This window comes from Apteryx mantelli, unplaced genomic scaffold (assembly GCF_036417845.1).
Source record: "Apteryx mantelli isolate bAptMan1 unplaced genomic scaffold, bAptMan1.hap1 HAP1_SCAFFOLD_33, whole genome shotgun sequence".
Classification (NCBI taxonomy): Eukaryota; Metazoa; Chordata; class Aves; order Apterygiformes; family Apterygidae; genus Apteryx; species Apteryx mantelli.
In genome coordinates, this window is record NW_027118682.1 from 6,050,084 (window position 1) to 6,120,210 (window position 70,127).

Here is a 70,127-nt window from a genome sequence, read left to right on the forward strand (position 1 = left end):
TCCCATTTGACCTCAGCTCATGTCATCTGGGGTCTCAGTAGGTCACTGCCATGGAGATGGCACAGGCAGGGAGAGAGCAGAGAGATTTCCCCTCATGTGCTGGAAAGCAGCCACCTGCCTTCACTGCAGTTATTTTCCATAATTTTCTGATAAATCCTTCAGGAATGTCTCCAGACACTGTCAAAGACTGTGAAATAGCTCAAATGGGGCACTGGAGACGTCACTTCTGCGCCCCTGCACTGACAGGTCACTGCACTGGGCAGACCTGTGCAGGAATCTGGGGTTTGGGGGTTGGCGTTTGTACAGGATCCAAGGCATGTGGGATGAACCAGCACAAAGCATGGCCACAGGCTGAGAAATGCTTTGGTGAGCCTCAAAACTGGTTTCTGCTGTGGGCCACTCTTTTTGTGGAAGCAGGATGTAGGACAATGTGGGACAGGACGTAGCCTTCCTCCTTTAGGCACCAAGGCAGGATCTCTGCTTTTAAAAGTGCTCAGCAAGGTTTCTCAGTGGGCAGTGCTTGAGCTAGAGATGCTATGCCAGAGAAGAGCAAACATAGCCTTAACACACATCATCCCGAGGTCCTTATCCAGGACCCTGGAGCCTGCCAGGCTCCAAAGCCATGGGCGAAGCCAGGTAGCAAATGTGGGGAAGTTTTCCCATTTCCCATGAAGTTTGCCCATCTTTCCTTCTGGCTGAGCCTGAGGAAAGCCATTTCTCATCCCTGGGCCTCATTTGGTCCTTGTGCTTTTCAGTGTCACCTTGGGGCTGTGCTTCTCCCCTGGGTACACTCCTCAGCCCCCTGTCCTCCTCCTCGAAGGCACCCTTGCTCTCCTGGGGTCTGTGCAGCGCTGACATCCTGGATCTCCCACATTTTATGACTCTGGGCTTCTCAGGACATGCCCACACACTGCAGTGCTGCTGTCCAGGCTCCAGTGCAGAGCCTATGAGGCAGTGCAATGCCTCAGGACGTGCATTTTGACTCACTCCGAAGTTTGTGAGATGACCAGCTCCCAGCTCTGCAGCCTGGTGTCTCTACCCTTTCTCTCCCCTGTCTCCTGCTTGTCTACCCAAAGTCTTCTCTACACACCAAAGGCATGAGAAGTGCTGCTTTAGAGAGCTCATTCGATGCTGTGACATGTTGTGAAGCTGAAGACCTGAAGGAGGCTAGTCTGGGATGTGGCCGTGCCCACAGACCCTCTCCTGCTCCCAGCCCGAGAATGCAGGAAGGTCTCCAGGGAGAGCAGTGGGTTTGGGGGTGGGTGGGATGGGTTTCCCTCAACATCCCTGGGTCCTGCATGGGTTTCTCTAAGCGCCCAGGAAAATCCCTCTTCTCTAGTGCCTTGCATCAAGACTTTTCCAGACTTTTGTACAGAAACACAGCCGGGTCCGAGATCCCCAAGAGCAGCACGGCCCCCAGCATCGCCCAGGACCCCCAGGAGCTGTGTGGCTCTCTCTTCTGTTTTATACATTCCCTGATTAAATTGACAGTTTCTAACATCACCTTTACAGCACACTATCTGGACTTTGTAACATTGTGACTCCTCCCCTAACTCATTTCCATGGGCAGCTGCTGATTTGCACTTCAGGGAGTTTAAAGCTTGCTCCCTCTTTCAGCAGTGTGTCCCTTTAGCCAAGTCTTAAATTCTGTTTCTATCTAGCATTTCCTATCTCTCCAAAAGATTTCTAGTAAGGCTGTCCATTGAGGAAGTGGACCTCACGGGAGGCAGCTTGCACTTAGCATACAGTTGAGGAGTGTAATTATTTTCTATGAAATGATACCATGTGCTTTATTTTATTTTATTTTATTTTATTGCTTGAAATTTTAAAAATCCTTCCCTGTCTATTTTCAGCTAGTTCTCTAAGGAAAGCAAGTGGGAATTGGGGCATAATAGCTGTAATATTCAGTTGCAGACTTGAGTGGAAAAAGTGTAGCTTCTAACAGGAGTGATGTAAGTCCCAGGTGACCGATGAGAGAAATGGCAGGGTTGGGGTGATGGGGAGGAAGACTGTCCACACAGCGTCTGACCTCTGGGACACTGCTTTTCCTACATGTCCTGACTTCATTAGAAGATACTCTGGATTGGTATCAATTGGAGAATGTTGCCGTCACTTATTCTGAAAGCTGGAAAATATTACTCATACAAAAAAAAAAAAAAAAAAAACTTTAGAAATACTTGTATTATTGCAGTCTCCATCTTTCAGCTACACTCCAGAAACCTCTCCAATTAGCCATGCAAGACTTGAAGACAATTATAGGGAGAGGCATGGTTCATCAGGGCTTTTTGCATTTTAATGAGCCCCATAGTGTATTTGCTGCTGAGTCCATGAATCACAGCTACTGAGAGGAGATTGAACAAAACATTCAATCAGTCAAGGTCAGAAGCAAACCCCAAAGTTTCATAGCACATTTATGGGCCCCACTGAGGGACACTAGCAACAACGACTCACCAGGGGGCTAATTAGAGCAGAAAACTGTAATCGCTGATTACAGGTAGGCAAAGGCAATGTGCAGGTGGTTCTGATGTCATGTAAACCCTTCATGTGTTTTATCACAGAATCACACAGAATCACAGAATGGTTGAGGTTGGAAGGGACCTCTGGAGATCATCTAGTCCAACCCCCCTGCTCAAGCAGGGTCACCTTGAGCATGTTGCACAGGATCGCATTCAGGTGGGTTTTTGAAAATCTCCGGAGAAGGAGACTCCACAACCACTCTGGGCAGCCTGTTCCACTGCTCTGTCACCCTCACAGTGAAGAAGTTTTTTCTTATGTTCAGATGGAATTGTCTGTGTTTCAGTTTGTGCCCATTGCCTCGCGTCCTGTCACTGGGCACCACTAAAAAGAGTCTGGCTCCATCCTCTTGACACCCTCCCTTTAGATATTTGTACGCATTGATAAGATCTCCTCTCAGCCTTCTCTTCTCCAGGCTGAACAGGCCCAGCTCTTTCAGTCTTTCCTCATAAGAGAGATGCTCCAGTCCCCTAGTCATCTTCATAGCCCTTCGCTGGACTTGCTCCAGTAGTGCCACATCCCTCTTGTACTGGGGAGCCCAGAATTGGACACAGTAGTGCAGATGTGGCCTCAGCAGGGCTGAGTAGAGGGGGAGGATCACCTCCCTCGACCTGCTGGCAATACTCTTCCTGATGCACCTCAGGATACCATAGGCCTTCTTGGCCACAAGGGCACATTGCTGCCTCATGCTTAACTTGGTGTCCACCAGCACTCCCAGGTCCTCCTCCGCAGAGCTGCTTTCCAGCGGGTCAACCCCCAACCTGCACTGCTGCATGGGGTTATTCCTCCCCAGGTGCAGGACCCTGCACTTGCCTTTGTTGAACTTCATGAGGTTCCTCTCCACCCACCTCTCCAGCCTGTCCAGGTCTCTCTGAACGGCAGCACAGCCCTCTGATGTATCCACCACTCCTCCCAGTTTTGTATCGTCGGCAAACTTGCTGAGGGTGCACTCTGTCCCTTCATCCAGGTCATTGATGAAGAAGCTGAACAAGACTGGACCCAGTACTGACCCCTGGGGGACACCGCTAGCTACAGGCCTCCAACTAGACTCTGAGCCTCTGATCACAACCCTCTGAGCTCTGCCAATCAGCCAGTTCTCAATGCACCTCACTGTCCACCCATCTAACCCACACTTCCTGAGCTTCCCTATGAGGATGTTATGGGAGACAGTGTCAAAAGCCTTGCTGAAGTCAAGGGAGACAACATCCACCGCTCTCCCCTCATCTACACAGCCAGTCATTCCAAATCCATGGGAGATGCCCTGGGGTGTCTCTCCAGCATCCACCTGCAGCTCCCCTGCTGTCCCTGCCAGCCATATGTGCTTCTGCTGGACACCCAGGCATCTCAGGGGACCCTGGAGCAGTCTGCTTAGGCCATTAAATTGAGTTTCTGCCCTGAATCACCTTACCTGAGTACAATGCTGGCATGTACATGTGTCTAAGCTTCCTAAGGAAGAGAAATCTCGTAAATCCAGTGGATGGAGCCTAGAGAGACACATAGCTCTCCTTATCATACATGTCTCTTGGGTTCAGCTGAGTAGCTCTGCAGGCTGCATTGAACTCAGTGCCTGAGGAGAAGTTTCTTTCTCCCAGGCGTGGGCAGCTGGTGCGTTTCATACGGCCAGGGAATCCCCCCCAGAGCCCCCAGCTGATGCCACACAAGGGTGTGTGTCTCTCAGCATTGCACAGGGCGGGCTTGCAGTCACTTGTGCATGCCTTGCACCACCTCTGGCATCGCAAATATCACCTGGTCTTCCTGCAGGAGCAACTGACTCCCACCCTCCATCGCCTTAGACTAGAATGGGAGTGGAGACAAGGTGGCAGACAAGGTGGAGACAGGCCAGCGTAAATCAGGGGAGTTGCCTCCTTGCAGTTCATGGAGCTGTGTCAGATTTGAGCACTGAGGAGATGACCATGATTTCTTAAGAGCTTGCAAAACAGGAGATGGCATTAAAAATGTGCATGAAGGCTAAAAGGAGAAAAAAAAATCTGTGTTTCCCCTCTGCTGGGACATTCAGCGATGGCTGAATGGCAGGCTTGTTTCCCAGCTGTCCCCAGAGCGAGGAGGCCTAAGAGATCCTGTGTCGCTATTTCTTTCCTCCTTGCTGCCTGCAGACCTGAGAGCCTGTAATTCATGCTAGTTTCCTCTCATGCACTGCCGACTCATCAGCTCCAAAACTGTGGCCACAGGTCTTGAATGAAAAAGGAAATGCTGAGCGTCCAAAGCAGGAATGCTGCGGAAATCCTGTCAAAAGAGGCAAAATCTAGCACCTGTGAGGAGGCGCTGTGGCAGAGAAGGGGGAAAAGTCATTTGTCACTGTGCTGTTAATCTCAGAATGAATTTTCAAGAGCAGCCGGTGGTGGCACTGGGGATTGCGTCAGCTGAAACTGTATCTGCAGCAGTGTTGTGTCATCATATTCCTGCACAGTGCAGAGCTACGCGGCGGTTCAGGAGATTGAAGCTTTCAGGAAAGACATGAAGTAAAGTTCCTGTTGTTTGCACTTTGTCAAGGCTCTTCAGACGGTGTCTTAGGAAGGTGGAGAGGAACCCCACACTTGTGGCCACAGTCACTTTGCATTAAACGTTCTCCTGTACATAAATGCTGGTGTTGGACATGTATTTGGTGAAACTTTGGAATCCCATGTCACTGGGAAATATATGTCATAATCCTGCTGCTTTTCCATAGAGGGAAAGAGGATGGTTTGGGGGGCCCAGTCCTACAATCAGCTGCGCACAGACGTACTCTTGCCTCTACTCGTAGCCCAGTTGACTTAGCCAGTTGACCTGGCACCGCATGCATGTGTGCGTGTTATGGACATTTGTGGCACCCCTGGCACCTCCATGCTAAAGATCTTGTGAAAGGAGAGACTTTGTAAAGGCCTAGCCCATGGTAGTCCCTCCATTCTTCGGGCTTCCTCTGTCACTATGGCTACAAAGATACTATTTCCTAAGAATCTCTGAAGGAAGACTGTTGTAACTGCCCAAAGGCTCCTGTAACTCACTGTAACTACCTACCCCCTCTGAATACTGTAACCACCTCTAAGCTAACTATCCTAGTGCTGCACTATACCATTAACGACCCTCCCCTAAGAATACTATAAGAATACTATAACTAACTCTGAATGAAGACTACTCCAACTGCCCAAAGATTATGGTACCTACCTACCTAACTGTAACCAGCTGCACCCTAAGAATAAGTTTCCGCCTCTCGGGCCCCTCAGGCTGGGTGCCGGAGAACGGGGCAGGCTGCCCCTGCAGCTCGTCCACCCCCATGGGCTCCTCCTCCTCTGGGGAGTCCACCTCCATGGGCTGTGGGGCAGCTGCGGCCATCCCAGATGGTTCTGCCTACCTTCCTCTTGTTCCGCAGTGCCACCTTCCTCCTCTCGCTCAGCTGCTCTGCTTGGCTCGTGGCTGGAGCCCCCATTACGGGCAGGAGCAGGGAGCTCGATCGCGGGCCCTGTCCCACTGCTGTCCATGTTAACAGCTCTGGCACAGTGGCGCTGAGGTCACTGCTGACATGGGGAGGCCATGGTCCGGCACACCTGGCTCAGTCCCCACCTGAAGGGGCCCTGCCGGGCTCTGCCCCATGGAGGGATCCTGGGGGCTAGAGGGTGCCCCTGTGGGGAGGGAGCTGCGGCGCTGAGGGCTGCTCTCCTTGGCACACAGGGAGGCAATAGCCCAGGGGCCTCCAAAATTCACCTGCTCTCATGCAGATGCTCTTCTGCAACTCAGGACAGCTCCCAAGGCACAAAGCAAGGGACCCGCCAGCCACATCCTTGCTCACAGACACCTGAAACAAGGCAAGGCGCATGCTTGGTGTTCTTACGTAGTCAGGAGACACATGCTGTCATGGTGGGCTTGGGCATCTTCAAGGGAAGCCCACACACTCTGCTTCCCGAGCAGCCGTAGCCATCTCTTATCAGTGCACTTGCCCAGTACAACCTCTAAGGCCTCAATGCAAGGCCTGGTGAATAAAAGGAATAAATTAAATTAAATTGAAATGAAATAAATCTCAAGCAAGAAAAGTTTAGAGGAAGATGTGTCTTGAGCAGTCCTAAGAAAGTTTTTTGAGAAAAATGCAACGTGCACAGAAATGAAACTTGATAGACCTGCAGTCTGCAAAGCTGAAAGAGCGCTGGCCTCTTCATCCTTTCTGATGCCCCAAAGCAACTGATAGCATGAGAAAATCCCAAGGCCCTAACACACTCAGTGCTAAAAATCCCAGGGAAGACCTAATGGCTCTTCTAAAAGGCAATTGATAAAGCCTAACTTGCAGACAGCAAATAGCACATTTTGTTTTTCTTACTCTTTATGAGCTGGAAGGTCAGCAGAGCACTACAGTGCTACAAGGAAGGCCCCTGGGGAGGGCCCCCAGGTTGAGGGTAGAGATTTTAAGGGGTGTCTAATTTCAAAAGATCAAAAACATTCTCTTTTTGCTCTCAATGCTGCTGGCAGCCTGACTGGTGCTTTGCTATTTCTCCGTTTGTCCCTGTGGTGTGTTTCAAGCTCATCTTTGGTGACTGTAAAGGGCCAAATTATGGTGCTTCATCATATGAAGATGTTGAATCTTACCTCCCGATTGGCATTTGATGTCATTTGGCAAAGAAACTTCCTTGGAGAGGAGAGGAGAGGAGAGGAGAGGAGAGGAGAGGAGAGGAGAGGAGAGGAGAAAGAAGAAACTGCTGCAGATGGCCGCAGGATGCCCAGAATTTTGTGATGCAGTTTAACTGAATGGTACTAGTTAAATGTTGATAACCTTAATGAAGTCACTAAGAATGAGCTTGCTCTGAGTTGTGCTTTAGTCTGCACTTTTTTGGCTTAAGCTGAAGTATAAGACTTCCAAACTAGAAGGGACTAAAAGCGGAACTCTCAGGCTTTTCTAACCATGCGAAGGTGTGGTTTTGCTACGTTTTCTTGAAAAAGGAACGTGACGGGCTTTGCAAGTTGCAACTTGGCTCTCCTGCTGAGGCTTCCTGTTCCTTAAAGAGTACTTTCCCGTAGGCAGATTCCCTTGCAAGTTGCTCTGTTTTTTTCCTTCCTAGTTTTCTTTTTCTACAGGATTTATAGGCTACCTTCATTGTGGAAGCAGTGTGCAAGTAGAGTCTTTTTCTGAAGAAAATTTGCCGCCTTATGCTTTTTTACACACAATTCTTACTGTAATATGTTCCTCCAGAATATTAGCGACAGGTGTTTGGGGCCCTTCATAAACCGCTATGCTTCCAATTAAATGTTCCCCCGGAAGTTTCTCCAGGTCCCTTCTGAGTTCTTCTCCGTGTGAGGAAGACAGCAGAGAGGACACTGACACTGTGATGACCGCGAGTTGCTTGCCAAATGCGTTTGCTACAGGGCTGCCTTCGTGCCTGCCTGGCATCTCTCTAGGCGTGTCGTGATCCTGTCCATGATCACAAGCAAGCAAGGAAGTGTGTATTTCTCCTGCTCAGCAGTGCAGTTAACAACAGAACAAAAACAGTGGGAGATGAATGTCTCTGCTGTGCAGTGTTGAAACCAGCTCTGCTGCATGGATAAAGCTCTGCTCATTCCCCTGGAAGATGTGGCCGGGGCTGAGCAGGGGCTGGTTTGGCAGCTGCGTCAGTGCCCCATCCGTGGGTCTGAGGGCAAGTGGCTGTTTGCTGCGCTTGTGCTGAGCTTGGTGCGGTGGTCTGAACTCCACAGAGTTACCTGCAGGGTGATTTTTGCAACTGTAGCTTTGAAGCGAAAGGGCTGCAGGGAGCCTAAATCCTGAAGCAGGCCCCCAGGGGCCTCTTCTGCTCGGGCAGTTGTGCTGACTCCGCAGCCTTTTGCACGCTGAGTGCCTGTGAAGGAGGGAGCTGTGCTGTTCCCCTGAGAATCACTGTGTGCAGGGCACACAAGTGCTTTTCTTGCATGTGAGTTTGTGTTTGGGGTGATGGCCTCCTGCTTGCACAGTCTTCAGCCTCCTGCAGAAAAATGTTTCAAGTAGGGCGCTGAGTCTCCCTCTCCTGCTGGGCGGCTTTGTGGCCACAGGGCCGCAGGGCTAGTGCCAGAGCTTCTCTTCAGTTCAGAGAAAGCTTGCTTGGTCCTGCCTAGGAAGGGGAGGGATGCCTACATGGACACACGTGAGCTTACACGGCCTCTACTTGTCTCTGAGTTTTGTGGGAGCTCGATTAAAGTAGCCCTGTGGCTGGTACAGAGCCCTACTTTCACCAGCATGTGCTGGACAAATCCTCTTAAATTTCTTCCTGCATTTCTTCCCGCCCTGCTGATGTCAGCCCCTTCCTTTTGCTGGTCTGAGCGTTACTGTGATCACAGGCTCGCCATCAGTCCCAAGGCAAGGCAAGGCGGCTTTACAACTGAATGCATGCCCTAGTCCGTAGAGAATAGGGATGCCTCCAGCAGCTGCTCTTAGGCACTCGGTCTCTGCAGGAGCTGGTCCCTGGAGCCCAGGTGCTCCCAGCTGGTGCCCTCTGGACGGAGCAGCCCCCAAAGCCCGCAGCTGTCTTCTGTCTAAAGGGACGGGTGCGCTTAAGTGTGATGCCTGGCAGGCTAGATTCTTGAGTTTATTTGAGAAAGAGAAACCAGGAAGAAAAGAACAGAAAACAAGCAACTTGTAGCAGCCAGCTGTACTTCGCCTGGCTAGAGGCCAGCATGCAGCTGTCCGTGCCGTGTTCAGCCCCTGCGGGACTGCGCCCCGTGGGCGAGGGCACTGCCTGCGCGGGGGTCACCCTCAGCTCCCGGCTCACCTTCTCATAGGGAGCAACGAGCTGTGGGCTGCGTGTGAGCTGGGGTGCCCAGTGTGGGTGCATGTCCCTGCAGCATGAAAGCTTTACACAGCTCTCAGCCCCAGAGCAGGGAACTGGAGCTGCCTCCTGCCGAGTCTTTCAGCTTTTTCTTCCCCTCTCTGATGCGCCTGTCTGCCATGGTCCTGGTGCAGCCCTGTCCATCTCCTTCTGGCCTCCCCCAGGAGGCCTGTGGGTGGAGGTTTGCTCTGTCGCCCACCTTCTGGAAAACACCCACTTGTTTGACGACAAGAGAACCCAGGACATGCCCGGCTGTGTGCTGCAGCTGCCAGGGAAGCGATGGCATGCAGAGGCTGTCGCTGTTAGCTGACCCTGTAGCCTGATGACAGCATAGAGGTAACGGATGACGTGCAGCTGATGTCACTGCCAGCCGATTGTGACCCGCCCCTTGGTGGCAGAGGGCCAGCCGCCCCTCCCAAGGCCCAGGCTTATTGCGCAGCCCTGCGTGGTGCCGTGCTATCCTGTCCTGCTCCCTGCTGGGCACGGTCGTCTTGTCCCGAGGTACCCCGTGTACCCCAAGGGTGCTGACGATGTCTTGTGCCTGGGAGAGAAGGTCCAAGCACTGCTCAGGACTGGGGGAAGTAGCTGCTTACGTCCCCGATCTCGTTTTGTCTGAGGACTTGAGGCACGAAACCGGTTGCGTTCAGAATTTTCACGGAGTACTGCTCTTTGCAGATGTGTCAGGTGGGTCAAAGGCTTGTGAAGGGTGAGCGTTGAGAAGAAGTGAGAGACACGAGGCATTGGGACTCCTCGGGCCTTTTGGAGCCCTGGTGCCACCTCTGGTGGCGAATGGATCAGAGGAGTTCTCTTTGCTGCTGACGTCTTCCGCTTTGGCGGAAGTAGAGCTCGGAGGTAGCTGACGTCCCAAGGAGCAAGGGGCTCCAGAAGATGAGAGGACTGGAAGAGGCCAGGAGTCGGCTAGCTGAGCTCGGCGGAGGCACCCAGTGCCAGGCAGTCCTCCATGGGCTGCAAGAGAGCGTGGGCCAGGGGCACCTGCTCCAGGCTGTGCGGTGTGGGGGAACACACACTGCCAGGAGCAGCGGCCAGTGCGAGAGTGTTGGTTTCTCTTGGGCGGTCAAGGCTTGTTGTAACCGGCCAGGTCAGGGCGAGATGTGATGTGCAGGATCTCTGAGGTGGGAGCGTGAAGCTGGCTGCCAGGTCCTCGGGCCATGTAGGCACTTCCTGATTTCTGTGTGCCTGTGTGTCCCTGTTCTAGGTTTCACTGCTCTGACAGAGAAGTTTAGCCAGAGCATCAGCATAGAGCGGGGTGCAGATGAGCTAACGCAAACCCTCAATGACTACATGGGTGACATTCTGGAGGGTAAGTGCCGTTCTGCAGGACTGTCTGCGATGGGGCCATGAGCCTGCTCTTTGGGAGAGGAGAGAGGTGTGCTGGGCAGCCTGCTGCTGCCTCCTTGTGCAGGCTGGGCGTTTCTGTGGGCCCTGAGGACCACCGAGAGCAGCTGGACTCTTGCGATGGAGGAAGCTTTTGCTGGTGTTGGGGCCCAGGGGAGTGGGGGGGCATGCAGCCAGTATCAGTGTGCAAGTGACGTGGGGACGCTGGTGCTGACAAATGAGCGTGTTACCTTCCCTAGCTCCCTTTTGCAGGGCCCGGTACTGCAGGCACCAGTGCTGTGGTCCCTGTGACCAAAGTAGAGAGGCTGCAGCTGTGCTTTCCTGAATTGTGCCCCACAATGCACTGCTGCCCTTGTGCTCCTCTGGCAGCAGAGTGCCTTCTTCTGCGGCTTCCTTGAAGAAGGCATAGAGGCAACTCTTCTCTTTCTTTTGCCTGCAGAGCTGCTGGGCTTTGGAGGAGACATCCTGAAGTTTGCAGGTATATCTTTCTAAACGAACCTTAGCTTTGTCTGCTGCCACTGAAGAGGCATGCTAGGGAAGAGGACAGAGTGAGCGGCAAGCTGGCAAAGCCCAGAGGGGTGGCTCTGTTGGCACGCAGGTGCTCAGGGGGAGCTGCCATCGTGGGCCCCAAGCTGGAAGCTGCAGCGGGATGGCGCTGATGTGCAGGTGTTGGGGGGGGGGGTACCCTGGGAGCTCAGGTTTGAGGCAGCATGTGAGGAACGAGGGGTCAAGAGAGCCCTTGCATCTCTGTGCTGAGTGGGAGTGGCTGTGGGGATGCCAGTGTTGCTGCAGACCCGCTGCGCGCCCTGGTCCTCTGCCAGCGTGTCTGCTGTTGTAGCTGGCCTGGAAGAGGGGAAGGCGTCCCTGTGTGCAGGGTGCTGTAGTTGAGGAGGATGCCTTCCCCCAAGTGCACGTCCCTCAGCACGCCTGCTGGTTTCTGCTATCTGTGCAGGTGGGTGCAGGTGAGGGAGTGTCAGGTCTCACCAGAGCCTTCCCCCGTTGCCTTGGTTTCCGCAGGGGATGCTGTGCTGGTGCTGTGGAGAGCGAGAGAAACGCAGCTGAGAGACACCATCAGCCTGGTGTTGCAGTGTTGCTGGCAAATCCAGGAGAAGTACAGCATCCGTGACACAGCCGTGGGTCTGAAGCTCCGAATGAAGCTAGGTACGGGGAGTACTGGGTTAGCTGCGCCGTGCGAGGCTCCATGGCCCTGTGCAGGGCTGCAGGGTGCTTTGCCCCCTGAGGCAGAGTTGTGATCCCTCCTGGGGCCAGTGGAAGCCTTTTGCCTGGAAGGCTCTTGTGCATTCTCAGGCAGCCGGTTACAAGCTGCCTGCATGCACCCTGAGCAGATGGCCAGCAAAGCTGCTGGTGTGCTGGGCCTCTGGGGTAGGCAAGCGCAAGAGGTGCCCTGGCCCGTGAAGACTTTGTCAGTGTCAGCTTCATTTGCCTCTTTCTAGACGCCCATTTCAGGCCCTCTGCCAGGAGGCCCCCGCTTAGGACCCCCTCCCTGTCGATACTCAAGCTTGACTCCATAAAGAGGGATGGGCACCTCCAGCTGAAGCAGTTGAGAGAAGGAGCCTGTCTTCAGGGCTGAGCTTCAAACTGAGCCTGTGAAGAGTTGAGCGGTGGGAGGCTGCGGAGGTAAAAGTGCTCTCTGCCTCAGCTGTGCTTGTCTCTCCCCAGGGATCTCTGCAGGGCACATGTCCCTGCTGACTGTTGGAGACAGAAAGGAGCAGCGCTTCCTGATCCTTGGCAAGGCCGTGGGTGAAGTCTGGCAGGCCCAAAACCTTGCAAATGCAAGTGAAATTATCCTGTCAGCCAGCTGCTGGGAGCTCTGCAACCAGAACCAGGTCAAGAGCAAGAGAGCGAAAGGCCAAGGAGCTGTGAAGGTGGGTGAGATGGCCTCTCGAGTGGTTTTGAGGAGCTGGAGGTGGCGGTGAGGGAGGAAGGTGTGAGAAGGCTGAGGAGACGGCCGTGGAGGGAGTTGTAGCTGTAAAAGGAGGTGGGCAGCTCTAGCTGTTGCCTTTCCAGCTGAGGCTTAGCTCTGGACTGTGCTTGCTGGGTTTGAGGTGGGGTCAGGAGGGACTGGCAGGATTTGGCCCTACTGGTAATGTCCTCTGTGGGTCATGGAGTTGTTCTGGAGACGGGGGAGATGCTTGGCCGATGGCTGCGCAGCTCGTGTGCTGCCGATGCCAGTGTTTGTCCCGGCGCAAATCCAGCAAGGTGGCCTTGACACACGAAGATCTTCTCCCCTTCTCTGGGAAGTGACAGCGGAGGGTAGGAGGGGGCCTTGGGACTCTTGGGGAGGCCGATGGCAGTGCTTTTGCTGCGTGTGCCTTCAGGTTACAGGCATGCAACGGCTGTCTGTGTCGGAACATGAAGACCTTTTGTCCAAGTTCACGCGAGCCCGGCTGAACTGCTGTTCTCCTGAAATGCCAGGTGAGTGCCAACTTTGCCTTGTTCTGTGCCTGCCCAGAAAGATGGGCACTGGCTTGCTGAGGGGCCAGTGAGGAACGGCCTCTGCCCTCTCCCCCTTGCAGTTAGGTTTTGTGCCTTGGGCCCTGCTGTGCTCCAGCGGAGGCACTGGCTGCTTCCTGCTGCTGCTTCCAGGGGACTGCTGTGGCTGAGCACCTGCAGGAAGAACACACGGGCAAAGGGCGAAGAATTTTTCTCCCTGAGTTGCAGTGCCAGCCCCTGCTTTGCAAGGCCCCCGTAGCCAGGCTCGTAGCGCCATCCTGCCAGTGACCGCCTGTATTTTTCTTGCGTAGGCATCCTGAGACCTGCTGTTACCTTGGCCCCTCATCGTACTCTGGGGAAAGTGCTGAGGAAGTACATCCCAGCAAGTGTTCTGCGCAAGGTATGGCCACAGGTGCTGGGAGGTGCCTTTTGGGGAGAGGGGAGAAGGAGATGTGCATTGCAGAGAGGGAGTTCTCAAGAAAGCAGACAAGGCAAAGAAAATGCCCCCTTCCTTAGGTGAGAACCTGGGGAAACGGGTCCACTGTGCTACACATGCCAGGAAGCTGCCCGCTGTGTGCTCCTGCAGAGAGAGACGCGGGCGGCGGGAGGTGGATTGCCCTCTGCATTTCCTACTGATGTTGTTGTGGCCATGACCCTGTGATAAGAGAGAGATTCCTCTGGAGTCGCGACAGCATTGCTGAGGGTGGCCCCTTGTGTGCATACCTGCAGCAAGGTGTGGTGTTGTCAGCAGACGTTTCTCTGCCTAGTGCTTTCTTGTCCGGTTCTGTGTCTGTCTTGCGAAGGCTGATGCCTGCTTTGCACTGCGGGGAGGCTTTCTTCGTTCCTCTGATAGCGCCTGCTACTGGCCCTCTGTGTGCTCTGCCTTGGTATCTGCTGCAGGCAGTAAGCACCCAGGGAGAGCTGGCCGGTGAAGGTGCCCTGCTCTTGTCTTCCAGATTGACGACGGAGAGCCCCTGGCGTGCTTATCCGAGCTGCGGCCGGTCACCTGCCTCTTTGTGAGGCTGCAGTTTGCTGCCAAGGTCAACCTAGCCCAAATCTGCAAGGCTATCCAGGACAGCAGCGTGCTGATTTCGGAGATCCTCCGTCCTCACAAGGGTGAAATCAACAAAATCTCCATGTTCGATAAGGTGAGCGTGGGGGAGCAGTGCCCCCGCGCCCAAGCGTGGGTGGCAGAGCGGAGGGAAGCGGCTCTGTCTCTAGAGCAGTGGGGAAAGGAGAAGCAGCTCTGCCTCGCTGCTGGGATTGGTACCTCTGGCCTGGGGTTGCCCTGAGGCTCTGCTGGTCTGGGCGGAGGCTGGAGCCTCAGGGCAGGAAGGGTTTGCTGCAGGCGTTGTGGCAAGGTGTGCTGCCTCTGTCCTGGGCAGGGCTGCACGTTGCTGTGTGTGTTTGGCCTCCCTGGAGGAAAGCTGCCCTGCGAGAGCGTTCACGCCTTGGAAAGCGCGATTCAGATCTCCACCGCCTGCTCCACAAGGCCGAGGAAAATTGAGTGAGTGGGGAGGCATGCCGCCCGGGACGGTACGGGGTGAGGTGGGCGGTGGTTTCTCGGGGAGACGTGCCCTGCAGCTTGGCCTCCACCGTCGCTGGGGGGAAGGAGGCCGTGCCCTGAGAGGTGGCAGATGGCCCTGGGGTGCGCCCCCCATAGCCAGGGGAGTTCCTGCAGCCACCACAGGCCACTCACGGCCCTGGAAGGAGCCACCACGAGGGCAGCGGCCTCCTGCGGGCCAGGGGCAGGCGCTTGCAGGTGCCCGGCGTGTGGAGCGGGACCAGGCCACGGCACCTGGCCCGAAGTTGCTGTCGCTGCAGGCGGGGTGCAGAGAGAGCCGCCTCCCCCCCGCTGAGGAGACGTGCTGGGGCCTGCTTGTGTCGGGAGGGGATTTGGGCACGTGGCAGCTCTTGGGCCTTAGGGGAAGGGTGCCAAACCGCCGGGCTGCTCTCCGCAGCCCCTTCAAGCTGGGGCTGTCCGGCTCCTGAGCTCTGCCAGTCCCCGAGGCCTGCGCTGCTGGGGCGGCTGGCGGTGCGCGGGGAGATGGGGAAGGGGTGGAGGTGGGCAGGCAGCACTGCGCACGGGCGCTGCTGAGTCCCTGCCGCTCTGCCTGCGCGTCAGGGCGGTGTCCGTGGGGGTCACCAGCGGGACGGCGTTCTGCGGAGTCGTTGGCCACCGCGTCAGGCACGAATACACAGGTACGAGGTGTTTGTCTTGGAGCGGGTGCCTGGGCTGGGTCTGTGGAAGGACAAGGCAGAGTGCCGGGGAAGAAGCTGTGGGCCGTGTGCGCTGGGCTGGGACGAGGGCCTGGCCTGCGGCCCGTCAGGAACGACAGAGGCTGAGCGGGTCCCACTGTGGGGCGGGGGAATGGGCTCCAAGCCTTGGCGTTCCTCTCGGTCGTGCTCAGCCGGGTTTGGCTCTTGCCTGTGCTGGCGGTGATGCAGCCGTCAGCCTGGCAGGGTGGTGCGGGTTGGTCTCCTGGGTCCGTCAATGCGTGCTCTCTCTCTGCGGCAGTCATGGGCCAGAAGGTGAACCTGGCAGCGCGGCTGATGGAGCACTACCCTGGGCTGGTGTCCTGCGATGCAGCGACCTACGCGGCCTCCAGGCTGCCCCAGTCTTACTTCAAGGAGCTGCCGAAGGCCAAGATGAAGGGGGTCGGCGATCCTGGCACTGTCTATCAGTACCTGGGGATGTCGGAGAAGCTGTGAGTGTCCTCTCTGAGCAGGCTGGCTGGGGGCGTGGTGGCACACAGGGTCCAGCCTTGGTCAGCAAAGAGGAGTTGTGCGGAAAGAGACCGAGCTGCCGCCCTGCCCACACCTCCCACCTCTGTGGCTGAGAAGATGGAAAGCCATAGTGTGGCTGTGCTTTTTGCCTGTTCCCCTTGGGGCCTGTTGCTGTTGGGAGAGTGGGAGCGATGCAGTAGGGGTGGAGAAGGCTCGTAGGTGTCTCTAGGCACAGAGTGGCCTGTCAGTCCCTGTCCAGATGGCTTCCAACTGTACTTTCTGCTCTGTGCTTGCTTGGTTGCGTGCAAGACTAATGCAGTGGTATTTCTGAGCCACCGAGGGGGTTTTCTCTCGGCTGCTTCTAAGCAGGAAGCTCTTGGAAAGCTTTTGGTCAGTGCTGTTCCCCTGGGAAAGCGTGGCTGGCTGGGACTCACTTCCTGGTGGAACTTGAGCTGTTCCTCTGGGACAGGCTTTGAGGTTCTCTTTGGATGACGTTTTGAACATTAGCATTGGCCGTCTCTTTGAAACTACAGAAAAGCTTGAGCCCAAGATGCCAGGCGCTTGGTGTCTTGGCCAACTAAGTGACCCTTGTGCTCCTGTTGCACGTCCTGGCTTGAACCGAGAGCTCTTTATTCCTCGTCTTTACCTGGATAGCATCTGTTGCCCTTCTATAAATTGCTTCCTGTGAGCAAACCGCAGGGAAGCAGTTTGCAGGACCAGAGGCTTGTTTTGCTTGTCACGTGTGGTAAAGCAGTCTGCTCGCCAACGGTCCTCCCTGGGTTCTTTCTCCTGTCTTTGCTTTCTTTGGTTTTGGCCTCTGGTGCTTGCGTGTTGATACAGTGTGCTGTCGCAGTGTGGCCGTTGGGCTTGTTTGTGCCGAAAGTTTTGCTGGTGCTTGTTTGGTGTTTTCCCCCTCTCATGGGTGAGCATGAACTTTGGCAGTGGGAGCGTGGGCAGGATACCATGGCGCTCAAAAGAAGAGCGGTAGCTGAGAGTGCATCCTCAGCTCCACGCATGGCTCTCCATCCTCAGCTTCTGCCTGCTTCATTGACTTTTGTTTTTCTCTTCCTCTGCTAGCATATTTGGCCTGGATCTTATGGAGGAGAGGTCTGCATATGGCCCCTTGTTCGGTAGGTGAATGCCTTGCTCTTCTGAACACCAGTTTCTTGCCCTTGGTAGCTGTTCGAAGCAGTCTGGGAATGGAGAAGGTTTTGCGAGGAATGGTGTTGCCTGCAGTGGCCATAAGGGTTTGGTGCATCCCTTGGCTCGTAGCTGGTTCATAGGTTTGGGGTTGGGCCAGAGCTGGAGGTGGGAAGCAGGGTGAGGCGCCTAGTGCTTCCTGCTGTGCTCCACAGCTAGCATGGCGGGAGCTTTCAAGCATGCAGTTGCTCCCAGGCTCGGGGCTAAACTGATGCACATAGCTAGGATGAGGAAGGAGCTTTCCTTCTGTCTGTCTGCCTGCCAGAGCTTTTTTGGCAGTGGCTTCTCTCCCTTGTAGTCCCGAGCATTCATTTCTTGGCAGCACCTGGGCATCTTCCTGTGAGGAGTGCCTGCTGCTGTGGAAATGCCAGCGCACACAGGATGCCTGTAACTGCTGCTGCTGTTGTCAGCTGTTTGGGGGCTGAAGATGTTGCCTTAGCTGCAGGGAGGTGGGAAGTGTTCTGTAGCTCTTGGTGCACGGAGGAGATGTTCTGCATCTCTTTGGGCCCTAGGGGCCTGCAGTGACTCAGATTGTCCCTTCCGACCTTGCCCTGGGTGACTGTGGGGAGTTGTGGGAGGATGCCTGAGGAGATCCCTTGCCTGTGGGCAGGGAGGCAGGGAGGGAAAGGGGGCATGGGAGTTGTGGCGTGAGTGAGGCAGGGAGGTGGGCCTGTCAGTGCTCTAAGGCAGGCCTGGCTGCAAAAGTGTAGCTGTTTGGGTGGGAAGGAGCCCTGGGTGCAGGCAGGCTCGCAGGGGCGATGGAGAGAAGGTGCTGTGGCAGCAAGAGGGAAGGACGCCCACGGCTGTTTGCTTTTGAGCTCGCTCCAGCAGCTTGCTTTCTTGTCTGCCTTCACAGGTCGGGAGAAGGAGATTGCCCTCTTTGAAAGTGCCTTGGAAGCCTACGTGGCTCGTCAAGAAAGGCACATCCTAGCATTTGAGGGCATGCTAGGCTCTGGAAAGAGCCATTTACTCACGGAGCTTGCCTCTTTAGGCCAGGCTGCTGGCCACAGGTGAGTGTTTTGGAGAGCTACCTGTGGGACACTTCCCCTGCCCATCCACTGATGTTCCCGGCATCCTCGAGCCCCTCTGCTAGTGCGCCTGGCCCTTGGCCTGCAGCGTCCCAGAAAAGCCTCCGGGAGCCCCTGGTTAGGAGCAGCTGCGTGCTCTCCCACTCCCTCTTGAGGGAGCTAGAGGTGGCTTGTGCAGTCAGTGCTGTTCCTCTTGCATCCTTGGGCCGGGCCCGAAGGGAAGGAAAGAGCCCAAGCTGCGTGGGCAGAGAAGAAAGCTGGGGGGCAGGGGCTGCCTGAGAAACGCTGCTTGCCCTCGGGCTTTCATCCCGAAGGCCCACTGGGGCAGCAAAGCCTTCCCTCCCGTGGTGTAGGAGGCAGATTGTGAAGCTGTGGAGTGGAAACACAAAGGCCCAACTTGCTCGGTCCTTGCTGCTTCAGCTGGCAAGTTGCTGTGCAAGGGGGGGAGTGCTGAGAGCTGCGGAGACGCAGGGTCTGGTGGTGGCTCTGCCAGGGGCTTGGCAGGAATTGCCCCTCTGTGCCCTTTCCTTGTAAGAAGAGGGAAAAGCTTGGCCCTCTGTGAAGCGCTCTGAGGTGTGTGGATGAAGAGTGCGTCTGGGGCTGTATGTCCAGAGTTCCCTTGCAGTCAGCCCTGGATGATGTGTCTCTTCTCTCCTAGTTTTGACTTGGAAGTCTGCAGCTCTTTGCATGCCTTTCTGAGTCTCAGTCCCTTTTGCTTTTGCATGGCAGGGTAGTAGCCGTGGAACTGACGGAGCTAAACCTGAAGCAGGTCCACTCTGCTGTCCGTATGGTGCTGGCCATGGCCCTGGGCCTCCAGGCCTGTAAATCCTGCAGTGCCAGACAGCTTGTCCTGCAGGCAAAGCTCCGAGGGCTGATGCAAGAGAGCAGCTACTGCCTCCTCAATGAACTCTTCCTCGTTAAGGTGAGAGGCGAGACCCTCTCTGGCCCTGGCAAAGGGCTGCTTGTGAGCTTTTGTCATTTGGAGGCTCTGATGGGGAGTCGCTCCGCTCGCTGGTGGCAAGAGCAGGGGGATATAGCACAGGCTTCTGTTCCTGGGTGCAGCGGGGGGGCTCCCTGTTGGGGGTGAGCTCAGGTGCCAGGCTGGTGCACGTAGTTCCTGATGTCTTGCTCAGCACCCTGGAAGGGGCTTTGAAGAGTAGCTTGGAGGTGGGGCTGATGACCTTGTGTTGAGCTGACTGCTGCGTGAGTGGTCTGCTCCCTCCTGAGATTCCCATCGTGAGAGAACAAGCTCTTCACTCCTCCCACCCCCAGGAGCTCTGCTAGAGACCCTCAGGCCTCAGAGGGCCTCTGTTCTAGGCACCAGGTGATGTCTGCCCTGTGTCTCCTTGCAACTGTGATGGGGAGAGGGATGATGCTGAGGCCAGGAGAGGCATTTTGCTGGGTTGGTGTTATGTGCTGGGTAGGTGTGCTGAAAGCCCCTGAAAGGCTGTTTCTCTGACTGTGCTTTTCTGGGCAGTTTCCCCTCTCGAAGGCGGTTTCCCAGATGAGTGGCACTCAAAGGCAACTGGAGCTGGAGGCGGTTTTGAAGAAAGTGCTGCAGAAGGTGAACTATTCTCTCCATCGTGGGTCAGAAAAGGAAAACAGCCCTGCAGGTGGAGGGTTCTGGAGGCGAGTGGTGGGAGCTGGCGGGAGGACCATGTACTTGAGTCATTGTCCTTCAGAGCCTAAGCACCCCTGCCCATACCCCCTGATAACTTTCCTCCCATAAAGTTGGTGGGCACATGCTTGGGAGAAGCAACGCTGTCTTTCTGTACCACCTTGCGCGAGAGACCTTGAAGTCTCAGAGAAATTGCAAGTCATTAAGATTCTGAATGCCTAAGTAGCTGGGGAGAGGAAAGGGACTTCACAGTGTTCTCTCTCTCTCTCGAGAGAGAGAGAGGCCAAAGTTGCTCCTGTGGAAACTACTTGAGAACCCATCAGAATCCACCCAGAGCAAGCTGTTTGTTTCAGGCTGTTGAAGAAGAAGTCATCATATTTGTCATCGACAATGCCCACTGCATCGACTCTCTCTCCTGGAGTCTTCTGTGGAGTGTGCTCAGGGATGTCTCGATCTTTATGGTGATGGGCTTCGCTGCCGGTCACTGTAGAAGACAGAGGCTTTGCAAAGCTGCAGCAGACATCCCGAAGTTGCAGAAAACAACCTCTGTTCATCTGGGAGGGCTGAAGGCTTCCGCTGTGGTGCAGAAAGCCTGCCAGGCCCTTGGAGTTGCCAGCATACCCCAGGATCTAGAGATGTAAGTCGCAGGCAGGGCCTCTGAGCTCTTCCTGAGCGCTTGAACCTGTGCAGGGAGCAGAAGAGAATGAACCCCTAGAAAAGGCAGCGCAGGGCTTCTGGAAGGGCCAGTGCCTCTAGCCAGTGTCAGATGCTCACAGTTGTGAGCTGTGAGTGGGCAGCTGCCCAGGCACAGAGCATAGGAGGTGTCAGGCCGCCTGCGTTGCACTGGAAGGCAGGAAGGAAGTGGTCCTGCACCCTGGCATGGCTGAGGTGTGGCAAAGGCGTTTGTCTGTGTGGCGGGGCTGTGGGGGTGATTCGTTGGGGCCTAGGTTCTCCCTGGTGCCGGAGAGGATCTAGGCTGCTGGGGACAGGAAAGACGAGGCTTACTGCTCTGTGCCTTGGGCTCTGTCCACGATGGTTTTCCTGTGGATTCCAGCAAAGGCTGTAGCTTCTGGGTGGCTCAGATGCCAAAGCCAGTGGGAGTCGTGGCCCTTTCACAAGTGAGGTGGAGCTGTGGTGAAGACGTTGCTTCCTGCGTTACGCCCGCGTGGCTCAGCGCCCATCTGGAACGTGTGCACGTGCCTTACTTTGCCTGCGTCAGTGAGTGCTGGATCTGCTCCTTTGCAGGTTCCTGATGCAAAGAAGCTATGGCATCCCCTATTACTGTGAGGAACTGCTCTGCTACCTTAACTGCCACGACTTGCTCTTGTTCCACCCACTGGGGAAGGAAGAGAAACGAGAGGACAAGTGGGAGAGCCTCTTCAGTAAGCACCTTTGTGGCTGCCTGCCTAGCGGCTGTGGTGCATTTTCCACAGCACATTCTTGCCTGGGGGTTCCCCTGTGACCTAGGAACAGTCAGCTCTAGCAGCCATACAAAGCTTGGTGTGGATGGGGTGTGGGTCTGTACATGCCTTGCTGCTGGGACAGCCAAAGGAGAAGCTGGGGAGTTTTGGTGTCTTTGAGAGGCCAAGCAATGGTGCCGTGGCAGCCAGTTTCAAAGGAGGAGAAGAGATGCTGCCTGGCACTAAGCTAAGCACTGCTCTTGTTTTGAACCTGTATGAAGCGGGGTGCTTATTCTGGCCCAGTATTGTGAGTCCCGTGGCTGCAGTGTTCCTTGTGCACAGCCACACGGCTGGACTGATTCTATCAATGCTCCCTGGTGCCAGCTGCTGTAAGACCTGCTGGGGGATGAATGCTAAAGGGTTGAGGCTGGAGGGAGCTAAAGGATGTTGGGTGGGGAGGGATTTAGAGGAACGGAAAGAGGGCCAGAAGAGTTGAGTGGGTTAGCGAAAAAACCTAAGGGCAGGGAAAGGAAAATGGATCCCTGGAGTCAGCAATGTCTGGTCCGCCGCTGAAAGGAGAGCTCCTGCTGGGCCCATGATCTTCACGATATGGGTAGATGTCATCGGCGCACTTTACGTTCCTGCCCACACCCTAAGTGTTTGTTGGTCAGAAAAACTGTCTTCATCAGCAGGTGGGCCGAGGACTCGGGCTTTTCTGAGCCCCTGCTGTGCTTCTCCTCTGCCTTGTAGGCCAAAGCGTAGTTTGAAGCATGCGTCAGGAGGCAGGGAAGAGCAATTTCTGTCCCTGAGTGCAGTTGCTTAGGAAGTGCAATGTCTGGGGTCAGGGCAGGCAAAGGCAGAGCAGCATGACCGCAAGCTGGCTTTGGGGATCCTCTGGTTAAAGAGAGTGAGAGATTAAACACAAGAGCCCTGTTAGGCACAAGCAGGGCACATTTCTTTTGCCTGTAGCATGCCCCATGCGGGGGGGTTTTCATGGGGGCCTCTAAAGTGCTGCTGTCTGACCTGTGGAAAATCCCTTCCTTCTCACTTTCAGTCCCACTCCAAATTCTTGGGCTGCACTGGAGAACTCTGCTCTCAGGCAGACGCATGTGTGTTGTTTATTAGGCATTGGAATGTGCATGTATTTACCTTGGCAAAAGGCAAAAAAGGTCACTTGCAAAGAAGTCTGTCACCAAACCCACCCGGAGGCAAGGGACAGGCCTTGGAAACTTGAATGCCAAAGTGTGAATCCCCACAAAGGTGCTACTAAGTGAAGAAGGCAGTGGTAACACCACCTGGAGATGAATGCCAACCAGCTTGCCATGGCTCTGGCAGCAGCCCTGAGTGACCTGCCCTTTTGGATGAGCACTGGCAATGTGCCTGGCTCTGGGACAGTAGCAACACTGCTGCTTTCCGTCCTGAGGCGTTCCTTCCCCAGCTAGAAAGTCTGGAAGTTTTGATTTGGGAGTGTTTGGGAAGACTGCCTGGCAACAGGAAATGTTGGGGAAGGGCTCTGGAAGCAAAGGTATGCAAGGGCAGTGTTTTGCTCTTCTTAGCGACCGTGTTGGGGGCAGGCCGAGTGCATCTGCCCACCTAACGCAGGCCTTGTCCTAGCTAAGGTGGCTTTGGTAATGTTTGCAAGCAGGAAGTCATGACATGAATTGTCTCCCTTTGCTAATGGCTTTCTCCTGCTCCCTTGCTCCACTCAGCTTCTGTAATGGAGGCTTCAACCACTGCAGCAACGTGGAGCTCCAGCACGGGGAAGGACCGCAGGGTGTGCACCATCAGACCGGACGTGACCCTGCAGAACACCATGCTTCCCCCCACATTAAAAGGTGAGGGGCCGAGCCCCGCTGTGGCAGCTGGCGGCTGTGCTGGGTCCCTTTCCCGGGACATGAGCTGGAAACTCTGGGCATCCATGTGCTGCAGAGGTAGCCCTCTGCACTCTGGGACTCTGCTGGGAAGGTTGCTCTGGTCCCATTAGATTTTCCATGGAGAAACATGCCTGTGGCTGTGCGAAGTGTTTTTCCCCTCCTGGGTGTGGCCCACCTGGGAGCGTGTTGTCTGCTCTCGGTGAAGAATAGGAGAAAAGAAGTTCTTGGGGCCACACTGTAATGTTTCGCTCTTCTCCGCGAGAGCAAATGCATTGCTGGGGAGTATTTGACTTGGCTCTGACTGAGCTTTGAACTAGGCTTCTCACCTTACTGTTCTGTTTGTAAGTTTTCCAGCTCATGCTGCTCTCAAGACACTGAACGGCAACCAAAGCCATCTTGTGAATCTCTCTTTGCCTGTTGTTTTCTGGGCTGGCCCAGAAATCCCCCTTTCTAGGGGGTGCTGGATGGGAAGCTGTGAATGAGCATGGCTGCCCTCTAGCTGAGCCCTGGCAGAATGCAGGTGGCAGAAAGCTCCTAGTTTCCAAAGTGTTCTTGTTGCAAGAGCTGCTTTGTCAAAGAAGGGGAAAGTCCTGTGTGACCAAGTGAAGGCAAGGGTTGTGGGGAGCTCTGAGTCGGCCTCAGTGGTGGGGGAAGGGCTCTCTGTCTGTGTGCCCTGCGGGCATAAATACACCCTAGAGCTGGCAAGCCGCATCCCGGGATGTATGCATGTGTTGGATGCTGCCCTGCTCATCCGTGGTGGGGGAGCATTCGTTTGAGCATCTCTGCTTTCCGACGACCTTGTTTCCTGTGATTCGAGTAGGAGCAGAGCCGTCTTGAAGACATGTGCCCTGGGTTGTGATTGCCCAAGGGGCTGAGTCCCTAGGAAAGATGGGGAAAATCTACCATGTCGGGTGTTGCAGCTAATGCAGCCTGTGCAGCCTGAGCCTGGGGAGTGGGCAAGAGAGAGAGCTGTGGCTTGTTTTGGACAGGGATTGCGCTGGCTGAGCTGGACAGCATGAAGCCCTCGGAGCAGATGGTTCTGAAGTGTGCAGCCATCCTAGGGCCGCTGTTTAGCACCGAGCTGCTGTTCCACATGCTTCCCGGGTGGAGCAGGTCCAAGATGAACAAGGTGCTGAGTGACCTGGTGCGATGCAACATCCTGAAGTGGCTGAATGCTGAAAAGGTGGCAGAAGAGAGCAGTGTTCCCACCAAGGGGTCAGGCACCTCTCTGGAGGAGGAGAATGGTAAGTGGTGGTAGCAGGAGCCTGGGAGCCCTGTAGGTTCCTGCTGCTGCCCCCAGCTATGTCCTTGGTGGGGCTCCCCAGAGCACGCTGCACTGCCCCAGTGGAAGCGTGTAATGCTCAGGGCACCGTGGGTGTTAGGGATGGGTTGTTAAAAGCTCTGACAAGTCCATTTCAGATTAGCCTGTGCCACTAGCTTTGTGCTGGAGGGCAATATTGCAGTGAGCTGCTCTGAGTCCCTCTGCTCTCCTGCCTGCAAACGCAGCTCATAGCACATGCAGGGAAAGGGGTATGAAAGCCCTGACATGCTTGCGCAGCCTCCCGCAGTGTGCCGATGCGGGATTTTGTGCAGTGGATTTTTATTGCCCCCTAGCCCAGGGGGGAGCATAGGAGGCTGGGAGTGCCTTGCAGAGCGGGCAGAAAGAGCTGGCTGTGTCTTGCTTCTGCTGCTGGCAGCATGCCCAGCTCCCACCTGGAGCGCAGCTGCACACACTGTCTGTTGGCAGGGAGAGCAGGCTAGCAGCCTGTTGCGCTGGCCATGCTAGTCTGAGGAAGGCAAGCTGGGCCCTTTCGCTGTATGGCCGCGAGGTTCTGAATGCAGGAGCGCTGGTTTCCTGCCAAGGATGCACGCCAAGGCCTGTCTTTCATTGTGCAGCTGTGGCGTCCCTGAGCTCTGGCCCCAGCTCTGGCTGATGGGAAGCCCCGTTGCCTTTCAGATGCCCAGAAGTCATCCATGGACGAGACCAAGAAGATGGCGAGGCTGCAGTCTGGTGTGCTGGCCTTCTGCGCCCCGCTGCTGCAGGAGGCTGCCTACGAGTTGTGGCCGAAGGGACAGGGGGTGGCCATGCACCGCAAGTGTGTGGCCTTCCTGGAGAGGCACGTGCACAAGTGCCAGTGCTGTGGCGGAGGGGACTTTGTTGCCTTCCACCGCTTTGCCATCGGCAGCACCCAGGAGGCAGAGAGCTGTGAGGACCATGGCAGCGACTGCTACTGGCGCAGCTGGGAGGCCTCGCAGGCAGCAAGCGAGGAGATGAAGACGGATGAGCTCCCCACCACTACGGGTATGCCCTGTGCCGTGCTCTGGAGCCTGGGCCCTGCCCACTGTTGTTGCACACATAATTGCAGTGCTCCTCTATCTCAAGGCCTGCCTGCAGAGCCATTTCACACAAGCTTGGGGATGCTTTCAGTGCAGGGCAGCTGCATTTGTAGGACTAGTTCAGTTCTCCACTGAGCACAGGTGTGCAACAAGAGACATGATGTGGCCACAGCGTAGAGCCTCTCTGCCCTTGAGTGTCCTGCTGCGTTTCCCCAGAATTACAGGAGAGCAGCCCATCTCCTTGCAGAGACCAGAGCCTCGGGGTGCACCCACGGCTCAGCAGGCTGAGGTGTATTTGCTAGTGCGTCTAGTACCCTTGGCCGAGCTGGGCTAAGTCTGGAGAAATAGCAGCCGCACAGTGAAGGCAGATCTCAGGGGAAGGGGCCGGGAAGGGAGGTGCCGTCAGTGCCTTTGGCTCTCCTCTCCTTCTCTTAGTGCTCCAGAATGGCAAGAAGCAGCTCTTTGTGCATATGCAGGGAGGGGGTGTTTAACCCCGTGCTTTCTTTGCAGATGCTGCAAATGGTGGGCAGAAGAAGAGTTTCTTGGAGGAGACTTTTCGGTGAGGAGACAGGGTTTTGAAGATTATTTTTGAAGGCAGTGGGCTGAGGGTGTGCAGAGGGGACAAGTGGAGTCGCACCAGCTTGGGCTGCTGGTTGTGACTCTGGCTTAGGAAAGAGCAGGCCCCCAGCTGTGGGAGCTGGCTTGAGATGGCCATGGAGGTGAGCATCTTTGAGGAAGCCTGTGGGATCCCAGTGATGCTAGTCACTAGAGTGGAGCAGCCCTGGCTTTCTAGCTGTTCGAGAGCAATGTTGCAAGCTGTGCAGGGGCAAAGCAGCCCTTGGGAGCAGGGTGGCTTGTAGAAGGTGACCGAAATGCCAGCTGGTCTCTCTGGCTGCCTAAAAGAGCAGTGTTCCTCCAGAGCAGGGTCAGCAAAGGCCCCAACAGGATCTGTGCTCATGCCTCCTTGTTACAGCTGTAGCCAAACAAATAGCTTGCCAGTGCTGAAAAGGGGAGCTGCTGCTCCTCATGCCAGTTCTGCCCTGCCTGAGCACACTGTCGCTGTGCTCTGGGGCCCCGGGGCTCCTCCCCCGAGTGCCCAGTATATTGGTCGACATCACTGCACTGGCAGGGAACGAATCTTGCCAAAAAGTGCCGTGTCAGTGAGTTGTCCTGGCTTTGCTTGCCGTTAGGGGAGAGCCAAAGGTCTTGAGCAAGGAGAGAAGGCAAGAGTGGAAGGGAGGAAGGAGCACAGCGGGAAGACAGGGCAAGGATGGGGGGTCCCTGCCCACTCAGGAGTCGATGGTGTCAATTGTAACCTGGAATGCCCCAGGGAAACTCTGGGTGCAGGTCACCGTTGTGTGGGGCAGAAAGAATGAGTGACCGAGCTCACTCAGCATGCCTGGGAAGGCTGTGAAACCCATGGCCCCCGCGTGATGCCTGTATGCACGTGGCCTCATGCTGTGCTAGAACGTGTCATTAGTGTAGGCTGAAAGAGCAGTGTTGGTGACGCTAGCGTGTTCTTTGGTGTCTTCTTTCTCCGTGATCTTGTCTCTGACTAGAGCGGCAGAGCGGTTTTTGGCTAAGACCAAAGGGATCTGTAAGGTGCCCAGCAAGACCCCGTGGACCCACGGTGTCGTGTGTTCCTGCAACTGCAAGGCCATCGTGGAGCTGGTGCTTGTGCCCTTGGCTCACCATCACATGGCAATGGGCAACGATGCCAGAGCCTTTTATTATCTGCTGGAGGGTGCGGCTGCCTACTTGCACGTCTGCAACAACTACCTGGTGAGTTGCCCTGCTCGCCAGAGCCCCTTTGCCCATGGCGTCCTCTCAAGTGCCTTGCCCTGAGCAAGCCCATTTCCCCACTGCAATAGGGCATGCCTGGGGGCATGCCTTTGTGGGGACTCGGGTATGAATTGCTGGGGTCAGGCGCAGAGTTTGCCTCCTGTTTGCCTCTCCTGTGGCAAGAGAGACAGGGCAGTGAAGCAGGCCCTTTGCGCAAGGTGCACCTCCAAAGAGGTGGTAGGAGGGAGTGCTTGTGCCCGTGGTGTGAGAGGCAGCGTGACTGTGCTCGGGTGGGCATCGCCGGGCCAGATGCAGGCCCTCCTCAGAGAGATGCTGGAGGCAAGCGGGAAGGATGGGGCTGGAGGCAGGCTTGGCAGCGATGCTCAGCTACTCTGTGTGTTTGTTCAAAGGCCTTCCTGACCCTGAACAAAGCAGAAGCGCTGAGGAACTCGGTGGCTAAGAAAGGAAATGTGCTTGCGTGCTTTGAAGAAGCCACCTTCCTGAGCCTCCAAGGGGAGGTAAGGTGACAGGGAGGTTTTTGTGGGCTCTGCTGGTGGGTGGAGTTGGATGCCTTCCTGGGGGTTGGGGGAGGCTATCCCTGGCATTTCTAGCCACGACTGCTCTCAGCAGCCTTTCCTGGGCCCACTTCGCCCTCCGGCCAAAAGCAGTTGAGGTTCTGGCCTTGATTCCGCCAGAGACTTGCAATTGGGTGTCTGCTGAATCGGAGCCCTTTGGGACCCTTCCCAGCATCCTTGCTCTCAGCGTTCCCAAGAGGGCGGGAGGCTCAGGATTCTCTGCTGTGCCTGGGGCTGCTTGACTGACTTGGGATGACCTTTCATGCCAGACGGGACTGCCTTAAAAGCCCTTTTGCTGTGCAGGTCTGCTACAATATGGGACAAATGGAGCTGGCGAAGAAAAAGATCAGGAAGGCATTGAGGCTGCTGAAGAGGAAATTCCCCAAGACCTCCACTGGCGCCTTCTTGCAGTTTGTGCTGGAAAAGTCCGAGCATGCCTCTCACAAGAAGAACAAAGACTCCTCCCTTCATCAGGAGGCAGGGTGAGAAGCAGAAGGGAAAGCGAAGGGAAGGAAGAGCCATTTCATAGCTGGTCGTGGGCATCTAGGCCCCAACCAGCCAAGGCTTATGCCCAGGCTTTGCCTGATGCATCGGTCTTAGCAAGACGGAGGCACGAAGTAGCGAGGTTTGGGTAGAATGGGGAACGACGGAGCCTGACACTCCCGTGTGTACAAGCATTAGAGCGAGGCATGCATTTGCGTAAAAAGCAGGCTTGTATTGTGAGGGCTGCAGCTGCGTTTGGTGGTGCTGCTGAGAGCATTTGGTTTGCTTAAAGGCAGTGCAGATGCTTGAGCTTGGGACCAGTGCTCTGAGTGACCCGTTTCTGATGAGACGCTGGCAGGAAGGTCACGCGAGCAAGTTTGTCCGATTTTTACCCTGCGCTGCAAGTCTCCCAGAGCAGGGCTGTATGTCAGCACATGTTATGTGGACTGTGCTGGTGAACGTGTTTCCAAAGGCTCTTCTATGCATAAGTGTGGAGGCTGTGGGGTGTGCAGGGGGAAAGCAGCTGAGGGAGCTGGAGGCTAATGGATGGAGGAGCTGGGGGTTGTGATGGGGAGCTCCTGGGGCGTTGGCATGGGGGCTGGTGTGAGTGGGAGCAGAGAGATGTTAGCAGGGAGTAGAGGCTGGAGAGGGGAAGGGAGTGCGCTGGCGGGAGCAGGAGGTGGGCCTGGCGGGGTAAGTGGAGGCGAGATGTGGGAACGAGGAAGCTCAGAGGCTGTAGCCAGGTGCAAGCCTCCCGTGCAATGACCCTTTTCCTGCCAGTGCCCAGCTTTGCTTGGCCTGCCTGGGCTGTAGTGCCAAGACACCCTCTTTAGCAGTCCTGTTTCCTCAGTGGTACTGCTTGGTTCTCCCGCTTGCATCGCTGCAGCCCTCCTGCGAGGAGGCGCAGCTGCCTCCTCCGTCCCCCTGCTTCCGCCATCCCGTTGGACTTTGCACTGTGCAGCTAGTGGCTGTGGCCCAGCAGTTTCCCTTGTATGGCAGGAGGGAGAGGCTCCCCTGGCTGTTCCGGCAAAGCCACTGCCTGTCCTTACTGTGGCAGCTCTTCAGCCTGGAAAGCACTTGCAGCAGCCGGAGGCTGTCCCGCCTGGCAGGGCTCATGAAGGTGAACACGGCCGAGGAGTCCGAGGATGCGAGTCACGTGAGTGCCTTCTCTCTGCAGCAGCAGCAGACCCCTTTCTGACATAGCTCCTTTCCCCTGGCCTGGCAAGAGTACCACCAGGCCTGCCCCCAGCAAGAAGAGCCCAAAGATGACAGAGATGCACGTGTGCCTGCACTTTTCTGCATGAACTTCCAGAAGACGTGGGTTGCTGTTCCTTTTGGTTGTTCCTCTCCTTGGATTTGTTTCATAATTGTAAGCGTGGAGCTGGTTCTGGTTTTAAGCCAGCACCACTTTCTGTAGTCTGTCGTTTCCTTGTGGCTCTTGAGAATGCTTGTGTGCAACGCACGGGGGCCCCTGCCTAGACACGGCTGCAGTTAGCAGTGGCAGTAGCAAGAGCCATTTGTCGCATGGGTGAGAGCCCTGGGAGTACAAGAGAAGAGAGAAGCTGGCAGTTGGGTTTATGGCCTGTCCCCTCTAGGCCAGAGAATCACCCTGGAGAGATTCAGTCCTGTGCATTGTCCTGTTTGGACCCTTCTAGGTCCTCTTCTCCTACCTGGAATATGCGCTGTGCTGCCAGAACCTGGGCTGCCGGGAAGAGTGGCTGCAATACGGGCGGACGGCCATGCAGCTTAGCGCTGACGTGCAGCTCTTTGGAGGAGGGGTATTAAACACTGCCAGCTTCGCCCAGGCCCTGTCCCATCTGACCCTCAGCCTGGGAAATCTGCCCCTGTCTATCGACGTAGGTAGGTACTGCCCCCGCTGCCTGCGAGAAGGAGTCTCTGCAGAGAGAGCCTGTGCGAGCCTGCTTGTTTTCTTCCCAGGCTATTGCGCCGAGAGGCTCTGCATGCAGCTGCAGAAGCCCGACCTGGACTACGTGGTTCTCAGGACGCTCTTCACAGCGCTCTTTCTCCAGATGAGGTAATCATGGTGCCGGAGAGACTGCTGGTTGCCCAGTGTCAGGGGGCTGACCTTTGGGTGCAGAAAAGTCTGATGGAGAAACTTGGATGGAGTTGTGAGAAAGAGCAAAGAAGGGAAAGCGAGGCAGAGAGGGATGCTGGGAAGGGGAGCAGAAGTGTCTGGAGGTGCTGACTGGGCTCCCACCCCATGGAGACGCTCCATGGAGGCTCATCGTGTTCCTCCCCAGGTACCCTGAATGTGAGGCAGTGCTGCGCAGGCTAGAGAAGCAGGTGTCTGGAGAGCACAGGATCGTTGGGCAGGCGTGCTTCTTCTCCTGCTGCTTAGACCTCTTGCTTGATGCTGGTGAGTCCTCAGTGATCAGGTCCCGGAGAGCCAGGAGGCTTGCAAAGACGCCCACCTGTTTCCTGGTCAGGCAAGACTGCCATACTGGACTTGTCGGCCAGAACTGGTGGCTTTGTCCAAGATTTAAACAGGCAGAGCCCCCCCAGGGCAGGCATAAAGGAACCGGCAATACAAGACTTGTGGAGTATCTTCTACCCTTTGGAAACACGGAAACAATTGTGCTGGCCAAAGTGGTTTTTCTCCTGATATAACAATGACCCCAGAGCCCCCAGCAATCCTTTTACTTCCTCGACAGAGTCCTTGGCCTTTTGGCTGTGTGCATGTGTGTTTGTCTCTTGATTTTTTTTCCCCTCCTTTTTTTTTTTCTTTTTCCATTTTCTACATGTGAGCAAAGAGTAATTTCACAAAGCTTTTAATTATCCCCTTTCCTTGCTGTGTTTTGAGATTGCCCTTTCTGAAACCTCTTCTCCGACTCACTCTGCTCTGGCTTCCCAGGAAGCAGGCCTAGCAGTGCTGGGATGTGCCTGAGCAGAAGGCACCTAAGAGCCTGTGCTCTGGGGTCCCTGTCATTGCTGATCAATGGCAGCATGCCTTTGTGCAGTGGTAGAAAGCTGCAGCTTTTGCAGTGGAAAATGCTCTCAGGGGAGTTGTGAGTTCTCTTTTTTCCTTCCTGATGTTCTCTGCCCTTGCCTTCAAGGGCATTTCTGTGGAGCTTGAAGAGCCCTGAGGAGCTAGGGTAGAAGTTGAGCCCTTGCATCCTTCCTGTGTGGTTTGCTTGCCCTCTGAGTGGTTTGCCTGCCAAGAACTTCCCTGGCTGTGCTTGAGCCTTCTGCTGCTACGAATGCCTGAGGCAAGTTGAAGCCGGGGAGGGAGGTGCTGCTTCTCTGAGACCCATTTGTATTGCAGGGTGGCAGTACAAGTCATTTGAAGAGTGCAGGAGCTTCGTCGAGCAGAATGAAGCCAACTGCATTCTCAAGTCACGGAGCAGCATCCTGCTTGGACTGTATTCATGCCTGGCTCTTTGGTAAGTTAGAGACTTGCTTTGAGCACGGAGAGGCTCAGGCAGTGATTGTGGCAGGGAAGGTGGGAGCTCTGGCCTTGTCACATCCCCCCATCGCATGTCCACCAAGGCGGCCATCTCTGGGGCACTGTGGTGAAAGGGGCCGGGGGAGCCATGCACTGTGAGCAAGGTGGCAAGGAGCCCCGGGATGTGCTTCTGTGGAGCCCTGCCAGGGAAGGGTGACTGGCGGCATTTGGCCACAGCTTTCCTTTTCCCCTTTTCTGCTCTGAGTGATGCTAACCAAGAGGAGCTACAACACACTGCAGTTCACCCCCCCCATGTCCCCAACACGGCCCCAACATGCCCCCAGTAACTTCCTTTTCCTATAAGATGCATTGCCTCTGAAAGCCAGCTTGGGGCTGGAGGCTATAGCCTAGGAGACCTTTTGATTACTTCATCTCTACAAAATGTGTGTGTGTGTGTGTGTTTCTCTGGACAATGTAGGTTTGCAAGGCTTGGGCAGTGGGACAACTTCCAGAAGCCCTTTGAAAAGGCCAAGAGGCTGCTGAAGAGAACTGGTGCCTCCCTTGTGGCCAGCCAAGCGTGCAGCCGGCTCCTGGAGTGTCACAGCCTGGTGCTGAAGAAGGACATTGAGCACGGATCGGCGAGGGCCCGTGAGAGCCGCACCAGGGCTCTAAGGGTGAGGGATGAGGAGGAAGGGGAGGCGCATGTTGCAAGGGGACTCTAGGGAAAGCCGTGTTGCTAGCAGCAGTGGGTTGACCTGTGCGGGTCGCAGCAGCCATGACAGCATGGAGTCAGGGCAGTGCCAGAGGGTAGTGGGTTAGAGAGCAACATGGCAAAAGACTCCTCTCGCAAAGGTGTCAGCAAGAGATGGAAAAGAAGGCAGTCAGGTGAAGGCGTTCTTCCTGGGCATGTGAGAATTCCCTTGTGGGAATGGTCGGCAAGAGAGGAGAAGAGACTTGCAGAGCCATGAGCTAGTGAGCTCTGCTGAAATGCCTGCTCCATATGAGGTCCTAGGGCTCAGGAGAGATTTGTGCGGCATCTCAGCCTTGCTAGCTGTGCACTCCTTGTCTCTTTAGGGCTGGTTTTTCTCTTTGGGGAATTGGTGGCCTTCTCAGTGCCAAGCCGTCGCTGAGCTCTGTGACTTCTCCCAACGTGCTTCTCTGTTGTTTTCTGGGCAGCTTGCGGAAGAGGTTTTCTCTCGGTGCTCTACAAGCCCCGTCTTCTACCCCAGAGTTTACCACCTGCAAGCTTACATTTTCCTCATGCTGGGGAATGAAGAGCAGAGCCTGTTGTGCCTCAAGCAGGGCCTCCAAGCCTGTGAAGACTATGGCAACCTCCTGGAGAAGACTTGGCTGGAGATGAGCACTGTAAGTACTTCATCTGTGCCTTTGAGGTGCTTCCTGGGCAGAGGAGCATGCTGTAGCAGAAGGTGGGCCAGACTGTGCTCCAGCAGGTACACGCAGGGAAAGCCCCCAGAGAGCTTCAGGGGCATGTGCTGAAAGTCCCTGGTGAGCTGGTAGGGGCTAGTAGCCCTGCTCAACAGGAGGGCAGAGACAGCTGCGATGTATCTCCCCCAGGTGGGGCTGGACTGACACCTGAGGAAGCAAGATGCCTCCTTCCCAGCATCTCTGCTTGGCTGAGGAGTGGTGAAGTTGAATCTTTCCCTGTTCCTTAAGGCAGCTCTGGGAGGCCAGGATCAACGTGTGCTGAGTCTGAATTTGCCTTCCCTCTCCTTCTCCTCACTGATAGACTTTGGCAGCCCGGCAAATTGGTTGATGGATGGAACAAACTCCTGAGAGAGGCCTTGGTTGCCTTCCCAGACAGAAATGACAGCTCTGGGGATCGCCTGCTCTTCTCAGCTCTCACTGTGGCTTTTTTTCTTTTTTTCCTTTTTTCCCCTTAGGAGTCGTGGTTCACTGGAAAAGGCCCCACGGGAGATTTGTGGCTGAAGACAGCTCCACATTTTCCCCAGCTGAATCAAGCAAAGCCAGAGGTCTATAGCTCCAGGTACCTGCTGAAGCTGCCAGCACTGCAAAGGGAAGATCCTTTCCCAGGAATTAAATACTGTCATCATTAGTCCAAACGCTTCTTCCTTTCCTTCTTCCTTTACTATATTCTGCATCATGCCTCGTTCTCTCCTTTCCCACAACAATGTTTGCACAACAGAAGATGAACGGAACCAATATGTACGCAATTAGTAAGGTCAATACCTGAAACAAAATAGTCTTCGCTGGTGTTTTAAGTGTTTTCCCAACCCTCCTGTCCATGGTGGGGCAAAGGCAACTCTAAGCCACATTTTGAAGAGTTAGTTACACTAACCCATTCTTGGGCAAGAGTTCAATCCAGGGTAGCGTCCCAAGTCCTCCAAAGGAAAACTGGAAATGGCTGTATTGAAAACAGTCGGAGCATTTTGAAGTTCTTAGCAGTCAGGCTTCCATCAAGTGAGGAATATGATAAATAAGGCACAAAGCACTGCAGAGAAGGTAATGCTCTGGGGGATTAGTAAATTCCCATAGTTTTATAGTTGTTGCCATGGGTTAATAGTATTCCTTCTTCCTGGGGAGAGGTAAAGCATCGGGCCATTTCAGGCCAGTCTCTGTGCAAATCTTCGCCAATTTGGTTTTCCCGTTGGAGTTTTTCCTTTCTGCAGCCCCACGGGATTGGGGGTGATAGGCACAAGGCAACTAGAAGAAGCCTCCCAGTCACTGGCCCTGGTCCTCCTGGGCGACTTGAACCATCCCAATAGCTGCTGGAGGGACAACGCAGCAGGACACAAGCAAGGCAGGAGGTTCCTGGAGAGCATCAATGACAACTTCCTGAGACAGGTGATAGAGGAGCCACTGGGGAGAGATGTTCTGCTTGACCTCGTACCTACAAACAAGGAAAAACCCCGTTGGCCAATAAGCAGGGCAATAAGTAGGATCGCAGCCCTGGAGTTCAGGAGAGCAAACCTTGGCCTCTTCAGGGACTTCCTTGGAGGAATGCCATGGGTTAGGGCCCTAGAAGGAAGGGGGGCCCAAGAGAGCTGCTTAATATTCAAGCATCACTTCCTCCAAGCTCAAGCTCAGTGCATCCCTAGGAGTAAGAAGTCAAGCCAAGGGGGCGGGAGACCTGCATGGATGAGCAAGGAGCTCCTGGCAAAACTCAAACAGAAGGAGGAAGTATACAGAATGCGGAAAGGGGGACAGGCCACTGAGCAAGCAGTTCTTGTGTGCAGGATGAGCTGTTTAGGGCTCTAAGGCAGGGCAGTAGCGCGGTAGAAATAGCATGCTGGGCGAAGTGTAGAGGCCTGTAGAAGTGGAGAGGCAGGCCAGGGCATAGAGGAGTCGCAGCCTGGGAGAGTAAGAGAAGAGTTGCCCAAAGGTCCGTAAGCTGCAAGCAGAGGCGGCAGAAACAGGAAACCAACCGCAGGCTCTGCCAGGGACTTGCTCTGGGCTCTTCCCAGCCCACAGGGAGCCACCAGAGGCTCCCATGCACACCAGGACATGGCAGCCTGCAGTGTCACTCTGGGTGACAATTCATCTTGCCACAGTTTCAGAGGAGCACTCAGCATCCCTGAAACTCTTGTCCCGCCCTTTATAAAATACTTGGCGGTTAGAAGTAGTTCGATCACACTGGAAGACCCATGCTTAAATACCTCTCTCTCCAACAGCAATGCACACCTCCAGCAGAAGGTTACACTCTGTCTTTTCAATTTAGGTTTGACCAAGGGCCTGGCAGAAAGCAATAAGGCCATTGCTGTCAAGCAATATTGGAAACAAAATGAAAATGTGGGCCCTAAAATGTAAATCGCTTGAAAAGACTAGGCATGCAAGCATGTGTTCACCTCCTTCTCCTTGCTCCAGAGAAGGCTGTGCCCATTCGTGCCCATCCTTTCCCTTCCCTCCTTAGCAACTGCAGGAAAAGAGGAAGCCATCAAAAAAGCGCTACAACTCTACCTAGACGTACAGAACTTCAGGCCCTGCTCTTTGCAAAACCCTTTTTCTCCACAGCAGCAGACAGCACAGCTTCTCAGGGGGCATCACTTTAAGCTGCCAAGTCAGGAAAAAGTCCCATTTTCATAGCTTAATCAAAACCTTTGACAACTGCCCTTCCGCCGGACACTACAACAGCAGCTATTGCCCATCGACTTTCCCCAACAGCTCCACCACCCTCACCCAGAGCCTTTCGCCTTCCCACTACGCCACAGCATCCCTGCACTCTCCAGCTGCTGCCTTGGCTTTCACTCGCGACCTGCAGTTCTCAGAGCTCAAGACCTTGCTGCAGCTGCCAGGTGGAGTCGCTAGGCCAGTTGCAGTTCTCTTCACGCAGGCGCGGTCCCTGGCTCTTGGCTGCTGCAGGGTTCAACTCTCCTCCGTCATTGTTATGAGGATCGATCGCACCCATAGTCATGGGGTAAGGGGGGGTGGCCGAACACCCCCAATGGTAGGCTAGCTGCCTTGCACACTCTTCAGCACTGAAGAAAGGAGTTTGAGTGACTGCAGATGACTGCTTTACTCTTGCAGTGGGGGTCCCAAGGAGAGATCCCAGAGCTGGGCTAAGAAGGAATTAATTCCAGTCCACAGTGGGGCCCCAGCAGTGAAAGCAGGTGTTACCTCTCAGGGTCCTGATGAGGAGGAGACAGTCCTGACCACAGCAATTAACACTGGCCCAGCAGTGAGAGGAGGCTTTTGTTTCTCAAGGTCCAGGTGCCCAAGCAGGCCTTATCTTCAAGTCTTGACATCCTTCCTTTTGGAGTGTAAAACACAGGAATTCAGGCTACTTGTAACTGGCACCAAATGTGTACGGGGGGTGGGGGGGAAGCTGGGAGCATCCCCCCACACCAGTGCTGAGGTTTGGCAGGTGGACTTGTTGCTCATTAGGCTCCTTGAGGACCCCCTGCAGACCCCTGCCCTGTGGCTGTACTGCAGAGCCGGGTCAGAGCCTCTTCATGCTGCCCTCCCTGTTGTGCCTCTGTCAACGCCTGAATAAAATCATACCCCCGAGCTGCATGTCTGTGAGGAGGCAGCTAATGCCATGGATTCATTACAAAGGATATACAAATGATTGCCTGAAGACTTCTGAAGAGAAGGGAAGAGTGTCTTTTCTGTCCTTTGTCTCCATTTCCTGCTTTTCCTAGAGCAGGAGAACAGAAAATGGGTAACTCTTATCCTGGCTCCCTTTCTTCAATTCTGTTTTTGTCACCTTTGCAATTCCCCCCTTCCCTCGCTTCTCTCTGTCCTTTGCATCCTTTTCAGATGACAAAATCTTGCAAGAGGCAGCCCAGCCTGAAGCAGACCCCCACCAGGAACAAGACCAAGCAAGGGAGAAAAACTTTTTATTGCACTCAGCTTCTGATGTGCTCAGCTGTCACTTGGAATATACAGCTTTCAGGTCAAGTCATACATGGTGTGAAACACAGAAATAACACCGGAGGAGAAATTGTCACTTGTGTGCTTTCAGACATAACCACGACACATGAACCATTGCAATGTGACAAGCAGAGAGGGAGTAAGCAAGTTAACCATAGCTGGTAAAGGAGTATCTGGGGACATGAAAGCAATATGGGTTCCGGTATCATAAATGCAGAGTTCAATCAAGAGTCCCAGATATGTATTTCTTCTTTTTGCATCAGGCTATTCTCAGAGAGTCTCCAGTGTGGGAAGCTCCCTATCAAGCGCCAGAGCCACAAGCAGCATAAATCAAGGGAGTTGCCTCTTTCCAGTTTGTGGATCTCTGTCGGATTTGACCACTGAAGAAATGACCTTGATTCCTTCAGAGCTGGTAAAAGAGGACATGGCATTTAAAATGTGAACAAAGGCTAAAGGGAGAAAAGATTTCTCCTGTTTCCCCTGTTGCTCTCTCTTTTTTTTTTTTTTTTTTTTGATGCATTCAGATGTGCACATCAAATTAGATTTCCCTTTTTAGACCACAGAGGTTCCTTCTATTGTTGATCCTGAAAGATCCTGAAAGGCCACATTTGTGGCCAGAATATCCACTGTCTGTCAGGGGATTCTGGCTGCATTTGAGCTGCCTGGGACACAGCACTGCGGGCAGTGACGGCTGAATGGTAGGCGTATTTCTCCGCTGCTCCCAGAGAGAGGAGGACTAAGGGATCCTGTGTCGCTGTTTCATTCCTCCTCTCTGCCTGGAGAGCTGAGAGCCCGTAACTCATGCTCCCTTCCTCTCGTGCCCTGCTGACTCGTAAACTCCAGTGCTATTGCCACAGTTCTTGAACAGAAGAGGAAATGCTGAGTGCCCAATACAGAAATGATCAGGAAATGCTGTAAAAATAGGGGAACTCCAACACCTGTGAGGATGCACTCTAGCAGAGAAGGGGAAGAAGACATTTGTCTCTGTGCTGTTAGCCTCTGATACACATGAATCTGCAGCAGCCGCAGGTGGTGGCACTGGGCATTGCATCAGCTGGAATTGTCTGTCTGCAGCAATGTTGTGTCATCGTATACCTGCACGACACGGAGCTCCACAGCACTTCAGGAGATGCAAACCTTAAGGAGAGACATGAAGTACATTTCCTGTTGTTCGTGCTTTTTCAAGGCTCCTCAAAGGGTTTCTTAGGAAGGCAAATGTGAATCTTGCAGTTGTGACCACAGTCGCTTTGCACTGAACGTTCTCCTTTTCCTAAATTCTGTTGTTAGACATGTATTTGGTGACAGTCCCTCATCTCCTGTGCCTGTGAAATATATGTCTTAGTCCTGCTGCTTTTCAGTAGAAGGAAAGCGATTATGGTTTTGGGGAGCCCAGTCCTGCAACCAGCTGCGCACAGACATGCTCTTGCCTCTGCTCATAGCCCATTGACTTTGTCCAGCTGACATGGGACTCCCATGCGGGCAGATCTTGGGGCCCAGCTGCCAGGTGCAGGCCAGGAGATGGCATACAGCCCAGCACTCCTCAGCCTCCCCCAGCGTCTTCAGCCCAGCTCCCCTCAGCTGGACACCAGCGCCAGCATGGGCTTCTGGGGGGGTGGGGGGCGTGCCCTGGCTGGTGGGGAGTGGGGAGCCCCCCTGCTAGGCTAGCACTGCCTCCTCCTCCTCTTTGGCCCCTCGGCCAGGGTGATGAGCTGTGGGGTGGGCTGCCCCTCCGGCTCATCCGCCTCTGGGGGCTCCTCCTCCTCCAGGGGGTCCACGTCCATGGACTGCAGCGTGACTGCGGTGGTCCCAGATGGTTCTGCCCCACCTTCCTCTTCATCTGCAGTGCTGCCTTCCTGCTCTCCCACAGCCCCTCTGCCTGGCTCATGGCTGGAGCTCCCTGTGGCAGGCAGGAGTGGAGAGCTTGATCCTGGGCCCTCTCCCACCACCAGCCCGCTCCCAGCTCTGGAACAGCAGTGCTGAGGTCACTGCTGACACAGGGAGGTCACAGTGACAGCACGTCTGGCTTGGTCCCTACCCTCAGCCTGGCTCTGCCCCGTGGGGGGATCCTGGAGGCTGGAGGGTGTCCCTGTGGGGAGGGGCCCATGGGGCTGTGGGCTGATCTCCTTGGGACCTTTTCCGTGGGCCGTCTTGCTTGCTCGGGGAAACAGCTGCTCCAGAAGTCCCTCCAGCAATGGGAGGAAGGAAAACCACAGGAAGCAGAAGTCTTTGCCTTGAAGGAGCTGGTAACAGAAACAGAAAAGGCAGCTTGTTCGGAGAGATGAAAGAGCTGTCTGGCAGTGAATGGCTTTACTCAACATGAGCTGGAGGAAGAAATGCAATGAAAGCCTCCAAGCAGGGGCGGGAGGTGGTACCCAAAGTTCTCCTAAGTCAGAAAACCCTGTCTCTGGGAAGAGGGGAGAGTTTTGTAGCACACTGGGATGTTCTCATCCCATGGGAAAGGACAGGGCAGTCTGGGTTTATTCCTTCTCAGGATGGAAACCAGTCCGAGAATACCCTCCTCTGCTCTGGGATGGAAATGCTGCTTCCTGACAACCTCTGCTTTAAATATGAATATGCTGTGAGTGTGTGATGAGGAGGGAGAGACTGTGCCACAACCTGCCCCTGCTCGGAGCGGAATCACAGAATCACAGAATGGTTGAGGCTGGAAGGGACGTCTGGAGATCATCTAGTCCAATCCCCCTGCTCAAGCAGGGTCACCTAGAGCACGCTGCACAGGATTGCATCCAGACGTGTTTTGAATATCTCCAGGGAAGGAGACTCCACAACCTCTCTGGGCAACCTGTTCCAGTGCTCTGTCACCCTCACAGGGAAGAAGTTTTTCCTCATGTTCAGATGGAAGCGTCTGTGTTTCAGTTTGTGCCCGTTGCCTCACGTCCTGTCGCTGGGCACCACTGAAAAGAGTCTGGCTCCATCCTCTTGACACTCTCCCTTTAGATATTTGTACACATTGATAAGATCCCTGCTCAGCCTTCTCTTCTCCAGGCTCAACAGGCCCAGCTCTCTCAGTCTTTCCTCATAAGAGAGATGCTCCTGTCCCCTAATCATCTTTGTAGCCCTTCGCTGGACTTGCTCCAGTAGCGCCACATCCCTCTTGTACTGGGGAGCCCAGAACTGGACACAGTAGTGCAGATGTGGCCTCAGCAGGGCTGAGTAGAGGGGGAGGATCACCTCCCTCGACCTGCTGGCAACACTCTTCCTGATGCACCCCAGGATACCATTGGCCTTCTTGGCCACAAGGGCACATTGCTGCCTCATGCTTAACTTGGTGTCCACCAGCACTCCCAGGTCCTTCTCCACAGAGCTGCTTTCCAGCGGGTCAACCCCCAACCTGTACTGCTGCATGGGGTTATTCCTCCCCAGGTGCAGGACCCTGCACTTCCCTTTGTTGAACTTCATGAGGTTCCTCTCTGCCCACCTCTCCAGCCTGTCCAAGTCTCTTTGAATGGCAGCACAGCCCTCTGGCGTATCGGCCACTCCTCCCAGTTTTGTATCATCAGCAAACTTGCTGAGGGTGCACTCTGTCCCTTCATCCAGGTCATTGATGAAGAAGTTGAACAAGACTGGACCCAGGACTGACCCCTGGGGGACACCGCTAGCTACAGGCCTCCAACTAGACTCTGCGCCACTGATCACAACTCTCTGAGCTCTGCCATTCAGCCAGTTCTCAATCCACCTCACTGTCCACTCACCTAACCCACACTTCCTGAGCTTCCCTATGAGGATGTTATGGGAGACAGTGTCAAAAGCCTTGCTGAAGTCTAGGTAGACAACATCCATTGCTCTCCCCTCATCTACTCAGCCAGTCATTCCATCATAGAAGGCTATCAGATTGGTTAAGCATGATTTCCCCTTGGTGAAGCCATGCTGACTACTCCTGATCACCTTCTTTTCCTCCACATGCTTGGAGATGGCCTCCAGCATGAGCTGCTCCATCACCTTTCCAGGGATGCAGGTGAGGCTGACTGGCCTGTAGTTCCCTGGGTCCTCCTTCTTGCCCTTTTTAAAGACTGGGGTGACATTGGCTTTCTTCCAGTCCTCAGGCACCTCTCCTGTCCTCCATGACCTTTCAAAGATGATGGAGAGTGGCTTAGCAATAATGTCTGCCAGCTCCCTCAGCACTCGTGCGTGCATCCCATCAGGGCCCATGGATTTGTGGGTGTCAGGTTTGCCTAAATGATCTCTAATCCACTCCTCCTCCACCAAGGGAAAGTCTTCCTTCCTCCAGACTTTCTCTCTTGCCTCCAGGGTCTGGGGTTCCTGAGGGCTGGCCTGAGCAGTAAAGACTGAAGCAAAGAAGGCATTCAGTAACTCTGCCTTCTCTGCATCCTTCGTCACCAGAGCACCCACCCCATTCAGCAAAGGGCCCACATTTTCCCTAGTCTTCCTCTTGCTACTGATGTATTTGAAGAAGCCCTTCTTGCTGTCCTTGACATCTCTCACCAGACTTAATTCCAAATGGGCCTTAGCCTTCCTTGTCTCATCCCTGCATACTCTGACAACGTTCCTATATTCCTCCCAAGTGGCCTGTCCCCCTTTCCACTTTCTGTATACTTCCTTCTTCTGGTTGAGTTTTGCCAGGAGCTCCTTGCTCATCTGTGCAGGTCTCCTCCCTCCTTTGCTTGACTTCCTACTCATAGGGATGCACCGCTCTTGAGCCTGGAGGAAGTGATCTCTGAATATTAACCAACTCTCTTGAACCCCCCTTCCTTCTAGGGCCCTAACCCATGGGATTCCTCCAAGTAGGTCCCTGAAGAGGCCAGAGTTTGCTCTCCTAAACTCCAGGGTTGCAATCCTACTTATTGCCCTGCCTCCTCCTCGCAGGATCCTGAACTCCACCATCTCATGGTCACTGCAGCCAAGGCTGCCCCCAGCCTTCACATCTTCAACCAGCCCTTCTTTGTTTGTTAGTACGAGGTCCAGCAGCACACCTCTCCTCATTGGCTCCTCCACCACCTGTGTCAAGAAGTTGTCACCAATGCTCTGCAGGAACCTCCGGGACTGTTTGTGCCTAGCTGTGTTGTCTTTCCAGCAGATATCAGGGTGGTTGAAGTCCCCCATGAGAACCAGGGCCTGGGATCGGGAGGCTACTTCCAGCTGTCTGTAGAAGGCCTCATCAACTTCCTCTTCCTGATCAGGTGGCCTGTAGTAAACACCCACAACAGTGTCACCCATGCTAGCCTGCACTTTAATCCTTACCCATAATGCAATATGCATGGTCTGACCAATTATAGCTTGTTTGCTTAAATGTCCTAGCCTAGGCACTTTATTATTAACGATCTCCAAGTCCGTGGAATTCAACACTCCTGCGCCCAATCCCACAGCTTCCAATCCAGTGGAAAGATCCCTAACTCTGCAGGTTTTCCAATGGGACTTAAACTATTGATCACATATGGTATTGTCCATTGTGAGCAATTTGAATATATCTTACTAATGTTAACATTGTCTCATCGAATCTTACCATAAAATGCATGTACTTCAGAGGTAAAAACTGCCAATCTTTTCAGAAATCCTTGGACAGCTATTATTGGTATTGCAGTAGTGGCAGTGGGAGTCAGGGAAATTTGAAATTGCATACGCCCACCGTGGCGCATGAGCCATGAAGTCAGTGGTTAACTGGCTCACAGACTCCCATAATGAGTCCTAATGGCTACATGGCCTGTGGACATTGCCACCCTTTGTTGGAATTATCTGCTGTTTTTACATGTGCACAGTTGTGTAAGAGGACAGACTTAATAGACCACTCGTTAGTATGGTGATCATATTGGGGGGTGTTGTCTCCTCCTGTAATGTGAGCATTAGTTTCTCTGACTCAAGTCCGGGCTCCTGGACAGGGACTGCTGACACTTAAGCAGAAGGTAAGGTTGGTGTGAGCAATCAGGTGGATACCTTGGTTTCTACTGCCCCACTGGTGGGTTTAAATATGTTGGGCCTCACACGCCATGTCACAGAAGAGGTTGCCAGCCACTGTGGGTTCCCTGGATTATTGCAGAGTGCATCAACATTTATGAGACAGTATCCAGGATTGCCCAACACAAGGGTCAGAATTGTCTGATACGTGAGGGGTCCTGTATTTTTAGATATTGCCCACATACTCCCTGGTGATAACACCACACCATCGAGAGTGTTAACAAAGTCCCCAAGGATGCTTACTACTTGCAAGGTGGATACTTTCCATGGTATGCTGGTCAAGTAGTGGATTTCACTCAGTCATCCAGGGGATTGGCAGTTCCTAGGGAGGGAAAAGGTGACTTAGGTCTTGGATTGTATTCAACCAAGCCTCGGTAATGATGAATTTCACTGCCATAGTATCTGCATCTAATGACAGGAGGCCTTCTTGTTGCCCACCCCATCCCTGGCTGATTCCAGCTCCAGCTGAGCTCTGGCTTTCCTCGCTCCACGCCTGCGTGCACGGACAAGGTCTTGATGCCTGTCCCCCTTCCACCGTTTGTGCCAGGGCAGAGGTGGAGGATCACCTGGAGCGTCTCCTCAGGCAGCTCCCTGGGAAAAGCTGTGCCCAGCCCCAGCCCCGGCCCCAGTGTGGCAGAGGGGAGCTGCCCTCTCCCAACCCACCTTGTCTGTGTCCCTTCCCCCACGCTGGGGGCTGGAACTGCCCCAGCCCAGGGCAGCTGGCCAGCACCAGGGCTGGGAAGACGCATGGTGGGACAGGGAGCATGGGGGGCAGTGGGGCAGGGTGACCAGCCCCACTTGGGGCCCCACAGCTGGGCCAGGGAGGGCTGAGGCCACTGGGCCGGCTGAGCTCTGGTTGCTGCTTCGGCATCAGCTCCATGCTGGGAATGTCGGGGTTTCACCCTTTACAGGGAGCAGCCTGTGGTGGGGCTGTGAGCAGGGCCCTATCCCAGACCCAGGCCTTGTCCTGCTCAGAGGCAGAGGAGGACGAGGGAGTGTGGGGCTGGCCAAGGACTCTGCCCCTCACCCACTGGGAGTGCAGCCGATGGGACAGGCAGAGCCTGTCTCTGTGCCCAGGGTCTTTCCATTCATGGAGTCGCAGAGGAGTTTTGGTGGGAAGGCACCTCTGGAGGTCTCTAGTCCAACCTCCTGTACAAAGCAGGGCTGGTTGAAGCCATTCAGCCTTGTCTGGCAACTGCTGGGCTGTGCCTGACCCTGGTTACCATCCCCAAACCTGCTCTGCTCCTCTTGTCCGGGCACTGTGGGACAGGACCTCTCGTCGGTGGGTCACTGCCCTGCCTGCCTTGCCGGCACCCTCGGCTCCCGACTCCCCTTCCTGTTCGGAGCAGCCCTGCTCTTGCTGCTCCCAACAGCATACTCTTTGTAGCAGGACCCCTGTCACAAATGGTGCATAAACAGTTGAGCTGTGATACAGGAAAACCTGCTCTCCCAACTATCCATTATAAAATCACACCCAAGTGGCTGCCCTCGCTTTTTCAACCAGCTAAGACTCTGTATGCAGTGTTACCTGGGTAGAGGGTCCAAATCTGTGGCACTCCTTACACCTTTAAATTGGCTGTCAGGCAAGGGTTGTTGCTGTGGGCGTATACGGTCACCTTTGGGACCTACAACCTTCTCTGGGATCTTCTTAGATCCCAGCTTTCCTTACCAAGGCTTCCTTGACTGTAGTGTAGAGGCAGGTCTGAGGCAGAGACGAGGAGTCAGGTCAGCAGGATGAGGGCAGGGTCAGGTCAGCACCCGAGAGGTGCAGTGCCGGGCACAGACATGTGCACATTGTAACTCAGGCAAGGACCAAGGAGAAGGGGAGCAGCTCCTCGGAAGGGGAGGAGGCCCCACAATGATGCCAGTCACTCTCTGTCTCCCCTGCTCTTGTGTCCAGGAGATCCCCCTCCCTGTCTGCCTGCAGCCCCTCCATGCCCACCCCGCTGCCCAGCACAGCACGAGAGCCCTGGCCCTGCAGCCCCTCCAACAGCTCCTGCTGCCCAGGGACAGAGCAGCCTGCCCCAAGCTGGTGCACAGAGAAACCGTTTCTTGTTCTCATTTTCTACCTCTGAACGCTGCCCTGCTTTTCTCCTGGGACATTCCTGCTCCCCAGAGAGCCTTTCCCCAAGTGAGTGTGTCAGATCACACTGGGGCTCTGAGCTCACCCCCGGAACCCACAGATTTCACAAGCAGAGCAGCAGGCCCTTTTGTAGTGCAATCCGCTGGGCGTAGTTTTGACTCCAGCCTCTGAAGAAAGGCCAGACTTCATGTAGGTCACTGATAAGAACCACTTTTATTATAGAAAAGTTATTCTGGAGGCCAGCTCTGGCAGAAGGGTGCCCATTGCCTGGTGGTGCCTGTGCTCATAGAACACATGCACAGCCCTACCAGCACCACGTTACAGGAGCACTAAGGCCATATACACACTTCAGAGGAAGGCAAGACAGTGTGGCAATGAGGAGAACAGCTCTGAGAAGGGACAGTCCTGCTGCTGTTGGTGGCCCTGTCTCCAGGGAAGCTGCAGCCCCAATGTGAAGGCTTCAGTGATGAAATGCCTGCTGTGGCAGTGGGGGGAACGGTCCTGAGGAGCACAGGATCTGTCCCCACAGGCTGCATGCAGACTCTCCTCCACTCCCCTCCTGTTCCACTGAGCATTGGAGCACTGTAGAGGGAAGGTACAAGCCCACAATGACAGCTGGCAGCCACCCTCTCAGGAGAGGGATGTGAGATCCCACCCTGACTGTGGCCAGGGGATGTGAGCACTCCCAGTGAAACAGGAACCATGGTCACACCCTGTCTGTACTGCTCTGAGCCTGACTCTGCCCCCCCGAGCTCCCTTGCTGTCAGAGCTGAGAATGACACTTCCAAGGGAAACTCTTCTCATTGCACTGAGGACATGCAAGGGAGCTCAGACTAGTGGGCTTCATCTCTGCTGATGAAGGGGAAAGATGCCTTCTTGTTTCCACACAGTCTCTGGGTCAGATTCAAATGAGAGATTCCTGAGAAGTGGCACAAACCAAAACTTTTTCCTTTTTACAAGAAGGCATCAGAGAAAAGGAAGAAAGAAAGAAATGAACAACACATAGCTTTGATGTCAGGTACCCTGGGAACAGGGAGTGTGTGCACATGGGACAGTTATTGGTGCCGACATTGCACCCATTGGATCAGTTTCCTCAGCGCATCCTTGAGCTCCTTGTTCCTCATGCTGTAGATGAGAGGGTTCACTATTGGAGGAACCACCGAGTACAGAACTGCCATCACCAGATCCTGAGCTGGGGAGGAGATGGACAAACTGAGCTGGGCAAACATGAGAGTGCTGACAAACAGGGAGACCACGGCCAGATGAGGGAGGCATGTGGAAAAGGCTTTGTGCCGTCCCTGCTCAGAGGGGATCCTCAGCACAGCGGTGAAGATCTGCACGTAGGACAGCACAATAAAAATGAAACACCCAAGGACTACACAGGCACTAACCACAGTAACTCCAGATTCCCTGAGGTAGGAGCCCGAACAGGAGAGCCTGCGGAGCTGGGGAAGTGAACAGTAAAACTGCTCCACAGCATTCCCTCGGCAGAGTGGTAGTGAAAAGGTATTTGCAGTGTGCAGCACAGCATTGAGAATACCACTTCCCCAGGCAGCTGCTGCCATTTTGGCACAAGCTCTGCTGCCCATGAGGGTCCCATAGTGCAGGGGTCTGCAGATGGCAACAAAGCGATCATAGGCCATGATGGTGAGAAGAAAGTACTCAGCCAAAATGAAAATGACAAGGAAAAAGACCTGGGCAGCACATCCTGAGTAGGAAATGGCCCTGCTGTTCCAGAGGGAAATGGCCATGGATTTGGGGACAGAGGTGGAGATGGTGCCAAGATCGAAGATGGAGAGGTTGAGGAGGAAGAAGTACATGGGGGTGTGGAGGCGGTGGTCACAGGCTATGGCAGTGATGATGAGGCCATTGCCCAGGAGGGCAGCCAGGTAGAGGCCCAGGAAGAGCGAGAAGTGCAAGAGCTGCAGCTCCCGTGTGTCCGCGAATGCTCGGAGGAGGAACTCGTTCAGGGAGCTGCTGTTGGACATTTGCTTCTTCTGGGCACAGGGGACTGTCCAGCGAGGGAAAGACATTGACAAGTTAGGACAGACTTCTCTGAGCAAAACTTTCTATTTATTACAACTCTGCCCTCCCCCAAAAGCAGACATTACCTCTCCCCATGTTGGCTTGCAGCCTAGGCAGAAACCCCAGAGTCAAATGGTCAAATGTCCTATGGATGGGGTGTCCTGAAGAGAGAGCTGGCTCATTCCCAGCCATCCCCCTTTCACAGAGGAGTGATGCACTTCACTCATAAGAGGGAAGCAGCACTATGTTTATTGTGGAAAGTCAGCGACTTAACAAAGTTCAGTCATAAATAAGAATGATTTAACGAGGTTTGACTGGCAAGGTTCACTCAGTTATTTACTGCATGAAGGACAGGGTCAGATGCACATGCAACGGAGACCCTCCCGTTGAGTCACAAGGTTCAGAGTGGACCCCCTTGCTTTCCAAACTCCTTCTGAGAGGAGCCTAGGAGCAGCTGGATCCAATCTTAGCCCCAGACTTCGTCAACTGTTTATGTCTAAAGGAGCATGTGTGAAGGGGACCCTCCCGTTGAGTCACGAGGTTCAGAAAGGACCCCCTTGCTTTCTAAACTCCTTCTAAGAGGAGCCTAGGTGTGGCTGGATCCAATCGTAGTCTCAGACTTGGTTAGCGGTTTACGTCTAAGGGATTATGTGCACAATCAATCAGAGATATAACTTAGCAAAGTTTAGCATGCTATTAATCACTTACCAAGGATCTGTTGTGGGTAAGGAATGTCTCAGCCTCGAAGAGTAACCTTGAGAGGCATCCCTGCTCAAAAGAAGGTTCTGCAATGCAGCCCGCTGCTGTGCAGGAGAGCTCAATGGGCTCTGGGCTGCCCCCTATTTATGGGGGGGGGGGGGAGATGACTGATTCATAGTCATATTTGCATGCTAGACAGGTCTTAGTTGGTGCCTGCTCAATTAGCCCCTGCCTACATGCTGATTACAGGGAGGTTAGGTTGAGGGGGAGAGAGCACATCGGGGAGGGGGGGGGAAGGAGCACACTGTCACACCTCCCCACCCCCCACTGCATTGCCCAGAGCCCCAGAGGTGAGAGGGGGACTTGGCAGCTCATTGTCAAGGACACGTCCATGTGACAGGACCCACAGGGTCATTGTCTGAACTGCATCTGAAATCCCCCTGCCCAGAAAGTCCAAGGGGAAGGACAAGAGCGGCATGGACAAGTGGGGACACATGAAGCAATACCATGATATTTCTGCCAAGGGAGGCAGGGACATGGAGAGACATGAGGGCGCTTAGCAGTTTCTCCTGTTCTGGATGGCTGGCTGCCGAGGAAACGATGCATGACCGAGACCCCACAGCACTGAGGGCCAAGGGCAGTGCTGGCTGGGAGAGGAGAGGAGGCAATGAAGTTTGTAGTTTCCACTCACTCTTTGACCAGGACACTGCTGCCTGGAGCTGTCCCTGCGGGGAGCTGCTTCTCTGTCCCCACGTCTCTCCCCTGTCAGTGCTCACAGACCCCATCCCACCCACTGGGTGCTCAGCTCTGCCCTACAGAAACCTCCCGGGGGCAGGGCACTGCACAGGGGCACCTCCAAGTTTGCAGGTGCTATGGAGCAGATGAGACAAACCTTGATGAGGCTGGAAAGGTGATGCTGGCTCTGTTTGTAGGCTGAGGGGTGAATGAAGGGATTTCCTGAGTTCCTCCCAGAATTGTTCCTCTCTCACTGTTGCTGTTCTGGAGTCTCAATCCCCTGTAAACCTGACAGATCCAATAACATTTCATGCCACCCAAAGAGAATAAAACTGAAAGCAGAGACTTATGAAAGCCCCTTCCCTTTCAGGCACCCCTGCCTTGATCTTCCTTTTGGAACCCCCCCTCCAGAAATGCTCCCAGGGTGAGATGGAGCTGTGAGCAGCCCTGACCCACAGAGCACCCTCTCAATGGGAGAATGAACTTGCCCTGACTGGGGGGTCAATCCTCCCACCCAGAGCTTCTCCCAGCAGTGCCATGGGGAGCTCCCTGGGCAGTTTGAGTGCTGACCCTTGCAGGTGGCAGAGTCATTGCCCGGGCACACAGCACCCTGGGGTGCAGGGACACTGCTCTGAATCACAGCTCTGGGCAGACCTGTGTGCACACCATGGCTTCATCCCCCTGCAGCGATCCTGGGAGAAGGCAGCAGGATGCCCTGTCCCTCTGACAGTGTGGCAGGGAATCCCTGCTCTGAAGCATCTCCTCCTCCTCCTTTGCACTCGAGAAGCTGGGAGAGTGATCCTTAAAAAAAAGTCATGGGATGGGATGGATTTAGAAGACTCCTCCAGGAACCTCAGTAGCATTGCTCTACAGCCAGGAGTACAGAATTACCGTGTCAAGGGCTGTGAAGATTTCTCCCACAATAAGCTCTCCTCTGTCCTCCCACTCCAGACTGCCTTTCACTTCTCTCTGTCTTCTGTCATCTTCTGTCAGCAAGAGCAGGCAGTGCCCGGAGCCCTGCTGCTCTTTGCAGAAGAGCTGCTCCTGCACAGAGCTGTCTCTGCGCAGTGCTGCCAGGTTGCCAGGAGCTCCCTCCATCCCAGGAGCCTGGCAGAGGCTGTGCAGAAGGCATAAACTTCTCTCTCCCTTGTGCTCCCTTCTCCTGGGAAATGTTCACTGAGGTAGACCTATGGTCTCTCTGTAAACAGTGGAGAGAGACTGATTCCAATATTGCAATTTGTTACATCAGGGGATGGTTATCTACAAGACGTGGAAATGTCCCACCCTGGACACCCCTATTCTCACCTCTTAGCTACACAGGACACCTAGACAGGGACATGAAGGGAGCTCATTTTCCCAGGGTTCAGGTATTGCTTCAGATGAGTCAATCTGGGCATGTCATGCCAGTTTAGAAGCTCCTGGGGTAGAGTGGGATTCAGATCCCTCCCGTGAACTCCACAAACACACAGGAGGTGGGATTCCCCTTGCCAAAGCTGAAGTGTGCTCAACAGAGATGTCTGCATGCAAGCTCCTTGTCTAAGCTCCCATTATAATCAGCGGAGATGGAGGTTGGGAGTCAGTTGCCCACACACAAACACCTGGTGACCTTTGAAGAGACAGGGTGTTCCCAGACATGTGCCAGTGTCTGCTTGCTGTGATGGAGCAAGTGTGAGACCTGCATCCTTCTAGAGCATGAGGTGGAGGCCAGGTGGGGAATTTCCTTGGCCATCTGAAATGACACTAGATGCCTACTACTGCTCCTAGAGCTCCACTCACCAGGAAGTTGAAACTCATGCACATCTCTACATCGCAAACAGTTAATGTAATTCAGTGCAGAGCCTTGAATTAACGACATAAAAATCGATCATAGGCAGGACCATGTCAGATGCCTGGGGTGTCCAGCACAACCACAGGTCTCTAGCAGATACAGCATGGGACCTACAGGAAAGCCATATCCTTTTGGGGTGGTTGCTGGGCAAGTTCCCAAGGGCATCTCAGGTTTTCTGCCTGTGCCCAAATAACTGAATTCCACCACTGCCTCTAGACAAAGTCCATCCCATCTACACTCAAGCAGCTGCATAACTGGGAGGCACATGACACCAAGGCCTCCGCTGTAGTTTCTGCACTCTCAAACCCTTCAAGCTCTCCCACCCCTGAACCTCTTCTCATCCCACATGATATGAACAGGGACTGTGCTAATGATGTCCACAGGATGGCTGGATCACAGGCTGTTCAGGCCCAGGGACTTCTTCAGTGACACCTTGTCCTTCCTGGAGATCGGTTGACCTCTTTCACAGGCCCTGTGGTGCTACAAAGCCAGCTCAGGCAGCAAAGCCCTTTCCTGCCATTTCTGCACAGCCCAGCTCTCTTTTCCTCCAGCCTCAGGTGCTGCAGGGTTTGCTCCCTTAGTGGGAACCTCCTTTCACCATTACATTGACACCTGCTGTCTATGCCAGCATGTCCCTGCACTGAAGTGGGCCATTGCACATACAGTGTCCTTGACTCTTGGTAACATGGTTCACCATGAGCAATCTGTGCTCTGGGCCACAGCTGAGGCTCTGCAACCCAAAAATATGCAAGCGGATGCAGCCTGGGGCACAGACAAGAGCAGATGGAGATGCACAAGTTGTCCCAGGACTACAGCATTGCCAGAATAACTGAGATGTGCTGGGATCACTCACATGACTGGAGGTCTACGATAGCACAGTACAAGCTCTTCAGGAGAAACTGTTGGGGAAGATGAGGAGGGGGAATGGCCTTTCTGTGAAGGGGCAGCTCAGATGTATGGAGCTCTTCCCTGGGATGGACAAGGAGCTGCATGAGAGCTTGTGGGTAAGCATGAGAAGAAGGATGACACTGTGATGGGAGCTACCGACCATGTGATCTGGGTGAGGAGGTGGACGCAATCTGCTTTAAGCAACCTGAGGAAATCTGTGGCTCACGGGCTCTGGTTCTTATGGGGAGACCGCAATCTCCCTGACATTCACTGGAAGGACAAAGAGCAGAGTGCAAGGAGTCCAGGAGGTTTTTGGAAGACGTCAGGGAAAACTTCTTAGCACAGCTGCCAGATGGTCCAATAAAGGTGATGCTTTCCTGGATGTGGAAATTGCAAACAAGGAGGAACTGCTCAGGCATGGGATAGTCAGTGTCAGCCTCGCCTACAGTGACTGTGAAAAAGTGGAGTCGCAGATCCTGAAGGGAGCGAAGAAGGACAGCAGCAGAGTACAGAGGCTGGGCTTCAGAGGAGCAGACTTGGGCCTGTCCTCGGGACCAGTGGGGGAGCCCATGAGCGGCAGCTCTGGAAAACTGGCAGGGCTTTAAGGACAGCACCCACCAAGCACAAGTGTGGTCCATCCTGATGCACAGTAAAACCAGTAGCCATGTCAGGGGACCAGCCTGGCTAAAGAGGGAGCTTGCACCTGAGCTCCAGGACAATAAGGCAGCGTACAGGAAGGGGGAGAGGAGAGAGGCTGCAAGGAGGAATTTAGAAATATTGTCTAGCAAAGTAGGCATGGTGTTTGGGAAGACAAAGCTCCCCTAGGATTGACACTTGCAGAGGATGTCAAGAGCATGAGGATGAGCTGCTACTGCTCCAGTAAGAATAAAAAGGAAAAGGCGGGCTCACTGCTGAATGGGGCAGGGAATCTAGTAACAGCAGATGCAGATAGGTCTGAAGAAACCAATGCTTTGTTAGCTTCCGTTTTCACAAAAAAGGTCTCCCGGACTGTTGTGCCTTGAGTCAGGACTCCTGAGGAGAACAACCAACAGGGGATGAGGTTAGTGAGGGATTACTTGTGAGAACTCAAACTATGCAAGTCAATGAGGTTGGATGGGCTATATACAAGGATGCTGTGAGAGCTGGCTGCTGTCATAGCAAGGCCACTCGCTATCGTCTTTGAAAGGCTGGAGAGATAGGGAGAGGTCCCAATGACTGGAAAAACGCAAATGTTACATCCATCTTCAAAAAAGGCCAACAGGACAACCTGGGAAGCTGCAGGCAGTTTAGCCTCACTTTGGTGAGGAGTGTGTCATGGAGTGAATCCTCTCAGATCACATTTCTGGGCACACGAAGGAGATGAAGGTGATAGAGAACAGTCAGCATGGATTTACCCAGGGTAAATTGTACCTCACCAACATGATTGACTTCTATGATTAAATAACTGTATTTGTGGCTGGAGAAGAGTAAAAGACTTTTTTCTGGACTTTAGCAAGGTGTTTGACACTGTCTTCAACAATATTCTTGTTTGCAAGTTAGAACATTACTGCCTAGACAGATAGACAACCGGATGGGTAAAAAGCTGCTTGGATAGTCAGGCTCAGAGGGCACTGGTGAATGGGTAGCACTCTCCCTGGTAGCCAGAGATAAGTGGAGTACCGCTGATCTCTCCAGGAACCTGTCCTGTTTATCATCTTTATTAGTGACACGGAGGAAGCAACACTCATCATGCCTGTAGATTGCCCCAAAATGGAAGGGGAGACCAGTCATATGCTTGAGGGCTGCCATTCAGAGGGACATAGGCAGGCAGGAGGAATGAGCTTCAGAAACCTCACAAAATTCAGCAAGGACAAATGCCGGGTCTTGCACCTGGCATAGACCAATACCCCACAGTGTTACAGGCTGGGGCCTGAGGAGTGGCTCTGCGGAAAGGCCTTGAGGGTCCTGGTGGACAGGAGCCAAAATATGAACCAGCAGCGTTCCCTGGCAGCAAAGAAGGTGAAAAAGCACTGTGGGCTGTAGGACCAGGAGCACAGCCAGGAGGTGGAGGGAAAGGATGATCCCCCTCTAGTCAGTATTCATTCAAACACGTATAGAGTACTGCATCCAGTTTGGGTCCCCAGGAAAAGAAAGAGGTCGGTAACTGGGAGCAAGTTTGGCAGAGGGCCCTCGCGATACTTGGGGAGCTGGAGCACTTTGTCTGTGAAGATACAGGGCTTGTTCAACCTGCAGAACAGATGGCTTTGGAGGGACCTCATAACAGCCTTCCAAAGGCTACAAGGAGGTCACCAGGAAGATGGAGCCAGGATCTTCACCATGGTGCGTGGTAGATGGACAAGTGACAATGGGCATAAGTTGAAAGAAGAGAGGTTCATGCAGGGGATAAGAAGCTTTTCCACTAAGAGGATGGTCAGGCGTTGGAACTGGTTGCCCAGAGAGGCTGTGCCGTCTCCTCCCTCGGAGGTTTCCAAGACCAGACAGGATCAAGCCCTGAGCACCATGGCTGAGCCCAGAGCTGACCCTGCTGCAAGCAAGGAGACTGGGCTAGAGAGCTCCTGAGGTCCCTTCCACCCTGATGGAGTCTGTGATTCTTCCCCCTCTGGGTCTTAGCTTGCCGATGTCAGGGAAAGCACATGGGTTCCCCTTAACAGTGGAAGTAGGTCAGCTTTCTTCTCCTCCTCCATTCAGAATTGTTCAGGTGCAGGGCTTCTTGGCAGGACTCCCCCAAACGATCTTGATCAATCCTTTGCTTCACTTTTAATTTCCCCCTTTTTTTCCCCCCCTTTCCCCCTTCTAAGTTTGTGCCTTTTAACATCCTTATCCCCTCTCATATAGTCAGCCCACACCTGCTTACCGTTTCCTGTTTTGTGGGTTTGGGGTTTTGGGTTTGGGGTTTTTTTTTTGACACAGAGGAACTTCAGTCTAGAAGGACCTTGAGAAACTTGGGTGATTCAGCCAACAGACACCTCATGGAGATTTACAAGAGAAGTGTCAAGTCCTGTGAGTAGGGAGGAATAACCGCATCCATGAGGAGAGGTTGGGGTACCTGGGCTTCTTTAGCCTGATGAAGTGGAGGTGAAGGGCAGGAGAGTAGTAGCTTGTGACTGCTTGAAGGGTGATTTCAGAGATGATGGTGCTTTTCTTGGTAGTGGGAAAAAGCATGAGAAGGGAAAAAAGCCACAAACAGCAGCTTGTGGGGTTCAGATGTAACATCAGGAAAAGGGAATGTCACTTGAAGGGCAGTGCTGTGGTGCTACAGGTCACCTAGAGGGAGTCTGTGATCAGCCCCTGGCTTTCTGATTCAAGGAATACCAAGTGAGGACCGAGAGACATGAGTAGAGGTAGGGACATCCATGGGTGAGAACAAGGTGGCAAAGCAGGTTGGGTGTCTGCAGTCTTCAGGGAAACAGACACAGGCGTGGGACAGCATAGGACAGCCTGTGGTGGAGACAGCCATGGGCACTGCCAAGGCTGAAGGCTGCATACAAAACCGAGCTCTTTGTCCTCTTGGCTATGGCATGGTCCCTGCCACTGAGGCCCTCAAGAAGATGTTTCCTTAAAGCACTTCGCTGCCTCCTCCTACTCGGGGACTCAGGAGGTGCTATATCACTGTCCTGCACTCAGCGTTGCACACTCCCACCCTCACACTGCCCCCAGGAAGAGCCCTGAGCAAAGCACGAGGGAAAAGATCACCCTACCCAGGGGCTGGGTGTCAGTGCCTGGCCATTCTGCTTGATAAAACACATCAAGGCTTACTTGGCATCAGAGCTACCTGCACATTACCTTTGCCTACCTGCAATCAGGGCCTCCAGCTTTCTGCTCTCATCAGCCCCTGGGGAGTCTTCTTTGGTAACAGCCCTCAGTGGGACCCATTAACGCTCCAAGAAACTTTGGAATTTACTTCTGCTTTTAATCTCTTGAGAGGCTTGTTCAATGTCCCCTCAGTCTTGAGAGGCAGTTCAAGGCCCCCCCTCAGGTTCACAGACTCAGCACCAAATACACTCGAGAGGCCATTAAAATGCAAAAAGCCCTAACAAGGCATGTCACTCCCCCTAATTTTCTTCAATTCTTGTGTGCCTAATTGGAGAGGATTCAGGAGTGTATTTACAAGAGCAAGATTTCCATGAGCACCTGAAAAAGAAAGGATTTCTCCTTTTTAAGCTTCCTTTATTTTTCAGCTTACAGAATAAGTGATAGCCACATTCTCCAATTTGTACTGACCCAGAGGGTCTCCTAATGAAGTCCAGACATGTAGGAAAAGCAGTATTTTCCATATGAGACCTTTATGGACAACTTTCCTCCTCACCTCCCCAACCCTGCCATTTCTCTCATCAGCCACTGGGGACTTACATGACTCTTGTTAAAATCTAACTTTTTTCCACTCGAGTCTGTAGCTGAATGTTACAGCTCCTACGTACCAATTCCCACCTGCTTTCCTTAGACAACTAGCTGCAGACACAGGAGGATTTTTCTCAACTGCCAACAAGCAAAAATAAAATAGGATACAGTTTAATAAAAGGTAAAAGACACTCCTCAACTGTATGTTAAGTGCAAGCTGCCTCCAGTGTGGTCCACTTTCCACAAGGAGTAACCCTCCTTGAAATGATTTTGACAGATAGATAGGAAAGGAAAGATAGAAACAGAACTAAGGAGCTGGCTAAAGAGACAGTAAGACTCCTGAACGACGAGGCAGGCTTCAGACGCCCTGAAGCTCAGAGCAGCAGCTGGAGAGTTGAGAGGTATCTGATGGATAAAGAGTAAGACATGTCCAGATAGTCTGATGCAAAGATGCCTTTAGAAATGATCAATTTAATCAGGACATGTGAAAATATGTGAGGAATTACTGAGGTTAAATCCACAGCATAATAGACAGAGCAGTGGTAACAAATTGAGGGGCAGATCAAGATTTCTTCTCCTGAGATTCATACCCTGCCTGAACATTTCCACTATTTTATCATGGGAAAAGTGGACATTAAAATTAGTCATTTTAGCTGATGAAAGTGTGCTCATATTTTTTAAATGTTGAAAATTCTTCTCCACCTTTTCAGGCAGAGCTCTGTTCTAACCGCAAGCACCCAGTGGCATGTGGAGAGGCCCTGGTGTATCAGAGGTACTTGCCTGGGCCTGGCAGCTCTCACAGGGGACCTGCGGAAGACCGGAGCCCCTTGAATCTGCAGATAGAGGGTGGGTAGAGTGGACCAGGGCACCTACAATGGTACCAGCCGTCAGGGACCCTGTGATTGCATCCCACCCCAATTCTGGAAATCGCTTTCCTTTTCAAAAAAAAAAAAAAAAAGTATATTAAAAAAAAGACAACAAAGCAAAGACAGACAACAAGAACACAAAAAAAATTTAAAAGCTGGAAAGTGTAACAAAACATTTCTTCATTTTAGATCATTTTCTTTCTTTCTTTCTTGTTTCATTTTTTATTGACATTTTCTAAATATCTCTGCTATTATCAGGCCCGCACCATTAAAAAATATATTTCTGTGTCTCGCACAGAGCCCAGTGGCCCAAAACCACTCGCAGCCCAGGGCTGTCCATGCCACTCCTCACTCTCTGCACAGACCAAGTCGCACCCACCAGAGACAGGAGTGACCACTAAACCCACATCCTAGCCCTGTGCCTGTTGGTGGCCTAGCAGGTACTCAGGCAGGCAGGACCTCACAACCTCTTACCCCAGACAGGAGTCAAGCGCTGGCCTATCAGCTTCACCCATAGAAGTCACCTCACAGCCACTTTCCCACCCATATGCCTGCTCCTGGTCCATCACCTGTAGAGGCAGAAGTGACCTCACTTTCATCTTTATGATTGTGGGCCTCCTACTGTCCTATGAGCTTCTGAGAAACAACTAATCTCATAAAAATGCCCCCAGCCATCAGCTTCCTGGTGACCTACCAGCTGATCAGATACAACTGACCTCATAATCACCTGCCAAGCCAATGGGCCTGCTGCTGGTCTTTCATCTTCCCTTAGGGAAATGACCTCAGCATGTTTTTGGCTTCCATCCAGTCAGGTATTCATGCAGCAATGACCTCACAATCATCACCTGAGCCATGTGCCTGCTGCTGACCTATCAGAGGCTGAGACAGAGGTGATCTCACAGTCACTATCCAAGCCACATAACTGTTTCTGACCCATCAGCTACTCATTTCTGAATGACCTCACAATCAACATCCTAGCCCTGTGCCGCTTGGCGGCCTATCAGGTCCTCAGGCAGAAGTGACCTCACAAACAATTGCCCCAAGCATTAGTCAAGTGCTGGCACATCAGCTGCTCAGATAGAGGTGACCTTACAATCATCTACCAAGCCCACATGGCTGCTGATGGCCTTTCAGCTTCTCTGGTGGACAAGGTTTGTGTTCTTGTTTGGGAGGTCACTTCTGACTCAGCCTCTGATAGGCTAGCAGCAGGCTTATGGCTGGGGCATGGGCATGTGAAGTCACTCCTGCCTTAGCAGCTGATAGACCAGCAGCAGGCACATGGCTTGGATGATGATGGTAAGGTTAGTTGTATGTGATCAGCTGAAAGCAGGGATTTAATTAGCATCCTGGCAGGAGATCCTGGCAAGAATTGCAGAACCTGCAGGCCTCCAGCAACCTAGTGACACCTTGCAAAATGTGCTCAGCTGAGATAGACACCTGAACTGTCAGGTTAGAAATGACTCCCTTAGAGAAGAGAGGAGCATGTGGAAAGGTGAGGAACATAACACTTAGGGGGGTTGCAGAGTTATTTGCATAAAGCCACCTCAACTTTGCAAGCTGATTCTCAACTATGACCTTTCAAGTATTTCCTGCCGACTTGCAGGAATGTGCTTGAGCATCGGGCAACAATTTTCAGGGTCCAAAAGCAATGCTGTGATTTTCTTAGTTTTCAGCACAAAAAATAAGCTCTGAGCCCTTGAAACATCACTCACTGTTGTATGTGCATCTGGGAAAACTTGTTGTAAGAGGCCAATTCTTTTCTGAAGAAATACTTTGTCTTTGGAAGTTTTCCTTATTTGCCCATTTTGAAAGGTAATGACTGTGGCACTGCTGCTCAAAAGAGTACCTCTGAGTGCTCCGTCATGGCAAGACCATTTCCTTGTTCACTATGCCAGAGAAAAAAGTCCCACCATGTCAAAACTGCTCTCTGAGGCCTCTTCTTGGCTATCAGCCCCTGGATGTCTTGTTTCAGGGCCTGGGGCAGTGTGCAGTGTGCAGGTTGCAGCAGAGATCTGCAAGGCAGTGAGCCCTTTGGCAGGGAGAGCTCAGGACCCCGCCCTCCCTCCTTCCCCCTTATTTCAGTGGATTGGGGGGGGGGTTACTTGGATGGTTAATTAAGAGCAAAGAGTTTCTAGGATTATTAGAAGAATATTAGAAGAAAAGAGTGTCTGCACCAATTACATTTATTGGTAGTACCCCCCCAATAAGACTTTATTAACAGGAGATAGAGGCAACTACTATGCCTTTACTCTAAGAAAACTTGAGATTGAAAGGTCTCAGAAGTGTTATCTTGAAGAAACTCCTCCAGTGAACCCTTTCTGAAAGATGACCTCTTATAATCCAAATATTCTAAGCTGCATATTTATATGTATTTCACAAGAGAGCTGGGCTATCTTATGTCTTTGGTTAAACATGGGACAGGAAAGCCCAAATCAAATAAGGGAGGGAAATCATGGAGAATATATATATTAAAAAAAAAAAAAAAAGACAAAGCATTCTGTAAACATTTAACTTTATTTCACTTTTCTTTGTATTTCCCAGCACCTGTGAATTACCTTTGATATTAGCTTCCATGGGTTTTCTTTCTCAGATAGCCTATATTTCAACTGCAGAAGATGGTGCTTCTGAGTCCTTGGTTTTATGCTTTCCAATTTTAGTTGTATAAAGAAGTTACCATCAAACAAAAATGCATGGTTTTTTGCTTCATACACTGTCATTCTAAAAGTAGTACAGACTTACATTAACTTTGGATCAGTATACCTGTTAATGAAAATTAAGCTCACCGGCCACCATAACAGAGTCCGACCCTAGGTTCCCACAGAAGTTTGAAGTCAGATCAGAACAAAATAAATTTTAGTTACACGCGTGCAATAATTACAGCTCGAGCTGGGTGCCTCCAGAGAGGGACCCTAAACAAAGAAATTCCTGGGCTATTATACCCTTACAATCTAAGTTCCCCACCCCTTATGCAATAGTTTGGACCAATAGTAATATTTAGATCTGGGGTCTTCCCCTTCTTCATTGCGCTCCTTCATGGTCTCTAGCAGGCTGCTTCTTATCCTATTTTCAAGGTTGCAGCTTCTGCTCTTGGTTCTAACTTCTTTATCTTTCCAGCTTGAACCAGCGCTGGGGCCCTCTTTCACATAACTAGGTAATATCCAGGAGAGAGTTCACAGCTTGCAGCCTAAGGCTTCAGCAAATTTAGCTACTAATGCTAAGCAAGTTATGCTAAGCAATCAACTCTAGACAACTTCAGTCCAATATTCTCTAACAGTCTTCCCTTTGTTTTTATTAAGCAGCCCTGCTAATATGTTAAGCAGAGTTCTCCAAGCCTTTCGAGGCGTACTATCACTCTCCATAATCTTATGTGCAATATGATTGTAAGCAATAGGCATAGCACGGTTAAACTTAACACAACTACTACTGGGTGCAACATGTCATTATAGAACCCTGTTGTGGTTGGTGACCATCCCAGAAGAGTCTCTCACCAATGATATTCTCCATCCTTCTTCACTCTTTCCAAGATGTGGTGTATCTCTTCTGTATCATGATGAACAGTGATTAGAGGTTTTTGTCCATTGTTTTGGATGCGTTTTAACAGTTGACACAGGTCATCATGTTGTAGTAGTTTCTTCACCAATGTAAGATTCATTCCGATGCGGGTAGGCAATAAATCTTGACTTAAGGTATAATTAGATTGTAATAATTGATAAGACTGTCACACTATGAAGGTTCGATAGTAACAACTGAGACAGTAAGGTAATAAAAAATTATGTTTATTTCCTCACGCAAATTCTTGGATTAGTAACATCCATTAAAATAATGCGATTACTAATTTAGAAAGGATAACCCAAAACTGTTGATTACTGCGCTATTAATTGGAAGCACTGCTTATCCCTACTTGAAAACTTTCTTGTTCACTCTCTTAGTGAGAGGACTCTCGACCTCGAGGAGTTACCTTAACCCAGCGTCCCAGGAAAAGGGGGGGGGGAAATACTCACAGTCCAGCCAGAGAAGATGATCAGGTCACGTTCCCGTCCCTGCTCAAACTCTCTTAGCTTCCAAGTCTCTTTTTATACGGCTGGGGCTCTGGGCAGACACTGCTTTTGCTGATTTTTGTGAGTTTCACAGTCACAGGACTGTTTGTTTGTCTGTTTGGAAGGACCCTGCTAGCAAGGTGAGACCACAATACCTCCCTATTGTTTCTTCCCTCCCCGGGGGTCCATGCAGATTCCAGGTGGCAGACTTCTTCAGTTTTGTTAATTCTTCCATCCTGCACCCTTGCGCATATCAATCCTTGCGCATATCGGTTGGTAGACTTATTTAGTCGTGTTAACTCCTCTGTTCAACAGCTTTGCGCACATCAGTTCTTGTGCATATCAATTGCCAAACTTCAGTCCTGTTAACTCTTCACTCACCCGTCAGGCTCAGTGCCTTAGAGCTAAAACCACACACTTAGAGCTAAAACCAGATTTTGGCATGCCATTTCACATGCTGCCCAATCATTTGTATTATTATAATCACAATTCAGATCTGGTCATGGTCAAGGCTGTTGGTTATCATCTCAGTCTGGCAATTCCCTATCCTTCTTTCAATATCCATTCTCTATCCCCTGGCTGAAATGTCTGTTGAAACAATACTTGAACATGCCCCTAACAAATGGGATGTCCCTCTACTCTTGTACAAAACAGTCGAGCTGCCTTTTCCAGGTCCTCCCACACCCAGGGCATTTGCTGTGCCCGTTGAAGTAGATCTCCGGGAGCCCATGGCCAATAAACGTAGGCATGCAAGACCAGTGCCAGTGCTCACCAGATGGGAACCTCGCTGTATCCTATCTGGGGTGCCAAACAAATAAGATAATCTGTTCCGTTTTGTTTGCTCTTGGGTACTGGTGATGAGAAAAAGGAGTTGTATTTCTAAGTTTTTAAGTATTATTGCTGGCAATAAGGTCCTTCTTATGCTCCAAGCCATGTACTGAGAATCTGCATCGAAACCATGTGCTTCCTGCTGCCCTATAAGGTACAGGGGCATAATGACCTCACAACGACAAAGAGGAGCCATGTGCCTAACGTGGCAGTATGTGGTGCTGAGGTGGAAGTAACCTGACAAGTAAAAACAGCACCCACATGACCAGCACTGGCCTATCAGCCACTCAGCCACAAGTGACCGCACAACCACAAACTGCACCCACATGACCAGCACCGGCCTATCAGGCACTGAGCCACAAGTGACATGAAAAACACAAAACTGCAGCCACATCACCAGCACTGGCCTATCAGGCACTGAGCCACAAGTGACATCACAACCACAAACTGCACCCACATCACCAGCACTGGCCTATCAGGCACTCAGCCACAAGTGACATCACAACCACAAACTGCACCCACATCACCAGCACTGGCCTATCAGGCACTCAGCCACAAGTGACATCACAACAACAAACTGCACACACAAAACCAGCACTGGCCTATCAGGCACTGAGACACAAGTGACATCACAACCACAAACTGCACCCACAAGACCAGCACTGGCCTATCAGGCACTCAGCCACAAGTGACATCACAACCACAAACTGCACCCACATCACCAGCACTGGCCTATCAGGCACTGAGACACAAGTGACATCACAACCACAAACTGCAGCCACGTGACAAGCACTGGCCCATCAGGCACTGAGCCACAAGTGACATCACAACCACAAACTGCAGCCACACCACCAGCACTGGCCTATCAGGCACTCAGCCACAAGTGACATCACAACCACAAACTGCACACACAGGACCAGCACTGGCCTATCAGGCACTGAGCCACAAGTGACATCACAACCACAAAATTTCAGCCAAATCACCAGTACTGGCCTATCAAGCACTCAGCCACAAGTGACATCACAACCACAAACTGCACCCACACCACCAGCACTGGCCTACCAGGCACTGAGCCACAAGTGACATCACAACCACAAACTGCAGCCATATCACCAGCACTGGCCTATCAGGCACTGAGCCACAAGTGACATCACAAACACAAACTGCAGCCACATGACTAGCACTGGCCTATCAGGCACTGAGCCTGACGGGTGAGTGAAGAGTTAACAGGACTGAAGTTTGGCAACCAATATGCGCAAGGATTGATATGCGCAAGGGTGCAGGATGGAAGAATTAACAAGACTGAAGAAGTCTGCCACCTGGAATCTGCATGGACCCCCAGGGAGGGAAGAAACAATAGGGAGGTATTGTGGTCTCACCTTGCTAGCAGGGTCCTTCCAAACAGACAAACAAACAGTCCTGTGACTGTGAAACTCACAAAAATCAGCAAAAGCAGTGTCTGCCCAGAGCCCCAGCCGTATAAAAAGAGACTTGGAAGCTAAGAGAGTTTGAGCAGGGACGGGAACGTGACCTGATCATCTTCTCCGGCTGGACTGTGAGTATTCCCCCCCCCCTTTTCCTGGGACACTGGGTTAAGGTAACTCCTCGAGGTTGAGAGTCCTCGCACTAAGAGAGTGAACAAGAAAGCTTTCAAGTAGGGATAAGCAGTGCTTCCAATTAATAGCGCAGTAATCAACAGTTTTGGGTTATCCTTTCTAAATTAGTAATCGCATTATTTTAATGGATGTTACTAATCCAAGAATTTGCGTGAGGAAATAAACATAATTTTTTATTACCTTACTGTCTCAGTTGTTACTATCGAACCTTCATAGTGTGACAGTCTTATCAATTATTACAATCTAATTATACCTTAAGTCAAGATTTATTGCCTACCCGCATCGGAATGAATCTTACATTGGTGAAGAAACTACTACAACATGATGACCTGTGTCAACTGTTAAAACGCATCCAAAACAATGGACAAAAACCTCTAATCACTGTTCATCATGATACAGAAGAGATACACCACATCTTGGAAAGAGTGAAGAAGGATGGAGAATATCATTGGTGAGAGACTCTTCTGGGATGGTCACCAACCACAACAGGGTTCTATAATGACATGTTGCACCCAGTAGTGGTTGTGTTAAGTTTAACCGTGCTATGCCTATTGCTTACAATCATATTGCACATAAGATTATGGAGAGTGATAGTACGCCTCGAAAGGCTTGGAGAACTCTGCTTAACATATTAGCAGGGCTGCTTAATAAAAACAAAGGGAAGACTGTTAGAGAATATTGGACTGAAGCTGTCTAGAGTTGATTGCTTAGCATAACTTGCTTAGCATTAGTAGCTAAATTTGCTGAAGCCTTAGGCTGCAAGCTGTGAACTCTCTCCTGGATATTACCTAGTTATGTGAAAGAGGGCCCCAGCGCTGGTTCAAGCTGGAAAGATAAAGAAGTTAGAACCAAGAGCAGAAGCTGCAACCTTGAAAATAGGATAAGAAGCAGCCTGCTAGAGACCATGAAGGAGCGCAATGAAGAAGGGGAAGACCCCAGATCTAAATATTACTATTGGTCCAAACTATTGCATAAGGGGTGGGGAACTTAGATTGTAAGGGTATAATAGCCCAGGAATTTCTTTGTTTAGGGTCCCTCTCTGGAGGCACCCAGCTCGAGCTGTAATTATTGCACGCGTGTAACTAAAATTTATTTTGTTCTGATCTGACTTCAAACTTCTGTGGGAACCTAGGGTCGGACTCTGTTATGGTGGCCGGTGAGCTTAATTTTCATTAACAGGTATACTGATCCAAAGTTAATGTAAGTCTGTACTACTTTTAGAATGACAGTGTATGAAGCAAAAAACCATGCATTTTTGTTTGATGGTAACTTCTTTATACAACTAAAATTGGAAAGCATAAAACCAAGGACTCAGAAGCACCATCTTCTGCAGTTGAAATATAGGCTATCTGAGAAAGAAAACCCATGGAAGCTAATATCAAAGGTAATTCACAGGTGCTGGGAAATACAAAGAAAAGTGAAATAAAGTTAAATGTTTACAGAATGCTTTGTCTTTTTTTTTTTTTTTTAATATATATATTCTCCATGATTTCCCTCCCTTATTTGATTTGGGCTTTCCTGTCCCATGTTTAACCAAAGACATAAGATAGCCCAGCTCTCTTGTGAAATACATATAAATATGCAGCTTAGAATATTTGGATTATAAGAGGTCATCTTTCAGAAAGGGTTCACTGGAGGAGTTTCTTCAAGATAACACTTCTGAGACCTTTCAATCTCAAGTTTTCTTAGAGTAAAGGCATAGTAGTTGCCTCTATCTCCTGTTAATAAAGTCTTATTGGGGGGGTACTACCAATAAATGTAATTGGTGCAGACACTCTTTTCTTCTAATATTCTTCTAATAATCCTAGAAACTCTTTGCTCTTAATTAACCATCCAAGTAACCCCCCCCCCAATCCACTGAAATAAGGGGGAAGGAGGGAGGGCGGGGTCCTGAGCTCTCCCTGCCAAAGGGCTCACTGCCTTGCAGATCTCTGCTGCAACCTGCACACTGCACACTGCCCCAGGCCCTGAAACAAGACATCCAGGGGCTGATAGCCAAGAAGAGGCCTCAGAGAGCAGTTTTGACATGGTGGGACTTTTTTCTCTGGCATAGTGAACAAGGAAATGGTCTTGCCATGACGGAGCACTCAGAGGTACTCTTTTGAGCAGCAGTGCCACAGTCATTACCTTTCAAAATGGGCAAATAAGGAAAACTTCCAAAGACAAAGTATTTCTTCAGAAAAGAATTGGCCTCTTACAACAAGTTTTCCCAGATGCACATACAACAGTGAGTGATGTTTCAAGGGCTCAGAGCTTATTTTTTGTGCTGAAAACTAAGAAAATCACAGCATTGCTTTTGGACCCTGAAAATTGTTGCCCGATGCTCAAGCACATTCCTGCAAGTCGGCAGGAAATACTTGAAAGGTCATAGTTGAGAATCAGCTTGCAAAGTTGAGGTGGCTTTATGCAAATAACTCTGCAACCCCCCTAAGTGTTATGTTCCTCACCTTTCCACATGCTCCTCTCTTCTCTAAGGGAGTCATTTCTAACCTGACAGTTCAGGTGTCTATCTCAGCTGAGCACATTTTGCAAGGTGTCACTAGGTTGCTGGAGGCCTGCAGGTTCTGCAATTCTTGCCAGGATCTCCTGCCAGGATGCTAATTAAATCCCTGCTTTCAGCTGATCACATACAACTAACCTTACCATCATCATCCAAGCCATGTGCCTGCTGCTGGTCTATCAGCTGCTAAGGCAGGAGTGACTTCACATGCCCATGCCCCAGCCATAAGCCTGCTGCTAGCCTATCAGAGGCTGAGTCAGAAGTGACCTCCCAAACAAGAACACAAACCTTGTCCACCAGAGAAGCTGAAAGGCCATCAGCAGCCACGTGGGCTTGGTAGATGATTGTAAGGTCACCTCTATCTGAGCAGCTGATGTGCCAGCACTTGACTAATGCTTGGGCAATTGTTTGTGAGGTCACTTCTGCCTGAGGGCCTGATAGGCCGCCAAGCAGCACAGGGCTAGGATGTTGATTGTGAGGTCATTCAGAACTGAGTAACAGAACAGAAGAAGAGTCTCATGGATGGTGAGTGCTCTCCAAAACCTGGAGCAGGATGTGCTTCTGTTTAAGAGCAGGTATTGTTACTGTCGCCAGGTATTGAAACTGTAGTTCTCTCTGAATGTCACATTGAGAATGTTGAATTGTTCTTTCTCTCTGCAGGAGAGCTGATGTGTGCAAGCTGTGACTGAAGACAACTCGACTGAAACTCACGTGCTAAAAGTTGAACTGGAGGACACAGAAGCCTTCTGCCTCCTTGAGTTTTGCCTTCTGAAATACCAAAGCATGCTGAATGAGAATCTCTTTTAGTAGGAACAGATTTGCATTTACCATCCAGCCGCCAATATTTTCTGCTTGATGTTAGTAGTAAATTGACAGCAACTATTCCATGTGTTCAGTGAAAGGTGCGCTTAAGGCTCTCAGTTCTGTTGTAGGAAGTTTTTGTGCACCTGACACAAAAGGGAGATGGTCCAGTAGTGATGGTAGCAGCTGGGTTTGGGAGCAAAAGAAGGGAAAAGAAGTGATTTTTTTGTTGAACCCAGATTGCAGAATCCTTACAGTGTTGCCTAGTCTTTTTGAAAGCAACTAGAAGAAAACTTAGAAACCGCTTTCAGTCTCTGTTCGTGAAGCAGAACTACTTGCAAGACTCCATCTTTGTATCAGCTGACGAAATCTTTCACCTGACTACTGCCTTGTGCCTGGTGAGGAAGTGTGCAGCTGAGACTTACTGAAAGACCTAGATCCTGAGCCCTGCTTTAGCAGGATGTTATTTCAGTGAGTGTCTGAGTTGCTTTTCTGTCTTTTCTTTCCTCTCCTAGGTGTTCTGTTCTTTTTCTGGAGCTTACAGAGGTAGTGATTTGCATGTTTGCTTATGATCTGAGATGGCTTTGTAACCTTTAGCGTGTTGCTTTCCTTGAGGAAGGCAGCAAGCTTTACGTCTAGGCCGGGGCAGTATGCTGTTGCCAGTAACACCAGCAACCTTGGGTGCTCAAAGGGGCTGTTACTGGAAGGCCTGTGAGAAAGAGGCTGAAGACACAGTGGTGGGAGAAGTAGCTGTGTGTGAGCGGGCTGTTGGCTGGGCAAGGTGTGTGGGGTTGCTGAGATGCTGCAGCGGTGGCAGTAGCTGCCCCTCGAGAGACCTTCCCATGTTTCTGTGGGAGATGATCTGCGAGGTGTTTGGAGGGGAGAACTTTGGGAGCTGAAAGGTAATGTTGGGAGTCAGGGCCCTGTGCAGGGCACTCGGTCTGCGAGAGACTTGCCTGTGGCTGCCCAACCCTGTTGTGCCTGTTCTTTCCTCAGCATTGAGCCACGTGTGGAGGACCCTGGCCAGACTCAAGCAGGGAAGAGAAAATCAGGAGTTACACCTTATTCAAGTAATTAATGGGCGTTCTTGTTCTTAGGTGTCAGGTGCCTTGGAAAACTCTGCTTCTTCGACTAACCCATTGTTGCTGAAATGGTGAGGCTTTTCCCCCATTCTTTCCCTTGGTGACCAGCTGTGCAGCCAGGGGCCCGAGGAGGTGTCGTGGGGGCTAGCCCTAGGTAGGATATAATCTGTGTGGAGTGAATGTGACGGGATACACTATTTCTAGTGCCAGCAGGAGAGATGCCCACGTCAGCAGAGTGCCCTGGACTCCAGGCATTGTTTTCTGGCTCTGTGCCTCTCCCCATGGGCAGCAGTGAGAGCATTGCAGCCGAAAGTCTAAGATGTTTTGCTCGAGGAAGTCTAAATCAGCTGGAGCATTTATGCTAATATAGCTTCTGTCGGAAGCTGTAGGATACAGCAAGCTCTCTCTGGAAAGAAAGAAAAAAAAGGGGGTTGGGGGAAACAACCCTCCTGGCTAGTTACTGGCTGAAGTGTCTTTGTAAGGTTTTTGTGAAAGGGAAAATGCATGTTGAAAGTGAATGAGAGCCTTCAGTGTGCCAGTGGCTGTTTTAGGCGTAGTCTGAACTCCCTTCTCCTAGGAGTGACCTTTGTAGTGTCCTGCTGTTTGCAGTAACGGTGGAAGATAAATTCCTTGTGCACCCTTAGGAGCCCTTTACTTAAATTAAGGTAGAGTTTAGACAAGACTCTTAAATAATCCCTTTGTAACTCTTCAGTGTATGTGTGTGTGGTTTTTTTTGTTTTCTTGTTTGTTTGTTTTATGATGGCAGAGCTTCCAAAGCAAGTAAGCAAATCACATCTTTTCTGGACAAGGCCCGTTCCATTGTTTTTATCAAGGTAGTTTCTTTTCTGGACCTTCTCTAGAAAATTGGAGGTATGTAACTTGTGAGGGTGTCCTGAACTGTGCCCTGCAGAGAGGTCAGGTTAAATTGGTTTGCTGACAAACAATTTTCTTCTCTAGCCTGCAGTTTGTAAGAATGTCATGTGTACACATTTACTATTGCCCCAAAGAGTGTTTTTTTTTAATCCTGTTTATTATTTAAAAAATAGTTTACAAGTACTTCTTTTTACGTGTCTGAGGTTATTATGCAGATATATGGGTTTTGTAATTATTTTTGAGTAGGTGCTGGAATTAGGGGCCTAATTTGGTCCAGTGTGGAGTCTCGACATGAAACCCCTACCTAGCAGCTGCCTTGCTTCCATGCTTATGAACTTTCACATGATATTCGAAAGGCCTGTTTGTCAGAGTTCGGGCTTCGTGCTCAGCAGTGAGTGTTAGGAAGCTGTCTGCACTGTCCCCCATAAACTGGCAGCCCCGTACATCTAATTGTCCTTGAAAGTTGACTTGTGCTTTTTCTCTTAACAACACTTTGCCTTCCTTAAGCACACTTGGATGCCAACAGCCATATTGCAGCCAGTCGAACGCACACCATGGTGTTCCGATTGCCTGATTCGTGTTGTCATCTGTTTGCCCTTGTGTAGTCAGCTCAGCTCCCTTTGAAGCTCAGCACCTTCAAGACCTTCCAGGCTCCTGTCCTAGGTGCCTTGGTGTGGGCAATGCCTGCTGTGGTTGGCTCCTTCCTCGGAGATATTCAAGCCATCTGGACACAGTCCTGGGCAACATGTGCTAAGTGACCCTTCCTGAGCAGGAGGGTCGGACTAGATGATCTCCAGAGGTCCCTTCCAACCTCAACCATTCTGTGATTCTGTGAACTCTAGGATAAAAAGCAAAGATAAATTCATATGCTTCAGGAATCTCTGTGGATGTCTTTTTTTTATTTTTATTTTTTAAAAAACTTGTCCTGGGCCATGAATCAACATGTTAACAGAGAGACAAAGTAGGCCATGAACTAAATTGAAAAGTACAGGTTTTCTTCTTGTCTTAAAATATGCATCCATTTTCTCCTCTCTCTTAGACTGACAGATATAGGCCTAAAGCAGAATGCGCCTCTTGTGAAAACAGGTAAAACTAGATGGTTGGATTCCAGCAATGCTTCCTTGCTTTCTGCATCGTAGAACTGCATGCTCATCTTTTGTGTCCATGCAGAGCCTTGATAAAGTTACTGTGTAGGCACCAAGTGTGCATACGTCAGATTTTCTGCATGTTTGTGACTGACCCTTCTTGTTTCTTGTCATTAGGAAAACTTGAATACGTACTCCCGAGGAGAACTGATGAGGAAATCGCTGACACTCAAGATGGCAGTGCAGGTTAGTTCTGGCTTTCAATTTTCTTTACTGTATTCTGGCCAAAAGCCTCCTCTGAAACAGCTGAAGTGAGTTCAGCTACCGGATATTTTTTTAGTCTAATCACATTTCTGTATAGCCTTAGTGCTTACAAGCCATAGTCAGGGACTCCAGGGCCCTGCCGGTAAGCTCCGGACAGAGAGTCAGTAAACAAAACCAGTCCTTTTCCAAAACACTTATAACCGAGCACAAGAGAAAAGGCAAGAGATGGCTGTCAAGAGGTGGGAATACAAGGAAATGCACAGTCCTACTCTGAATGATGAGCACTGCTCTCACTGCAGCAGTAGCCTGACAGTTTTCATGGGTTTTGAGCAGCGCAGAGAGAATTTTCAGGAGGTAAGGTTGACTGCCCGGTGCATATGAAAACCTTCTCCCAAGCGTGAAGGTGGCAGGTGAGAAGAGAACATGCTTCTGCACTTTTGTATTGAGGGCTTAGTCAGTGAGAGGTGCTGTCAGGGCCAGCTCAGAATTCAGAGCTGTTTTCTGGGCACTCAGTGGGAACTAATGTAGGAAGGAGGGTAATTCATGAAAGGCCTTAGCAACTCTGTTTGCTGTGAGAGAAGAAACTTGAAGGGTTTCAGGAGCATGCCCTTTGTGATGAAGGGAATAAGTTCAGAAGATGATCTTTAGAGCAACTTTCTGAATGGATGTGAGTGGGGCAAGGCTGTATTTCAGGACAGAAGAGGATGTTGCAGTAGTTGAGCTGATCATGCCTTGAGGAAGAGGGGTAATTATGCAATACCTCGTGAAGGCAGTA

The 70,127-nt window shown here is 52.2% G+C and overlaps 1 protein-coding gene and 1 pseudogene across 1 annotated transcript; one reads left to right on the top strand and one right to left on the bottom strand.

Moving 5' to 3' along the window:
- The first annotated feature begins 9,647 nt into the window (after nucleotides 1-9,647).
- LOC136996279 (adenylate cyclase type 10-like) lies at nucleotides 9,648-35,467 on the top strand (annotated as a pseudogene).
- Nucleotides 35,468-45,942: 10,475 nt separating this feature from the next.
- LOC136996280 (olfactory receptor 14C36-like) lies at nucleotides 45,943-46,875 on the bottom strand. The gene has a single exon (XM_067317207.1). It carries the CDS (start codon nucleotides 46,873-46,875, stop codon nucleotides 45,943-45,945), a length of 933 nt encoding a protein of 310 aa, XP_067173308.1.
- Nucleotides 46,876-70,127: the final 23,252 nt, after the last annotated feature.

Coding starts and splice junctions, on each gene's coding strand:
- LOC136996280 (XM_067317207.1), bottom strand. CDS start 46,875: ATGTCCAACAGCAGCTCCCTGAACGAGTTCCTCCTCCGAGCATTCGCG.